Below are 72,089 nucleotides of genomic sequence, written 5' to 3'. Positions count from 1 at the left end.
ACCGCGGGACCTTGCCATTCGCCAAACCTCACGCCAATCACCATTGTCGTCTCATATCGTGTATTCGGTGCGCCTCCATTATCTGATTACACCTTAATACTCTTAATAGGTACTCATCTTTTTCACTTAATTTCAATTTAATAACTTAGGGTTTCATGGTAGTTTGATTTGTGCTTAATTAGTTTCGTTACAATGTTTTATGTTTTTTTTTTGTTATTTAATGATAATATGACATAAGTGTTGTTATTTAATGATAATATGACATAAGTGGTATGACTCACTTAACTGTTTGCCCTTGTGGGCCGAGTTAATAGATTTGTTGGACATGGCTCTTGTGTACGTATTCTGTCATGGTTCTTGCTTACCATTTATATATCAGGCATCACATGAGGAGCCTATTGTGTATCCATGTGGTGGTTCTTGCTTACCATTTACATATCTTGCTTTGTAGTATTGCTTACTGCTGTATATGCAGTTGTTATTGCCTATGGTTTTTGTGATTGAACTTTATGTTCTCTCGAGGAGTCCTTATATACATGAAAATATGTTTTGCAGTAAGATACTCTCGTTGCTTGTATCATTCTTCACTTCCTTTTATACCTTAAAATGGAAGGAATTCTTTCCACATCAGGAGCTACTTTATTCACCTTCATTTCAAGCACAAATAATTCGTTGTCCAACAATGGATGTTCTGCAAACCTATCTTCACTGGAGACAGAATGATTGTAAGTTGCTTCCTTTATGACTTCCCAAATTTTAGCTCGGTCTTTCCCGGTCCCCGAGTCGTACTGGTGTACTTGGATTTTCTCTCATTCATCTAGGAGGGAACTCATAGATGTCACACTTCTTAAGTTCTTAGAAGTGCTATTTTTTTTCCCCCAGGTCACCTCAATAATTTACATGATACGTGATTCTGGAAGCTTGTTGATAGTGGAAAGAGTGAAAGTGAAGCCCATGAAATTCTTAAGGTGTTGCTGAATTTTTTTGTTCTTCATGCATTTTATCGTCATCCGTAGTATTAATAGCTATCTTCTTGAGTCTATTCTTAACCATAGGCTTGTCTGGTTTAATTTTTAGAAGTTTGTTAGCTCTCTTTTGTTTCTTATGCTTTATCAAACAGGGGACATGCAAAGGCGGTGTAATGATGGGCTGGACATACGAATCGATTGCTTAGCACGGAGGATTTATGCTGTCGGGAACTCGGGACTGCCAGTCGTCTTTTGTTACATGGTGAAGGAGGGGATACTTACAAGTTACACCAACTTTTGATGGATATCTTTCATATTTGATGTCTAATACTACCTCTCAACCCCCCCCGGATAGATAAGTTTAATTTTAATATTGACATTGGTTGGTACAGATTGGTCATGGAAATGTGGAAGGATCTTTGGAACCTTTTGATGTGTCTACAGGAGATAATGTTGGTAACATTGATATTTGTTATGGATATGATACGATTTTTTATTTTGTTTCAATAAAATTTGTCCTAATGGTTCAAATTAAATCGGAAGGTTTTTCTTGTGTAAAATTGTTGGAGTTTCTGAATTGGAACAGGTCTAATTCTTATGAGCTATACGATTCAATCGTGTAGGGTTACGATAAAAATAGAAATATTTTTTTAAAAAAATAACAGGATCAAAGAGAGCGGTTAGTACTATCACAACTGTTCTCTTTGAAAAAGTAGAACTAAGGCGCCAAAAAATCTAAAACTCTAACAAAGAGAACTGCCTTATCAAAGAGACCGGTTCCTATATGCAACCGTTCTCTTTGATATATCAAAGAGAACGGTTGTAAAAGGCAACCGTTCTGATTGTTGTTACAAAGAGACCGGGTTGACTTGATTTCAACCATTCTCTTAGATCAAAGAGAACACTTGGCCACAGGACGGTCCAAACTACGAAAGAGAACGGTTACCAATCGTTCTCTTTGATCATTTTTGTAGTAGTGGAGCCTTGAGGAGGCAATGAGTGAGGGGACCTTTGAGAAGAGGAAGGGTTTTGGTTGGATATATATGAATCAAATGTCCTTTAATGTGCTTAGACATTTGATAATTCGGTCTTCAAAGCTTTGAATTGATTGTCCACTTTGGCATCCATGTCCCTTAGCAATTTCTCAAGGGCAGCGTTGGGATTAGGTGGTTCTATGTATTGTTGATTTTGTGAAGGTTGGTAAGAGTTTTGTTGTTGTTGATACCCTTGTTGGTATCCTTATAGTTGGTTGAATGGTTGTTGAGATTGTTGGTTTGAGTGGTAGCCTTGTTGTTGGTATGGAGGATTTTGGTTTTGGTTGCGGTAGTTATCTCTTTGATGGGGTGGGATGTAGTTTGGATTGTCATGTTGTCTTTGGCCTCGGTAGTTGGAGCCTTAGCCTTGGTTTTGATTATATTGCCTAGAACTGTCGGGTTTGGGTAGAGGCATATATTGAGGTTGTTGATATTTGGGGTCCAATGGTTGCCCCGCATATGAAAGCTTCGCGTCTTGATTAGGAAAGGCGCGGTAGAAGGTCTGATGACGTTGGTAGGAGATCCTAGGTGCACCTTGCCCTTGAAGAGCAAAGCACTCTTGTTGATCTTCTTGAGGAATAGATGAACAATACTCAATGGTGTGCCCCACACCGCCACAATAATCGCAAAACATTTGAGGAGGATAGTGCATAGGTGGAGACCTAGGTTCTTGTACGTATTAAACTTTGGAATGGCTAGGTCCACCTTCATTGGCATGCTTCGAGTCTCCATGCTTCTTTGCCAATTTGAACTCTTCAAATTCCTTTGTCAAGGTATCCCATTTCACCTTGTACTCCAACTCTATCTTGGAAGGTCCTTCACTTTTATAGTCAATATCTCTAGCATAACTACTCTCCATCTCGGAAATGTTTTGAATCATTTCCGTGATTTGAGCGTTATTCATTCCATCAAAATTTCCACCCGATGCCGACACGATCATGTCCCGGAACCTTTGCTCAAGAGTTTGGAAAAAGGTTTCGGTGTTCATCCATTTCGGGATGCCATGGTGTGGACAAGATGCTTGAAGGTCTCTAAAACGCTACCAAGCTTCAGTTAGAGTCTCCATTGGTCTTTGTTTAAAAGTTTGAAACTAATGACGAATTCTCGCGGTCTTAGAAGGTGGGTAGAAATTGTTGATGAAGGCCTTGGATAGAGCTTCCCAAGTAGTGAACATGCCCGGCTCATGGGAATTCAACCATTTCTTAGCGTTGTCCTTCAATGTAATGGGGAAGAGCATCAAGAGCATTTTCTCCTCCGTCACACCATTATGCTTAATAGAACCCGCTTTTTCTTTGAAGGAGGTGAGATGTTGGTGTGCATCTTCATTCTTCATACCATGGAAAGTGTCTTGTTGCATGTAGTTGATTACATGATGCCGGAGTTCAAATGTATTGGGAGCAAGGGCTCCATAGTTGATAGCCGAACACGCACGGTTGGGGTCCGGTCTATTGTAATAGTCCATCGGTTGGTCCACCATGTCTTCGTTTATGAGATTGTTTCGTGGAGATTCGGTTTCATTTGTATGGTTGGAATGTTGTGAGTGAGTTGGTGAATTTTGTGGTGAATCAATGGGAGATCGAGTTTTGAGGTGGAGAGTTATGTGGAATGTGAAGGGGTGATAGGGTGGAAGAAGAGGGTGGTTGGTCTAAGTTATCAATTGTGGAATTGTGAGTGATTGGTGGGTTAAGAAAGGGTGGAGATCCTCGAATTGTCGAGAGAGCTAATCTTCTTCTTGCCCGGATTGTCTTCTCGATCTCGTGATCAAGTGGGAAAAGAGGTCCGATGTAGCACGTATTCATGTACTCAACAAAAGATCAAATAGTCCTAATGCAAGGGTTACACTAGGACAAGGGGAGAAAACAAACAAGCAAACAACAAATAAAAGAACAAGCCAAAAACTTGATGTGAATTTTATTTGTAATTCCTCGCAAGTGTACGATGTCGTTGTACTTACGAGGGTCGAACCCAAGGGACGGTATTATGGCTCTAAGATTAGATATTTAGCTACTAGTTTAGTTCAAATAAAATAGGTTTGAGAGGGTTTAACTAACTAGAGGAGATCACTAAAACAAGGAAAATTAAATGAATGCTTAAGATGGTGAATAACAATAATTAAGAGACTAGGATATTGGGTTCACTCATATAGTTAAGGGGAGACATGCATAGGGTGATAAATTCGAAAGCAAAAGCATAGAAAAGACTCTATCTCTCGATATGAGACTAATCCCTAAGTTAAGATTAATTAAGTCCTCACCTAATCAACCCAACTAAAATTTTGTCATGCTAATCCTATTTACTAGCCAAGTTCTAACTTAACAAGCAAATATAGATAGTGAAAACACTTAAATCCTCATTCAAGCATTAACACAAACACCTTGCATGCATAACAAAATTGAGATGCTTAAACTCAAGAATTATAATCTTTCTATGCTATAATCTACCCTTATGATGCTATATGAGATCCCCCTCCATCCTAGTAGGGCACTACTCACACATAGCTATGATAACAAACACAAAAGATGGATGCTTTGACATGTAACAAACAAGAAGAGACATAATGTAAAGATGGATTAATTAAATAAACTTGAATATGTAAACAATTGAAAGATAAACAACCATAGAGAAGAGATTATACCAATATTGAAGACAAAGTTACAACCTTTGATTAAATAAAAGAATAATCTTCACCAATCTCCAATTAACAACCTAATACTAAATGTAAACAATCCAACAATACTAATTCTAAGCTAGTATAACAAGTAACTAATGATTGATTAAGGAAAGATTAAAGTTTTGATTAAGGGTTTGCATAAGATTAAGGTAATAATTTCAGATCTAGGGTATGTGTTTACAATTGATTAAGGAGGGGGTATTTATACTATCCCATTGGATTATAAAAAAGGAGGAAATATAGCCCAATTTGCGCGACTGCTGTCTGGTGCCGGCACACCGGCTGCCGTCCTCCTCAACCGGCAGCGTCACCTTCGAAATTTGGCCAAAATATGACTTGGGGATCTCTCTGCCGGTGGACCGGCTGCCGGCCTGCCGGCAGAGAATGCTCCTTCTTGGCTTTCTTCTTCATTTCTTCAATTAGGGGAAGTGTGTGCCGGTTAACCGGCTGTCGGCTATCCCTGCCGGCAGCGTGCACTCACAATTTTAGATCCAAAAACTTCCTCAAATTTGGCTAAGTGTTGGCATGTGTTCCCTGCCGGCAGAGAAATCTTCTTCAGAATTCCTCCTTTCTTCATACGAGGCTGTGTTCCCTACCGGTGGGCCGGCTGCCGGCCGAGAACTCTTCTTCAGAATTCCTCCTTTCTTCATACTAGGCTGTGTTCCCTACCGGTGGACCGGCTGCCGGCCTGCCGGCAGAGAACACTGCTTCAGCCTTTCACCCTTCTCTTCCTCATGCTCATCGAACCGCCTCTCTTGCCCCGATTCCTCTATAACCACCTCAAATCCTGCGAGAGGGGCACAAAATCATAAACGCGGGTATCGGACACAAAATGCAAGGTAAGGCGCACAAAACCGACTCGATAGGAGTCGGAATGCATGAAAGAAGAAAGGAAATTTGGTGCAAATAAATCATATATCACAAGTAGAAATTCTTAAAGTGAGTGGGAGCAATAAGAAGTAAGTACCTATCTTAATCGTTAAGGATAGAACTAGGTTCGAAAGAGAAGATGTTAGACACTTAAATAGATACAAACCCCAAATAAGTAAAGATCTAGGAAGTTGGCTGTGTGACTCCAACATATTCCTTCCTGAATATCTATGACATTGACATTGCATTCTTGCCAATTATCACATCATGAGTATTTGATACAAATTTGTGAAACATGTTAGAAATTGCCACATTTCATGATTATGAAATATGGCAAAAGGATGTCAAAACCACCTTTTATAAATGGGTATTTAGAGGAGAATGTGTTCATAACACAATCCAAGGGTTTTGTAAATCCTTAGAATCCTAACATTGAATAATCGTACGACGACTAGCAAGAATATGTTCAGAAATTTGCATGAATGGAACTAGTGTAGTTGCCATTTCATCCATGAACATATGAATGTTGTAACGTACTCATTTTAGTTTTGTATTTAGAAATGTACCTCAATAATTGTTATGATGTACACCAACTCTAAATAAGAATATAATTCAAGTTTTTGTAGAAAAACGCAAAAGGGTTTCTCAATTATGCAATTAAAACAAGCGTTGTGCCCTAACATACCATGATTAAGTTTATGGTGAGAACATACAAATCAAGGTAATTATATTCAACCTAAAAATAAATGTCATATAAGACTCGAGTTGGTGATCCCAAATTATTTCTCATTTGAAAGTCGCATTAAAACTAGTTTTGACTAGTATCCCACACCATTTGATTGTAAATCTCATGAAATGTGCGAATCTTGTATTCAAAGCAAGATATTTTCGTGACTTTTCTTGAAAAGTATAGCGAATAGAATAAGTTATTTACCAAATTACACTTCAATGTGTATGGTCGAATATATTTTTAATCTGAGAAGGTCATTATTACTTATTCTCTTTTGCCGACGAACTAGGTAGATACTTGGTATCCACTTAATGAGGTAAGAAGAGAAATTCTTCGAATATGTTCAATGAATGTTTAAAAGGTATCAAAACCTACAGATTATAAAACCAAAGTATTAGTACTTTGTTAAAATTGGGAACAATAAAGTGAAGACTTTGATTTACACCAAATACAGTGTGATATGGTATCACAAGATCACTATCATAATCACACCCCATGATGATATGGTGTGTTATAAGGATACAAAGAATCTTATACGATATAATTGAACCTTTACTATAAAGTTGGAAGAATTTTCTATCACAATTTGTCTAGTATTTATTTTTCCCTCTAAAACAAAACATTGTTAAAAGAATTATGTACAATTCATATATGATATGATTAGGCATGGTACCTAAGTTGTAGCTTGTTTCGGAAGAAAGCATGTGGCTTTGTAACCCAACTATCACGAGAACAACAAGTTTGTCGCTCGTGATGCTGTCTTTTGAGAAAAAGAAGTTTATTTCTTAAAGACGGAGTGGGAGAAAATGTTCAAGAGCCACAAACTGAGAATAAGACGTAGGAAGATAATGTTTCTTCTTGGTTAAAATCAGTAAATATTTCTTAGGAAGATGTTCCTACTTGGTTCTTCGAAATCTAAGTGGACAGGAGTCATGTTATTTTTAAAAGTAACAAACCTGTAACTTATTAAGATGCTTTATCTAGTCTCGACTCCACAAGACTCTGAAATAAGCATAAACATGAACATGTTTATTTAGCTTGGTTGGTTGGTGGCAAAGGGTTTTGCACGTAACAACAACGCCTCATTGTATTCGGATATGATTTGATATAGTTGGATTCTAAAATCATCTTGCATGAGTTTTGTAAATCGCAACTATCCTAAGGTAGGATACAAACTTAAGAAAAAATCTTAAGTGGAAGTTAAGGAGTTGAATTGTATGTTTTGGTCATGTGATAACTTTTCTCTAATTGTCGAGTAGATCTATTTATACATGGAGTTTAGTGGGAGTACGGTGGTATTATTAGTCTTATAATGTGAATGACATATTGATCACTGTGAATGACGAAAGACTTAAGAGAGGAATAATACATTTCTAAGGTATCCAGACCTATAAAGATAGTTCTAAGAGGATATTAGCATAAAGTTAATATTATTATGTTAATAAGAATCTTAACAAGTTCAAAAGTATTGAATATGAAGAATTTGAATCCACATGCTTCCACTATGAGATTAATTCATTGCGATAAGATGTATAACCATTCTTAAACCTCGTATACTTGGAGTATAAGGAGATGTTACAAATCGAATCTCTGAGAGAAGTCTCTATATAGCCATATAGTTCATTAGTTAGTACTCGGGAAGTACTAAGGATATGAAGCTAAACATTTAGAAATGAGATGGTTTTATGTGCAAGGAGTTACACAAAAACCATATTCTAAACACATAAGGATGATTGGAGAACCATATTGGCTATAATTTTAAGGAGGATATCTGCTAGAAACGTCCTAGGCAGTTGAACAATGAGATATATACAACGGAAATTGAATACACTTGCAATAATTAGATATGCAAGAAGGAAGGGATGATTTTAGGATTCGGTTTTGTGAATTGAAGGAACTATGGTAGTTCGTTCTAATAATCGAAGGTCCTATCCCTACTCACTGTGAGTACAGTGGGAGCTATCCTAAGGCAAGAGAGCCTATGTCTAGATTGGATCTAGACACGTACTCAAGAATTTTATAATAAAGATTATACATAACAAAGGGAAAAAGTATATAGTAAAGTTAGGAAAATTCAAGGTGTTGCTAAAACTTGCTAACCAAGGCCTTTTCATAGGCTGAGGATGATAAGTCATGCCATTTCAATTGAGTTAAGATGTATAGTTATATATAATATTAAGTATGGATTATAGATTATGTAGTAATTGATCTGGTATTAATTTTACATATGTGATAATGCACTCATCATTTGAGTTTTATTCAAAACTCCTTTCTTATAATACTTTGTTTTCAAAATAGGTTGTCGAGACAATATTGAACCCTATTAAAGTGAACTGGATTAACATAGTATTCGCCCCTAGTCACTTATATGAGGTGACGTCTCCTAGTGACTAGAGTGTGAGTCGATTGATGGCAAGTTCAAGTGCCATAGGGTCATATGACTAGTCGATCACATAGACAGACTGTAAGAGACACTTTGTCGAGCAGTGACCGCTTATAGAGTTCTGGTAATTAATATAGCCTGGTCGTGGCAAGAGCTACTATAGTATTATTTTGAGTCAATTCTTTGACTAAAGACTATTCGCCCAAGTTGGCACAGTTTCTGAGTGACTTTAAATTATGCTCTATGATTTTCGTAAATGAGGTCTAATGGGCATCTTTTGGGTCATGATGAGCTATGGCTAAACAAAGGGAATAGTGTGATAGGAATTGTCCATCTCCTTGTCAGGGTTATTTAAAAATCTCAAGGCCACTCGAGGAGTAGTGAATTGAAAATGCGAGGCCACGCTCGAAGGTATCTACGGTAGATAATTCCGGTCAGACAGTTACTCTCTAGATCGAGGAAATCATTCTTGATATGATAACTTGCAAGAAAGACCTGCAAGACACCTTGCATTGAGTGGGATTTTGTAATAGGACAAGATAATTGGTGACGCACACTTGTCTCGGACAAGTGGGAGATTGTTGGAGAATGTGTCCTCGACAATAGTGTGATCACATTATTAAAACTCATCATAAGAATACATAAAAGGATGATTATTCTTTTTTATACGTCAACTGATCAACATTAATCGGTAATGATTGACTGACTAGAGTTTGACATTATTGTCGTTTGACAGTGGTGATCAGTTGATCCCTTAAGGTCACACCTAAAGGACAATTCCCTTAATAGACAAATTAATTAATTAATTGTATAATGATACAAATTAATTAATTCCTTAAAATTGTACAATTTACATATGTGAGTAAGAATATATATCTTATTGTAATTCGATTAAATAAGATTCGTTTTAGTAATTAAAATATTATATTACTAAAACTTTGTTTATGAAACAATAAAATTAAGAATGAACGGTTAATTATAATTGCAATATGTTGTAGATTATATTAACATGAACCATTTTATTTACTTGTAATTGTGAATTACTAGTCAATTGTTGTATATAATTAAATTAAAATATGTAATGATATTTAATTGTTAAATATGCATTAATATTATTAACATGTTACATGTTACACATTATATGACAAAATTACAAATTGACAAAAATAAAATGGAGTCCATTTTATCTAATGGACCGGTTTTTAGAGGAGAATTGGAGGGTAAATTGTTTCATTATTTTTTTATTGTGAAGAACACAATGATTCCAATTATAGGATAGCCTTCACCCTAATACTCTTTGATTAGGACAACTCTAAAAAGAAAAGGGGCATGCATTGGCTCTCTAATCCTCTCCCCTCCCAACCGGTTTTTCCCCTCTTCAATAATAAGAATTGTTTTTATTTTTTCATTCATTCATTCTTAGATTTTTACATCTTACTTCTCTCCATCTCTCTAAAATTAGTTTTAGAAAAGAAAATAAATTATTCTCATCTAATATTATTTAGTTACTAAAGGTAGTAATAAGAAATATTATTAGATTATATTTTTAAGGTCTCTAATTTCATATATCCAGTCAATATATAAATTAGAATTAAGGGTTTGTCTTGGTGCAATTGAAAGGAGGTTCTCACAATATTAAGACAAGGGGATCATCCATTTATTTTAAGCTCAAGAACAAGTAAGAAAGGTGTTCTTACTTGTGCCCTTATAAACCGATTTTATCAATGTAAGGAACATTTTCATTACTTATCTATTTATATTTTGTTATGCATGCATAAGATCATCATATTTAATTAATGAGTAATTAGATATAAAATTAAAGATTTTAATTTGAGGGTTAATGAATCCTTACAGGGATGGCGTCTTATTGAAGAAATGGCCATTCATGTAGCTGAATATGGGAATCCCAGAGGAGGTAGACGGACAAGTGAATCTTTAGTGGTTGAAGTGGAAAGCCCTAGTGGAAGGTTTGACAATATGGAGATTTTACAAGCTTCGGGTGCACATGAGCAAGTCCATGCTATGATTGAGCAAGAGGTAATTTGTGGTGGATGCGGTACAGAAGGACACGATCCTATTACTTGCATGGCGGATGTAGAGCGAGTTCATGCTTACCAACAATTCAAGCAAGGAGTTCCGTTATCTAAACTTTATGAAGACTTGACCATGCCAAGTACCTCTAGCCCTCCTAATCCGATGCCACGACGAGTTGATTCACCTTCTACAATTGTAGAAATTGTGGAGTTGAAGTCCTTGGTGCAATCTTTAGCACTTCAACTTGAAAGAAAGTCGGAAAAAGTCGACAACTCTATAGAAAATTTGCAAGACCAAGTCACGCAACTTACATCCGAGCAATTAAGTCAAGTGAATCACCCACCTCAATGTGATCTGATCAATGCAATAAATCTCCGAAGTGGTCTTACCTATGATGGACCAAAAATGCCGGAAAATGATGATAAAACTGTTGATGAAATTCCGGAAATTGTTTTGGTGGAATTACACGAAGATGTCCCTGCTGAGCATCATCAAATCACTCGATCGAGTGATAATTCTTCTCGATCGAATGATCTGTCCTCCAAAAACATTCGATCGAGCAATCCAAGCATTCGATCGACTGGTTCTTATTCTGATACTCTCTATCGAGAAGATTGTGGTACTCGATCGAGTTGTTTGTCCACCAAAAACATTCGATCGAGTAAACCAGACCTTCGATCGACCTGTTCCAAATATGATGTCCTCGATCGAGAGGTATGTATTCCTCGATCGAGTAATTTGCCTGAAGAAAACACTCGATCGGATGAAAATAGTACTTGATTGAGTACTTACACCAGCGGAGATTCTATTTCAAAGCTTAAACCAGCTGCTGAGTCGTCTTCCCCTGCTGTGGAGATGCCTCGTTCAGATAAAGGTAAAGAGAAGGTCGCCGACCCACTTATTGTTACAAGAATTCCTTATCTAGGACGTCTGAAAGATGCTAAAGTCGAGCGACAGTACGGTAAATTCGTGGACGTGGTCAAGAACCTTCAGGTAACCGTTCCTTTTACTGAACTAATTACCCAGGTACCTACTTACGCAAAATTATAAAAGATATTTTGACGCGTAAGAGAGAGCTTAGTGAATTCGAGATTGTTGCATTTATGGAAGAGTCTAGATAAGGCGTAAGAGAGAACTAATTCCTTTTACTGAAATAATTACCCAGGTACCTAAAATGAAAGACCCGGGAAGTTTCTCTATTACCTGTACTATAGGAAATGAAGTGATAGATAAGGCTCTCTGTGATTTGGGAGCCAACGTCAGTGTCATGCCCTACTTTGTCTGCAAGAAACTTAACATGGGTCACCTTAAAATAACTAATATCACCTTAAAGATGGTTGATAGATCAGTTAGACGACCCTTAGGTATCCTAGAGGACGTGCCTGTTAAAGTAGGCAAGTTCTTTATACCAGTGGATTTCATTTTTTTAGACATAGCTGAGAATACCCGGACCCCAATTATACTAGGAAGACCATTCTTATGTACAGCTGGGGCCATTATTGATGTCAAACAAGGGCGTTTGACTCTTACAGTGGGGGATGATGTCATCACTTTCAGTTTACCTAGTACACTTGCCAGACCAATGATAGAGGATACTTGTTATTCAGTTGATTTCGTTGATGAGTTTGTTTATGAGTTCTGGTCGAATTCCTTGATTAAGGATCCACTGGATGCTTTGATATTGCTAGATGAGTGTGCAGATAATCAGGAGAACAATGACGCTGTGTTGGATTTGCTTAAAGCTACAATAGATAAGCGTGAACTCACCGACGCTGAAGGAGAGAGAGTGGAACAAATGATAAATACTCTCTGCGCTATAGAGGTAAAGGTACCCGAGTGTAAGCCTCTTCCTTCTCATCTTAAATATGCATTTTTAGATGATACAGACCAATATCCAGTCATTGTTAGTGCTAAATTGGATGATGATCAGCTGACCGCTTTGTTAGCTATTCTTAAGAAAAACAGGAAAGCAATGGGTTATTCATTGGATGACATTAAGGGCGTCAGTCCTGATATTTGTATGCACAAAATTGAGCTAGAGGAATATCACAAGCCTTGCAGACAGGGTCAGCGCAGACTGAACCAGAAGATGCAAGATGTTGTGATGGCTGAGGTAATGAAGCAACTTGATGCAGGTATTATCTACTTTGTTTGTCATTCTAAGTGGGTGAGTCCAGTTCAGGTGGTTCCTAAGAAAGGAGGAACTACTTTGGTCAAGAATGATAAAAATGAATTGATACCTACTAGAGTAGTAACTGGTTGGCGGATATGCATATATTACAGACAGCTAAATGCCGCCACAAAGAAGGATCACTTTCCCCTTCCTTTCATTGATCAGATGGTAGAAAGGTTAGCTTCTCATAAGTTTTTCTGTTATTTAGATGGATACTCAGGGTTCTTTCAGATTCATATTCATCCAGATGATCAGGAAAAGACTACTTTTACTTGTCCTCAGGGTGTTTTTGCTTATCGCAGAAGGCCTTTTGGTTTGTGTAATTCCCCTGCCACCTTTCAAAGGTACATGATGGGGATATTTTCTGAGTATATTATGGAGGTCTTTATGGAGGTCTATTATGGAGGTCTTTATGGACGATTTTAGTGTCTATGGAAGTCTATTATGGAGGTCTTTATGGACGATTTTAGTGTCTATGGAAGTGATTTTGCTAATTGTTTGTCTAACCTTGATAAAGTGTTGCAGCGCTGCATTGAGGTTAACCTTGTGCTTAACTGGGAGAAGTGTCACATTATGGTCAACGAGGGAGTTGTCTTAGGGCACTTGGTTTCTGATAGGGGCATTTAGGTTGATAAAGCAAAGGTGCAAGTGATTCATCAATTACCTCCTCCCGTTAATGTTAAAGGAGTGAGAAGTTTCCTTGGTCATGTCGGCTTTTATCGCCGGTTTATTAAGGATTTTTCAAACATTGCTAAACCATTTACACAGTTGTTGCTTCGGGATGCCCCCTTTGTATTTACTGACGAGTGTCTTTCTGCTTTTAACAGGTTAAAGCAGGCCTTGATTTCAGCACCGATTATTCAGCCTCCTAACTGGAATCTGCCATTCGAGATCATGTGCGATGCTAGCGATTATGCACTCGGAGCGGTGTTAGGCCAGCAGAAAGACAAGGCTTTAAATGCAATCTATTATGCGAGCCGAACTCTGGATGAGGCTCAAGTGAAGTACACCACTACTGAGAAGGAGCTGTTAGCTGTGGTTTATGAGCTGGAGAAATTTCGTTCTTATTTAATAGGGTCAGAAGTTACTGTTTTTACTGACCATGCAGCGCTGAGACACCTTCTTGCTAAGAAGGAAGCTAAACCACGATTGCTGAGATGGATACTTCTTCTCCAGGAATTTGATCTGCAGATCAAAGATACGAAGGTTGCAGAGAATGTAGTAGCAGATCATCTGTCGCGATTATCGCAGCAGGAGGGAGAGGATTTTTTACCTATTGATGATTCTTTTCCCGATGATTCCTTATTTGCTATTTTGTCTAAAACTAACCAAGATCCATGGTAGGCATATTTGGCTAACTGTGTTGTCAGTGGTGAGCTGCCACCCAACCTTTCTTATCAGCAGAAGAAGCGTTTTCTTTATAATGTTAAGCAGTACTTCTGGGATGATCCTTTTTTATTTAAAGAGTGTGCAGACGGTCTCTACATACGATGTATTCCGCAGTGGGAGACCAAGGCAATCTTAGAAGGCTGTCATTCGTCTTCTTACGGTGGTCACCACGGTCCATCGCGTACCGTGGCTATGGTACTTCAATCTGGTCCTTACTGGCCCACTTTATTTGCCGATGCTAAAGTGTTTGTTTCAGCTTGTGATGCTTGCCAACGCTCTGGGAATATATCTAAGAGACATGAGATGCTACAAAATGGCATTTTAGAGGTCGAGGTTTTTGATGTTTGGGGCATTGATTTCCAGGGACCATTCCCATCTAGTAAAGGTAACAGATATATTTTGGTAGCAGTAGATTATGTGTCTAAATAGGTGGAAGCCATTGCTTCACCTAACTGTAATGCCAAGACGGTGTTTAAGATGTTCAAAAAGATTATTTATCCCTGATTTGGTGTCCCTCGGGTCGTCATTAGTGATGGGGGAATGCACTTTAAAGAAAAGAAACTTACTTCTATATTGTCTAAAGTCAGTGTCCAACTTCGTCGTGGTTTGGGGTATCATCCCCAAAATAGTGGGCAGGTTGAGGTCTCTAATAGGGAACTAAAAGATATTTTGGCTAAGGTAGTTTCGAAATCACGGAAGGATTGGAGTCTTAAATTAAATGACACATTATGGGCTTATCGGACTGCCTTTAAAACACCGATTGGTGCATCACCATATCGGTTGGTTTATGGGTAGTTCTGTCATTTACCTATTGAGTTAGAGTGTAAGGCTTTGTGGGCTATTAGTTAGTTAAACTATGTTCCTAAGTTATGCGGTCAGAATCGTTTATTGCATCTAGATGAGCTGGAAGAGTTTAGGCTAAATGCCTATGATAGCCCGCGCATTTATAAAGAGAAAACGAATAGATGGCATGACAAACGGATCATACCTCGAGAATTCCATGTCGCGCAGAAGGTGTTGCTGTTTAATGTCCGACTGCGCTTATTTCCTGGTAAGCTGAAGTCCAGGTGGAGTAGCCCTTATACAGTGACTGCTGTCACCAAATTTGGGTCCGTTGAATTAGAAAGTTCCGAGGGCAATAGGTTTAGAGTCAATGGGCAATATGTGAAGCATTACCATGAGGCAAATGACTTGGGTGGCAGAGTTGAAGTTCTCTACTTCGACAATCCTGATGAGCCAGATAATTGAAGTCATAAGGTCGTGCGGGACCTCTTAAACCTACAGTATCCGGGACGAAACGTGGCCTGTATTTGTTGTAATTTTGTTTAAACTTTTTGAATTGTTTTTAGTGTGCGTTAGACGCTAGTTTTGCAAACAATAGGCTGAGCATATCGGCTACTTTCAGTCCCGTAGTTTTTTGTGACATTTTTTGCAGGAATCTAATGGGGACTGTTCGATCGAGTACTTATAGTCCTCGATCGAACGCTTTTTCTACTCACTTTACTCTATCGAACACCAGTTTTTCTCGATCGAGTATCTGCAAAATAGGCCTTTTTGATCGAGAGCCCCTCTTCTTTTGATCGAGACTTTCTTATGCCCATTTTACTCGATCGCACACTTATGCCCTTTAGATCGAGTGAATTTGTTATGCCTCGCATGCTACGACGTTGATGGGCCATTTGCGACCTCCCATGTTGTTGGTCGTTTGGGGAGGTCCCTACTTCACGCCTATATTGTAAGTTTTCCGAGTCTTATTCTCCTTTTCTCTTCAGTTTGCATTCTTTTCCCTATTTTTGGTACAATGAGGGCATTGTACGGTTTGGTTTAGGGAGGTATGCATCCATATCTGTGCTGCATGTTGTTTTATTGCATTTCCGTTTGCACGTTTACTTATTATTCGCATGCATTGTTGTTTTTCATTCAAAAATCGTATAAAATTCAAATAAATTCACGTTTAATTTTGCTTTTAGGTTGAGTCAGAATGTTGAACTTTTACGCTACTTTGAGTCTTTTACCCTTTTTCCTGCATATTCTTAACATTTTGTTGGCATGGTAATGTGCATAATCTACGAGTTTTTGGTTTAAATTTATCTGAACCAATAGACTTGACTCTTTTAATGGCAAGCCACATGTACATTCTAAGGTTTAAAACTTGATAAACTGGTGACATTCATGACAAGTTTCATATAGGATGTGAGTAGCACTCTCTATATAGCATGTAACATCAATTTGTACGTGCATGACGCCCTTTTCTCGGTACCTGTATGCATTTGGTTTGTGGTGGTGACACACTTGGAGAGGTAACTTACAATCTCTTCTTTCATTACTACCCATAAACTTTACAATAGCCAAATCTGCCTTTTTAACCCCTTAACTACATCCAAACTTAGCCTGCCATGTCAAGCTAGTTCCAGTGGTTTTTGTGGGTATGCTATTACCCTTGTCTTTTTGGCTCGCTTTGAAAGAATTGAAGTTGGTGGTATGAACTGAAGAAATGAATTGAAGGAAAAAGATTAAAAAAGACATATGAAAGAAAGAAAATGATGAAGAAAGAACGAAAAGGAAAAAACATATGCGAATGAGGTCGTTGAATAGCACTCCCATGCTTTTCATTATCTTCTTATGGGGAGTCCTTTGTTGATGTGAGTGGTGTTTTGCCACAATGGCACAGTTCTACATTTTGTATTGAGTGGTGAAGGGGGATGATTCTCTTATTTGGTTATGGTTGTACTGGCTTGAATTTATCTCCACTTATCCAAATCTATTGTGCCTCTTCCTACCATATAACCTCACTTCACATCATACGTGTAACACCTCCATACTCCAAGTGCCTTACCAGGACCACTTAAGGCATGGAAGTGCTAGCAACTCGGTTTCCCGAGGCAATGATAATCAAAAGACAATTAAGAAACAATGTTTAAATAGCATAAAGTTTAAAGTGAATACAATCCAAAAATCAAACTGCTAAAATACGGAATTACATGTCCATAAACCAACTGTCTAATCAACTAATCAAAAGTCTGATAAACTACTCAAGCTACAGCGGAAGACTCTATCATCTGAAGGTGACACATCCCAGCTAGCCTATATGTCTCAACTCATACCTGCTCAACAACTGCTCACCATCCCCGAATGGATCACCACAGTTTTTAAAACAATAAAACGGGGTCAGTACTATTCACACAAACATACATGCACAACTACTATAAGACAGAAAACAACATATTTCAACCGTCACATAACCCAAACACCATAATCAACTCCTCATCACCGACTACACACTAAAGTGTGTAATCCTGCTAGAGCACCCGTCGCAACAGGTTACGCCACTCCGCCAGTGGGGGACCGCAACCGTTCCCACCTAAGCCCCGCTCATACCATAGAGCGAATAACCTAAATCCATTAATGTGCACATCCCTTCTGTGGCGGGTTCCATAGAAGGCGAATAATGGGCGTGAAGCCACTCCCGCAAGTGACCCCACTCAGCCAGGGACGCACCCCGAATACTACAGACAGATACAATTAATCATAACTACTAGCAATAAACAATTCCAACAACCGTCACAATACGCGTATGATAATACTCAACAAACAAAGATCACCACCAACACATATGTGAATAATACTGAGTAGGGAAACCCTACCTGAAATGCAAAACAGTCAGACGATCTCAACAGCTGTTATCAAAAAGCCTCCAATTCCTAATTCTCCTCCTAACATATGATCACATAATTACTAACAATCATAAAAAGCAACAAAACCCCAAAATCCCCAAATTAGGGTTTAAACAACTTTAATAAAATACTATAAAATCGGTACGTAGATCTTACCCTCGACGCAAGGATCACAAGGATGTAAAGAATAATATATTCCGACCTCTCAAGCTCCGGGATTTGTCAATAATGCAAACGATGCGAAACACGTAGTTTGAAATCTCTTTTGAAGTAATTAGGTTTGATAAAAGTGTATTATGAAAGTGACGGAAAGGTTTATATATTAATTCGCATTATTAACAAAACCCGACAAAACATTACCCATAAACCGAGCCACTCGATCGAGTGCCCGACATACTCGATCGAGTGCCCCCTACTCGATCGAGTATCAAGGCTACTCGATCGAGTACCCTATAGACAGAAACTATTTTAAAAACTCAAAACACCCTTACTCGACAGAGTAAGGCCCACTCGATAGAGTATCCAGAGACTCATAAAACCGTAGTATTACAGTCTTCCCTCCTTAAAAAGAACTTCGTCTCCGAAGTTCAAACTACAACAAAACAAAAACATACTACCACACTCCCGACACAACAAACAACATAAAACTTAACATAAAAACATGTTACCAACCAATCTCAACCCGGCTCAAACCACTACAAAACAAACCGACACAACACAAAAAGGGTGTAAAACTCTTTGCGATGATCTCCTACCCCCTAAAAGAAACAAGGTTACGTCCCCGTACCCATACATACCTAATCAAAAAGGAAAGGGTAACGCTCTCTCATAGCCTCATCTGCCTCCCATGTAGCTTCCTCTACCTCATGATTAGACCAAAGGATCTTAAGCAAAACTGTCTCACCACTCCTAGTCTTCCTAACCTTCCGGTCAAGAATCTGCTTAGGCACCTCAAGATAAGACAAGGACTCATCTAGCTCTATGCTCTCTGCCTCTAACACATGTGACGGATCACTCACATACTTTCGCAACTGAGATACATGAAACATATTATGCACCCTATCCAAAGAAGACGGTAAAGCCAAACGATAAGCAACCTCTCCAACCCTGTCTATGATCTCATATGGCCCTATGAACTTCTGACTCAGCTTGCCTCTCTTCCCAAATCTCATAACCCCACGCATAGGAGACACTTTCAGAAGAACCTTGTCCCCAACCTGAAACTCGATATCCCGGCGATGTAGATCTGCATAACTCTTCTGCCTATCCTGAGCTGCTTTCATCCTCTCCCTGATCATCCTAATCTGCTCAACCATGTCATGTACCATCGTTGGTCCTAAAACCACTGCCTCAGCACTGTCGTCCCAACAGATCGGACTCCTACACCTCCTCCCATATAAAACCTCAAACGGTGTCATACCAATACTAGTGTGATAGCTGTTGTTGTAAGAAAACTCTATCAAATCCAACCTCTGTTCCCAGCTACCACCAAAGTCCATCACACAAGCTCGTAACATATCCTCAAGAGTCTTAATAGTTCTCTCTGTCTGACCATCTATTGCAGGATGAAATGCTGTACTCATCTTCAATGTCGTTCCCAAAGATTCCTGTAACTCTTTCCAAAACTTGGAGATAAACCTCGCATCTCTGTCAGATACTATGTCTTTAGGCACCCCATGTAACTTTAGCACATTCTTCCGATAAGCCATAGCTAATTGTGCTTTAGTCCATGTATCTTTGATTGGCACAAAATGAGCTGAGTTGGTCAGTCGATCCACTATAATCCATATCATGTTGTTACCCTGTTAACTCTTTGGCAAACCCAGGATAAAATCCATAGAAATGGATTCCCACTTCCACTCAGGTACCTCAAGAGACTGAATCTTACCTTGTGGTCGTCGTTGTTCCCCTTTGACTCTCTGGCATGTCAAACAACGGGCCACAAACTCAGCTGTTTCTTTCCTCATCCCAGGCCACCAAAACGTGTTCTTTAAATCTTTGTACAGCTTGTCACCACCTGGATGTACCGAATACGGTGTACAATGTGCCTCTGTCATGATTGTCTTTTTCAACTCCTCATCATTAGGGACACACCACCTCCCATCAAACCTCAAACTACCATCCGGATGAATAGAGAATCTAGACGCTGTCCCTTTCTCTACTCCAGCTCTCCACTCTACCATCTTAGGATCCAAAGCCTGTTTACCTGGTAAATCATAATAAAGATCAGGCTGCACTGTCAAATCTCCCATGGCATCCCCTCTCTGCATCATATGTATCCCAAACTTCCCCACCTCATCTCTCAACTTCATCAAAGATATAGCTGTACATAAAGAATCTACACTCTTCCTGCTCAAAGCATCAGCAACAACATTGGCTTTCCCTTCATGGTAGATAATATCCATGTCATAATCGCCAATCAACTTCATCCACCTCCTTTGTCTCATGTTCAACTCTTTTTGAGTGAAGATGTACTTGAGACTCTTGTGATCTGAAAATACCTTAAAGGTCGCCCCATAAAGGTAATCTCTCCAAATCTTTAGAGCAAACACTACTGCACCCAACTCTATATCGTGTATAGGATAATTCTCCTCATAAGGCTTCAATTGCCTAGAAGCATAGGCAATTACTTTACCGTTCTGCATCAACACGCATCCTAACCCATTCTTTGAGGCATCTGTATAAACCTCAAAGTTCTCACTCCCTTTAGGTAATGCTAAGATTGAAGCTGTGGTCAAACACTCTTTTAATGTTTGGAACGCCGTCTCACAACTCTCATCCCAACGAAACCTGTTCTCTTTCCTCATCAAAGCTGTCATAGGTCTAGCAATCTTGGAGAAATCCTTCACGAACCGTCTGTAGTATCCAACTAAACCCAAGAAACTCCGAATCTCAGCTACATTCTTCGGTGCTTCCCACTTGGTCACTGCCTCAATCTTTGCCGGATCCATAGCTACCCCATCCTTAGAGATCACAAGCCCCAGAAAAGCAACTTTCTCTAACCAGAACTCACACTTGGACAACTTAGTATACAACTCGTGCTCCCTCAAGGTCTGCAACACAATCCTCAGATGCTCCTCATGTTCCTCCTTAGTCTTGGAATAGACTAAGATGTCATCAATGAACACCACCACAAACTTGTCCAAAAACTGACTGAAAACTCTGTTCATCAAATCCATAAACACAGCCGGTGCATTAGATAATCCAAAAGGCATCACCACATACTCATAATGGACATACCTCGACGTGAAAGCTGTCTTCGGTATGTCCACCTCCCTAATCTTCACCTGATGGTACCCCGACCTCAAATCAATCTTAGAAAAGACTGTTGCACCACTCAACTGATCAAACAGGTCATCTATCCTTGGCAAAGGATACTTGTTCTTCACCGTCACTCGGTTCAACTCCCGGTAATCTATGCACAACCTCAAACTCCCAACTTTCTTTTTCACAAAAAGAACTGGTGCTCCCCACGGTGATACACTTGGTCTAATGTATCCCTTCTCTATTAGATCGTTCAACTGCTTCCTTGTAACACCCCGGTTTATGAAGGAGCCTTTAGCAAGGCATTCCCTAATAAACCGGACTGTTACCATCTCGGTTTCCCGAGGTAGTGAATAACAAAGTACAACAATACCAAAGTACTTTAAATTAAAACTTAACGATTACGTGTTTATTACAAATTATCCAACTAATACTTAATATGAGATAAATACAACCCGCAGCGGAAAATAAATTAAGCGATAAAATCTTCTATGTGGTCTAGACTTCTAGGTAGATTGGCCAAGTCCTCACGCATCCCATAGCTCCCAAGTCAGCTAATCTTTAGTACCTGTCAAATCTGCTCCCCATTATGGTTCATCACAGGTGTTCACGAATACACAGGGTCAACCACGAGGTTGTGTAGGGAAAACAATGAAATAATAAATACGATATGCATGCTCCTCCGTCACCTCCATCTCCATCTCAACACATAACTCATATCTCATACCCCGGACAACCCAGCCATACCGATCCCCGGTAGACTATATATATCGACCGTAGCCGATCTGCCATTCGCGGTGAGGACACCAGGGCAAGTCTGCGAGAACCCGCACTGGCCTTAACACAACATCACATCGTATCCCAACATCGTCACCACCACATCCTCCTCCAACTCCAATGCATATGAAATGCTCAACGATAATTAATGCAATGCAATATGTATATAAATCATCAATCGATAAATCATAAAGTCATGCCAATTACCCGATGTTGTGATATCATACTCAATACGATAAATTCACCAATCACTTCCCGTATATAAATCATAACATAAGTCGACAACCAGGAATCAAGTCAACACAACTCAACAACGACGATAATAAGACAAGTGTATTTTCCCTACCTCAAAGTGCCAGCAAATCCAATTAAGCAGTTAAGCAGTCCAGAAATAAAGCAATGAATTTGATTATCGATCCTTCACGAATCCGTCACCTAAAACAATTATAATACTTATTATTACTAACTACTAAATATAGAATTTCCCAAAATAGAAACTTTCCCGATATAGTAACTTTCCACTTTAACCAGTCCCGACTCAAAATCCATCTCTAATTATTTTACTCAACTCGGGAATTAAATTAATTAATTAAAAGTACGACCGATTAACGAATTATAATGATTAACTAATAAAATCCGCTTCAAAACAAATCGAATAACCCAACTCTTACACTCACACTTCACTCACGCCCACACCCTTAAACCGCCGCCTGAACCACCCCGACAACCACCAGCCGTGGTGCCCACATCGACCCCACCACCGACAACCAGCCCCACCTTGGTCGACTGCCGCCGGCGAGTCGAACCAGGGCCGTCAACTGGCCTGCTCACCACCGTGCTTCACCACCCGCCCTATTTCCTCAACTCGCAACCACCGCAGGTATCACTCAACCCCTGCCAAATCACCACCGTTCTTCTCGCCGCCAACCCACGAACACCGACACCACAGCACCACCGTTTCGACCTCCCCCTAGTCCACGGTGGTGCCACCCAAAACCCCCTGTCTAAACTCCCTTGAAACGCATCTCAAACCCGTTTCCTACCCCCTTATCGACACCGCCTCTCTCTGCCCCTACAACCACCTAAGACCACCCTAACCACCACCAAAATACTCTACCCTGACCACCCATTACCAATACCCTGCCAACAACCATTAACAAAGCCTCAACAAGGCGCGAACAACCCCAAAACCCGACCAAATTCGAAAAACAGAGGAGAAATGTGGAGTGCTTACCTTTCCGTCACCATAACAACCACCACGGTCGCCTATGGACGTCGACCAACACCCCTAGCTCTTCCCTGCTACGCCATCAATACCCACGACCTCTCTCTCTCTCTCTCTAGGCGTGAATCTGATGTTTTGATGTTGGTGAAGGAGGGAGGCGGCTGAGGGAAGAGGGAGGCGGGTTGGGTAGTGTTATTAGGTTTAGGTTTTAGGGTTAGGGTTAGGGTTAAATTGGGCTGAACAGTTATTGGGCCAGCTCAACTGGTCACATTTCGAATCCTATATAAACCCGTCTCAATTAACTTGTATCGATACTACGCGAGTTAAATAAAATAACTTAACATAATTATCGACTCAACAATTTACCCGACTTAATTAGTAATATAAAATGTATAATAATTATATATAATAATATCCATTTAATTTATTATATAAAAATACGGGGTATTACAGTCTTTCCCCCTTAAAATGAACTTCGTCCCGAAGTTCGCTCTCATACTCAAACAACAGAAGGGTATTGTATATCGTACTTACGGACGTCACGCAATTCTAACTCGGTTAACACACACTTTTGACACACCAATTAACATAACAATTACGGAATGTTACATTCTGCCCTCCTAAAAATAAACTTCGTCCCGAAGTTTAACTCGTCTTTTCTTAACCCAACTAACTGCAACTAATAACTACCTGAGAACACAAATGTATAACAACTAAGTACTCATCTGAGAACACCATCATCTTTCCATCTCAATTCCGATCTCAAACTCAACATAAACTCATTAACCATGGTCGCACTGGACCGCAAACGTATCTCCTGTAACCATAACTCAGCTCATAGGCTAACTCATAACACATTACCAGTAGTTTAATCACACTCTCCTTTTACACTTCAATCAACTAACCGAAGTAGGAACAAAACATATCGAACTCATCCGCATAGGTACCCCACAACTAAAGGTCAACTTGGTCAACTATAACCTACAAACAAGTGCAAATTAAGCATCAAGATTTTACAATCCTCCCCAACTAAAAACATGGTTACGTCCTCGTAACCTCATTATTATAACAAAAGTTCTCAAACTACTGCTAACAACTGAAAGAGGCTACCGTTACCAGTAAAATCATTAGTAATTATTCATTTTACCAATTATTGTAATCTTTTACCTTAGAAACATAGGGAATCAATCAACATGAGAAAAGAATTAGGGTCCAAAACTTACTAAATCGATTTATGAAGATTTATACCTTAATAGGTCCAGTCTGACTTTCCTTTACTTAATTGTACAGATTCTAGGTCAAGTCACCGAATCACCAATAAAATGAAGACAACCAGTTCGCAATTTTTATCAGCCTAGAAATATTTTAATCCTTATAACAAGGGTTTGGGATTTATTCATGAATGACAAATGCACATCGATTGGCTAAATTTACAACTTATTGGTCGAGTCAAACAAGCGAGTAAACAGCGATATTTGGAAAGTTTAACATACAAGACTATCATACATAAAATTTCGTTCTTGGTTTTAAATATATTTTGAATGCACCCGACACCATGACATAAAAGATTAATGTATTTAATTACACAAATTTTACAAGTATTCGTTACCTGTCATGCTAATATTAACATACCATGTTGACACATAATTCACTTAAATCACCACATTACATTTCCTGGTTTGACATTCGTAATTAACCACAACCCACCAATTCGCTCCATGAACGAACAACATGACTCAATTCCTCCATACTACCAAATATCATGGAACCATACCACTAGACACCTTTGGAATCTCAATCCGAATTTATACTCATACGACACGATTTGACTTCATTTTCAAAACTTTCACTTTCATACTGGACGGTGAATAACTTTCCTAACATAATCTTATAACAAGGCCGTCATAGAATCCATTTACAGCTTACTACGAAACTCCAAATCAGATAAACTTAAATTTAATTCCTTCAACAAATCGAGCTTAGGTGTCGACTCATATATTGTAATTTACAGGTTCATCTTATTCATTTCAGTCCTATCTTTACTAATGAACGATTATTACTTCAATCATCGGATTTTAGTTGCACTTCTTACTCGATTATATTCACGGCTCAACTAAACGTAACTATAACGACTATCATTTAAATCAACGCATATCATGTGAATCATCAAAGGGTTATCCCATTATAATTGCTAATATAATTATCATAAACAATCTTTATTAAAATATAATTGATAGTAATCACTCGAGAATATAGATATGCCAAATGTCGTATTATATCAAACAATTTCCTTTATATCATGCTCCTACAATTGCAAGAATCCCTTTTGTATTTTATGACGATATAATGATGAACATGTCCACTAAGAATTAACAACACTGTTTAATATCATGTCCTAGGTTTAGGTCCACTGAAATAGATTAATGCAATGAAAGTAATAAGTATAACTTTAGGCACACAACTCACATGAAAGGCATTAGAACTCAGATGACGTCCTACACGTGTGAACATTTAGACAGAATCATTACTACCATCCATGTGTAAACTTTTAAACATAATTATTGTAAACATTCATGCGAGTATATTAGAAAATCAAATTAACTTTTAACGTTATCAACTTGCACGAGTATGACAATATGGTTTTATATTTATATATATATATCTGACCACCATGCAAATATGATGAACATACTAGAGATATTACAACATGCCAAACATACATAAAATATGCAACAACCGGACTCGTTTAAAATATTTCACCCTTGATTAAGAATCAATTTAAGCTATCCAATTTTACCCACGCTATCATGCCAACAATGTTATCAACTAGACTTTAATTTTATCGCCTGTTAAGATACATAACTACTGAACATGCGTGCTACTATCATCATATAAAACATTATAAGATCACATTAATAAGGCTCATGAAATAACCAAACAATTATATGAGAACTCACATAGTACGCACATGTTACAAGTCATGGTTCACGTTGTAACTTTCAAAAATCACAAATAAATAACCGTCCAACGAATACTTGAGTTAGATTACTTTTTATAACATACCGAGAGTTAAAAACATAGGGGAAAAAGAATTATGTCTAAAGTACAAGAATTTCATTTTTAAAGCATTTTACAACTCAGTTGCTCCAAATACGCATGTGACGGCAATTGGTTCGAAACTTGGGTCAGATTGCAAAACGTACCATTTAATATAGAAACATCAAGAATTTTCGTGGCTTAACAATTTGAAAACATATGCGAATCTTCTGATCGATGGGGTTGGAATTATGCAAAAATTATCAGTACAATTTAAATGAGGATTTTTACAAAATCATTGGTCAAAACATCACTGCACAGGAACTTCCTGACCACAGCCCACTAAAATATTTATTACTCCTAATCCGTATATCATATAAGCATAAAACCAACGCCAAATGAACACTAACTCACGAGGCTATCTCTCACAAAATTTCATCCATAGGGGATTAACAGAAAAGAAATGACAGCAAGATCAATTAGGGAGTAAAATCAAACAAACGTGTTTCAGCACTAGGTCATTCATCTACTATGTTCCAAGCTCTTACAACCACACTATCGATACTAACTCATCCTAACTTAAATCTCACACTGTATACCTTCGTAACATCTACCCCATAGAATCCCGTTGCATCTCGATCTACTCCTTAAATCTAATTATGATTGCTATGACTAGAAACATGCAATTCAATAGTGTTTCTTATTACTATCACAAGACTATACTAGCATGGCTTTGGGATCACATAACCGCATATCACTAGACATAATAGTACTATCAGCACATCATTCAACATTCACCTAGGTAAATATCATAATTTCGTAATTATTTTCACGCTCACGATTACCACATTCCAACACTTCATTGATTATCAATCTGAACACGAAGATTTATTTCTCATTTCCACAACATCATATGATCACATCATCATTCATACAAAATACTTACCGTAACGTTGTCCTGTAGAATGGTTAGAACATATGGGTCTCAAGGTGTACATCCACTCGATTATATTTAAGGTTTTCCTTCTAACTACCCATTCACTCAATTTCTCTCGGGTTACCTGGTTCAAAACTGAGAGGGCAAAAGAGCACGCATTAAGGGCGCCTTCTTAACCGCACTGTGAGCTCCTATCAGTTTATTCCCAGGGGTTCATTTTACTTGGACACATCCTACGTTCATTGGGTTCATTGGTTTAGGCCTGAGGATCGTTCGCTCTGATACCACTTTGTAACACCCCGGTTTATGAAGGAGCCTTTAGCAAGGCATTCCCTAATAAACCGGACTGTTACCATCTCGGTTTCCCGAGGTAGTGAATAACAAAGTACAACAATACCAAAGTAATTTAAATTAAAACTTAACGATTACGTGTTTATTACAAATTATCCAACTAATACTTAATATGAGATAAATACAACCCGCAGCGGAAAATAAATTAAGCGATAAAATCTTCTATGTGGTCTAGACTTCTAGGTAGATTGGCCAAGTCCTCACGCATCCCATAGCTCCCAAGTCAGCTAATCTTTAGTACCTGTCAAATCTGCTCCCCATTATGGTTCATCACAGGTGTTCACGAATACACAGGGTCAACCACGAGGTTGTGTAGGGAAAACAATGAAACAATAAATACGATATGCATGCTCCTCCGTCACCTCCATCTCCATCTCAACACATAACTCATATCTCATACCCCGGACAACCCAGCCATACCGATCCCCGGTAGACTATATATATCGACCGTAGCCGATCTGCCAGCTCGCAGCTGAGGACACCAGGGCAAGTCCTGCAGAACCCGCTTGGGCCTTAACACAACATCACATCGTATCCCAACATCGTCACCACCACATCCTCCTCCAACTCCAATGCATATGAAATGCTCAACAGTAATTAATGCAATGCAATATGTATATAAATCACTGAACTGATAAATCATAAAGTCATGTCAGTTACCCGATGTTGTGATATCATACTCAATACGATAAATTCAGTCAATCACTTCCCGTATATAAATCATAACATAAGTCGACAACCAGGAATCAAGTCAACACAACTCAACAACGACGATAATAAGACAAGTGTATTTTCCCTACCTCAAAGTGCCAGCAAATCCAATTAAGCAGTTAAGCAGTCCAGAAATAAAGCAATGAATTTGATTATCGATCCTTCACGAATCCGTCACCTAAAACAATTATAATACTTATTATTACTAACTACTAAATATAGAATTTCCCAAAATAGAAACTTTCCCGATATAGTAACTTTCCACTTTAACCAGTCCCGACTCAAAATCCATCTCTAATTATTTTACTCAACTCGGGAATTAAATTAATTAATTAAAAGTACGACCGATTAACGAATTATAATGATTAACTAATAAAACCCGCTTCAAAACAAATCGAATAACCCAACTCTTACACTCACACTTCACTCACGCCCACACCCTTAAACCGCCGCCTGAACCACCCCGACAACCACCAGCCGTGGTGCCCACATCGACCCCACCACCGACAACCAGCCCCACCTTGGTCGACTGCCGCCGGCGAGTCGAACCAGGGCCGCAATCGCCCGCTGCTCACCACCGTGCTTCACCACCCGCCCTATTTCCTCAACTCGCAACCACCGCAGGTATCACTCAACCCCTGCCAAATCACCACCGTTCTTCTCGCCGCCAACCCACGAACACCGACACCACAGCACCACCGTTTCGACCTCCCCCTAGTCCACGGTGGTGCCACCCAAAACCCCCCTGTCTAAACTCCCTTGAAAACGCATCTGAAACCCGTTTCCTACCCCCTTATCGACACCGCCTCTCTCTGCCCCTACAACCACCTAAGACCACCCTAACCACCACCAAAATACTCTACCCTGACCACCCATTACCAATACCCTGCCAACAACCATTAACAAAGCCTCAACAAGGCGCGAACAACCCCAAAACCCGATCAAATTCGAAAAACAGAGGAGAAATGTGGAGTGCTTACCTTTCCGTCACCATAACAACCACCACGGTCGCCTATGGACGTCGACCAACACCCCTAGCTCTTCCCTGCTGCGCCATCAATACCCACGACCTCTCTCTCTCTCTCTCTCTAGGCGTGAATCTGATGTTTTGATGTTGGTGAAGGAGGGAGGCGGCTGAGGGAAGAGGGAGGCGGGTTGGGTAGTGTTATTAGGTTTAGGTTTTAGGGTTAGGGTTAGGGTTAAATTGGGCTGAACAGTTATTGAGCCAGCTCAACTGGTCACATTTCGAATCCTATATAAACCCGTCTCAATTAACTTGTATCGATACTACGCGAGTTAAATAAAATAACTTAACATAATTATCGACTCAACAATTTACCCGACTTAATTAGTAATATAAAATGTATAATAATTATATATAATAATATCCATTTAATTTATTATATAAAAATACGGGGTATTACAGTCTTCCCCCCTTAAAATGAACTTCGTCCCGAAGTTCGCTCTCATACTCAAACAACAGAAGGGTATTGTATATCGTACTTACGGACGTCACGCAATTCTAACTCGGTTAACACACACTTTTGACACACCAATTAACATAACAATTACGGAATGTTACATTCCTAAGCTCCTCCAACTCCTTAGGACCCATCCGGTACGGTGCCTTAGAGATTGGCCCCATCCCCGGTTTCAACTCAACCGTGAAATCTATCTCCCTCTTCGGCGGCAACCCCGGAATCTCCTCTGGAAAGACATCTGAAAACTCCCCCACAACTGGTATCTGATCAACTGTCGGACTCTCTATCCGGTCATCTCTCACATAGCACAAGATCAATGGGCACCCCTTCCTCAGATAGGACTTCAAGGTCACAGCTGCAATCAACTTAACTTTGGGTTTGACAACAAACCCAAGATAAGACACACTAATGCCCTTAGGACCTCTCAGAGACACTTCTTTTTTATGACAGTCTATCTTTGCTTTATACTTTCCTAACCAATCCATCTCGACTATCATCTCAAAACCGTTTAAAGGAAACTCAAGCAAGTCTACAGGTAGGTCAACTTGCCCAACTATCAAAGATACATCCCTAAACAACCTCCCACATGTTACAAACTCTCCCGAAGGTATAAAAACTTTCTCACTTATAGACTCATACTCTCTCAAGCCCAACTGTTTAACATGACTCGAAGATACAAACGACTGAGATGCCCCTGAATCAAACAAAACAAAGGTGTGAACACCATTAACAAGAAAGGTACCAGTGATAACATGTGCGTCGTCCTCAGTTGCTTGTTTGTCCATCATGAACAGCTTTCCACTGGTCTTCTGCCCACCTCCCTGGACAGTACTGGCTGAAGTAGTCAGCTTAGCACCCGACCCTTAGTTGTTGTTGGTGTTGGTAACTGGTTTCTGATAAGAATTACCGCCATTGCGTTACCTCCACCGTTGTTACTCTGACCTCCCCGGTTGCCCCATGACCCAGCTGGTCTGTTACTCGCAAAACTCTGTGCCGGTCCCTGAGAAAAACTCCCCTGTCCCGATCTCTGGTAACCCCCGTTCACCGCACTGGTGCACTCATGTCTCTTGTGGCCTACACCACCACAGTTAAAGCAGGTCATACCCCAACTACCACGGCCACGCCCGTATGAAGCCCCAACACTAAACCCTGAACCAGAAGAGTATGCTCTAGCCTGATTGTGGTGGCCAATAGTGGTTGCCTTTCTTGTAGTTAGATTGGCCACCACCCTCGCTCTCAGCCTTTGTTTTCTCAGCACCTCTCTCCTGGGCCATCTCTACCAACCTCTCAGCTCTCCCAGCCCTCTCATAAGCTTCCTTAACATCAGTAAGGACTCCCACGGGTAACTTATCCATTATCTTGGGGGTCAACCCCTTCTCGAACCTCAGAGCTAGGTTCTCCTCACTCAGCCCCATATCCTCAGCATATCTAGACTTCTCATTAAACTGCTTATAGTACTCAGCCACAGACATCTCAGAGGTCATCTTGAACCCATCAAACTCCTCCCTCAGCTTACTCCTTACATGTTCCGGCACGAACTCCCTCTTCATAGCTTTCCTAAACTCTTCCCAAGGAATAGCAGGCAGCCCCTGCTTCTCATACATCTCTCTAGCACTCCCTTTCACCTTGTCCCACCACTCTCCTGCTGCCTCCCTCGAGTAGAATGCAGCTTGTTCTACCCTTATCTCATCCAGATAATGCACCAAATCCAGAATGTTCTCCATCTCTCTATGCCAATTGTCAAGAAGAATTGGCTCCCTGGTCCCCTTATACTCTTTTGGGTTAAATCTTGCTATATACAGGCTGATCTTAGAGTGATCAACCTCCTTATCCTTCCCCACTCTCTTAAGGGCCTCCGTAAGAGCATCTTGATGCTCCAACATCTTAACTATGTCATCCACGTTCATGCTCTCAGCTCTCGTATACAAAGCGGTTTTCTTTGGCGGCATCTTGAAACTATATAAGAAAAGGTAGATATAAACATACGTACTATAACTCAAAACACGAAAACGGCCTGCCCAGAACCCACTCGATCGAGTGCCCAAACCTACTCGATCGAGTGGAGGCTACTCGATCGAGGGCCCCACGTACTCGATCGAGTACCCCGACTCCAGACCCCAAACAGACCTTCTGATCTCTAACCTACTCGATCAAGCTGACAGACCACTCGATCGAGTGCCCCCTACTCGATCGAGTGCCTCTATGTACTCGATCGAGTACCCAAAAACACGGTTCTGATCATGAAAACGTCAAATACCCACTCGGTCGAGTACCTCACCCACTCAATCGAGTGCCCCCCACTCGATCGAGTCATGCTGACACGTGAATACTACCCACATGTTATCTCACATACCCCAACGTACTATGCATTCATTATTACCTTAACATTATAACAACAACTACGCATGCAAATCTACGCAGTTCCTCATACAATCAACAACATTAATCTACTTCATGTTATCAAGTGCCACATTATAAACAGTTAACATGCCTTTCATTCAATTTCACATATAAAACACACCTCTTTAACTTTTAACCACTCACCCAATCCTCCATTTCCAACATCCAATGATTCTCAACATATATCATTACGTACACACACAAACCAAAAGATAGCACACACGACTCCGACACATACCCCCCCATGTGACCGGTTCAATTTTATAGGGCGAGTTCACGACTTTAGGACGTCTCCCAAGCCTTTGCATTAGCTCCTACAACTTTTACCCCGGGTTCATTTTATTTGACTCCCTATGTTCATTAGATTCATTAGTTACAGGTTTCAGGATCGTCGCTCTGATACCATTTTGAACCGGGAGAGAGGTTTGTGTTTTATATGTGAAATGTTTATAAGGGATTCCACTCACCACTTAGTAACAAGGCCTTGTGCTTTTGGGCTTAAGTGAGGACAATTAATGGGCCCAAAAGTGCACACCCATCTTATTGGGGTTGTGTTACGATGGTGGCGGGTCGGGTTATTATAAATGGTATCAGAGCGACCCTGCGACCGTGTGGTGAGCTCGTGGTCGGGAGTACCCGGGTCACACACCTAGCGGGGGAGTATTCTGGGCTTGGCTGCGGTCAAGTTGGAGACACAACGAGGACGTTGTGGTCTTTAAGTGGGGGAGATTGTAACACCCCAAGTTATTGAGAGTAAGGTTGTCCCACATCGGGGAATTGAGGAGGTTGTGATATGTTTATAAGGGATTTCACCCACCACTTAGTAACAAGGCCTTGTGCTTTTGGGCTTAAGTGAGGACAATTAATGGGCCCAAAAGTGCACACCCATCTTATTGGGGTTGTGTTACGATTGTGGCAGGTCGGGTTGTTATAATACGTAAGTCCACGCCGTGTGTCTCGGACCTGATTGGTTGGAATGCATATGTACGGTCGGTAGAAATTGGTTTCATGTCAGCTGTATGCATGTTCTTATAGGTCGAGTTAGGTGAGTGTCTCTACTTCTTTCTATCTCTTACCAATATACTCACTTTCTGCTTAATTTGTGTGATGAGCGACCCGTGAAGGTCCGATATATATGAGTCTTGCAAGGTCGACGGTTCAATAGTTTGAAGCATTGATTTAACTCGTTTGCACTTACTTATCGCCACTTTGTTAGTTGTTGCATTAAATTGGCTTGGGTGGACGATTTGTAGCTGATGAGTTGGTCCCGTTCCGTTGGTTGTCCTTAGTTGTATTCATAGTTTGCTTGGGGACAAGCAAAGGTTTGGTTTGGGGAGATTTGATGCGTGTATTTTATATAAGGTTTTTACCCTATATTTACTCGCATTTCTATGTTATTTACGTGGCATCTAGCTACAAATGCTCCCGAATAGTCTACTTTGGTTTGTCTTGTATTAATTGCATGTATGAACCGGAAAGGAGCGAAATCGAGCCTGAACCTTTCCCAATCTCATGCATTTTGGAGAAGGAGGGATCGGAACTTGGAATTTGTCACTCAGAGATGCGTGAAGTGGCTTCGGAAGGTGTTCAAGAAGTCCACCCGTGCTAATATAGCTCGATCGACCAAGTTGGCTACTTAAACTGGTCGATCAAATGCTTTACATTGCTGAAGTTCTTCGATCGAGTTCTCTCTTTACTCAATCAAGATAGTCATTTGTTGAAGTCCTCGATCGAGTACTTATGTTACCCATTCAAGAGGTTTGCTCAGTTTTCTCCTCGATCGAGAGGTCCGATCTTTTAGGCGGATTTTGAGTTAATTTCGAGATATTCTTTTGTAGTTAGGAATAAATATGAAGTGACGGCAATCATGCGAGGGGACTTCGACTACTTCTTCTTCTTCTCTCCTTACTCTTTCTCTTAGAACTTTACACTGGAAACCTAATTCACCATTGCTACCCTCTTGTGTTTGGTACTCTCTACTCTTTATTTCAATTAATTACCTTTGCCTTATTGTTCTTATTCCTTTAATCTCTCTACCATTTTTATTCTCTTCTTAGATTATTTATTATGTTTAATTCTTTCAGTTTATGTGTTGTTGTTGTTTATTCAATAATTATGCATAGCTAATCTCCTTTACTAGGACATAGGAGAGCCATGATATTGAGGGGATTATGAATAGGTGACTAAGGTTTAGTGCGAATTAGATATGTGTTGTTAATCATTGCAATTGACTGTAATTATTTGCTTGAGTCGACGCATTTAGATAATTAACTTTGGTACACCTTGACCTGGATCGGAAGATTGGAAGGGGTAAGAATTGCAGTGAACATTAGAGCATTCTAATGAGGGCAGAAGCTAAGTTAGTGATGTTCTAGGGTGAATAGTGGACCGGAAGGACCTTTTCACTACCCTGCAGACCGAATTTGCATTGACCTAAGACCCTAGACTAGACTCCTTGAGAATCATGGTAAACCGACTGTCCTAGCTGTTTCTCTCTATTTATTAAACTCGTCAAATTTCTACTTTATATCTCTTTATTTTCTTTCTCTTTTAACCTCCGTAGATTAGAACAAACCTTCAAAACCCCGAGAAATAGTTACTCAGATGGACTTAGTTTGGCATACATTTTCCTATCTCCCTGTGGAGATCGACCCTACTTCCACTAGCTTCTGTTAGTTGTTTTAGGTATTTATTTTTGGTACTAAACGATGGTATCAATGCTTTTTAGCCTCTCTAATGCACCAAGAACCTTCATGAGATTGATGACTGAGGTGCTTAGGCCTCACGTGGGCATATTTGTGGTGGTTTAATTCGATGATATCTTGGTCTATAGTCCCTCCAAGGAAGAGCATCTCAAGCATTTGCAAGTGGTGTTTGAAACTCTTAAAGAGCACAAGTTATATGGCAAGCTAGAGAAGTGTTCTTTTATGCAAAATGAGGTCCAATTCTTGGGCTTTATAATTTTTGACCAAGGCATTCTAGTTGATCAAGAGAAGTTCAAAGCAATTAAAACATGGCCTACTCTAAGAACCATCACGGATGTGAGGAGTTTTCATGGGTTAGCCTCTTTCTATAGGAGGTTTATCAAGGATTTTAGCACCATTACGGCTCCCATAACCGAGTGTATGGAGAAGGGGGAGTTCAAGTGGAATGAGAAGGCTGACGACTCTTTCAACACCATCAAAAAACTACTTTGTGAATCTCCTATTCTCGCCTTACCAAATTTCAAAAAATTGTTTGAAGTTGAATGTGCTAGTGGAATTGGTATAGTGGTTGTCCTCCTACAAGAACGCAAGCCTCTTGCCTATTTTAGTTAGAAACTAAGTGGTGCCAAGCTCAACTATTCAACTTATGATAAAGAGTTCTATGCCATTGTTCGAGCCTTGACCCATTGGGGCCATTCCACACGGATCGTGAGGCTCTCAAGTGCATTAATAACCAACACAAGCTCAACCATATGCATGCCAAATGGGTGGAATTCCTACAATCATTCAATTTCTCAAGCAAGTACATTGAGGGGAAAGATAATGTAGTGGTCGATGTATTGTCTATGAGGTTCATCATGTTGAGTTTCATGGAGCAAAGGATCCTTGGGTTTGAACACATGAAAGAGTTATATGAAGAGGATCCAGATTTCAAAGGGGAATGGGAACTACTTTAAGGTGGCCGAATCAAGATTAGAATCAAATACTTGGTTCAAAATGGTTTCTTATTTCTTGGAAACCGGTTGTGTGTGCCTAAAGGGCCTTATAGAAGTTTATTGGTAAGGGAAGTACACTCCAATGGTCTTGCCGGACACTTTGGCATTCAAAATACCTATGACATACTCCAAGATCAATTCTATTGGCCTAAGATGCTTGGGGATGTCCAAGATGTGATTAAGAGGTGTGCTCCTGTCAACAATCAAAGTCCTACTTCCAAATAGGTCCCTACACTCCTTTGCCGGTTCCAAATCGGCCATGGGAAGACATAAGCATGGATTTCATTGTTGCTCTACCAAGAACTCAAAGAGGTAAGGATTAAATCATGGTGTTTGTGGATAGATTTAGAAAAATGGCACATTTCATTGCTTGCAAAAAGACCGAGGATGCAACTAGTGTGGACGAGCTCTATTTCAAGGAAGTGGTTAAGCTCCTTGGTATTCCGAAGTCCATTGTATCGGATAGGGATTCAAAGTTCATGAGCCACTTTTAGAAGACATTGTGGAAGCTACTCAAGACAAGGCTCTTATTTAGCACCTCCCATCACCCCCAAACTGATGGGCAAACGGAAATCACTAACAAGACCTTGGGAAGGATACTTAGATGTACGGTTGCTAAGTCATTAAAAGATTGGGACCTCAAGCTAGCTCAAGCCGAGTTTGCCTTTAACTGAGCACCATCCACAACCACGGACAAGTCTCCCTTTGAAGTGGTCTATGGCATAAATCCTATGATGCCTACTGATTTGGTACCCATCAAGAGGAACGCAATTTATTATGATGTTAAGAAGCGAGCTGAGCAAATGCTTCATATCCATGAACAAGTCAAGAAACAAATTGAGAAGACTAATGAGGCTCATAAGGACAGGTCCAAGGGTACTAAGAGAATCAAGAGATTTAAGCCCGGATATATTGTATGGATACACTTGAGGAAGTAAAGGTTCCCGGAGAAAAGAAAGAACAAACTCATGCCAAGGGCCGATGGTCCATTTGAAGTCCTTGAAAGAATTGGTTCTAATGCTTATAAGATTAATCTTCCCGAAGAGTATGGACCTCATGGTACTTTCAACATTGGAGATTTAAGTCCTTATTATGAACAACTTGAGGATGATAGGCCGAGGATTTGAGGGCAAATCCTTTTCAAGAGGGAGAGATTGAAGCAAAAATCACACAAACAACACCAATGAGCTCACCCGGTTTTGGACCCTCGTCTAATTTAAGGTCCAAGGCCACAACCACGGCCTAAGTCATGCCACGAATGGTCCATATGGTAACTTGGGAGAGTTTAGGACAACTTTTTCTAGGATTTTGTGTCCTAAAAATGATTAATTCAGAAAATAGCCTAAGGAGACTTCCAAGTTATCACATGGGCACGGTTGCAAGAGCAAGGACAATGTCGCTTTCAACATTTCCCCTTCTAATCAAGCAAGCTCTATGGACTCTTTTTCCTGTCATTTGGGTCTTATTCCCCTTCCATACGGTCCCCTTTGGCAGCCAATAAAGTCCACATGTTGAATAACTAAACAAGAGCTAGCAAAAAAGGAGGGTTGGACTATTAGCTTACTTTATTGTTTTGTTTTAATTTCAGAATTGTAAGGCCATTAGACCGTTGTTTTTGGCTTATTTTTGCAGCCACTTTTGTGGCCCTTAGATGTAATTTGAATGGTTGAGATTGTTGCTTGGCACTATATAAACCAACCAAACCTTATGAGAAAATCAGATTATTTTGAGCCAAAAACACAAGTGTAAAAACCTTAGTTTTCTCCATAAATTTTTTGCTTAGTGCTAGAAGACCCTCCATTGCTAAGTGCTTAGAGTTGAGTGAATTCATTGTTAGGTGCTTGAATTAGCTCTTAGTTTTAAACCTTGGCTTTGTACTTGGTTTAAGTCATATCCAATTCACTTAATTTTGAACACTCTAGCAAACTGTTTCGTGACTAAATTCATTCAAAAATCGAGTCTTTTCACGTTTTACTTCAATAAGCTTTAGCCTGGTTGTGTCCACCACATTTGAAGCTTGCCTGGACACTACGCTCATTCTTTGCCTTCCTTTTCTCACTTACTTTTTCTTTGGCTTATGTGGACATGTCAACCAACCTCTCTGCATGCACCGAACACTCATAGACCTCCTTCAAGTCAGAGAGTACCCCAACAGGTAACCTCTCCATAATCTTCAACGAAAACCCTCTCTCGAAACCGGGAGCCAGACTTAGTGGACTCAGCTCCATGTCCTCCGCTAGCGCGACAACTCATTCAACTTGTGATAGTATTCAGCCACTGTCATGCTATCGGTCATGGCAAATCTGTTGAGCTCAGCCCTCAACTTGCTGCGAATATGTTCTAGAACAAACTTATGCCTCATTTCCTTATTGAACTCCGCCCTAGGAATCGCGGGCTCGCCCAAATTCTTATAAAACTCACGTGCACCCTCCCTCTCGCGGTGCCACCACGCCCGAGCTTTGTCCCTCAAATAAAACGCAGTCTGCTCTACTTTCATCTCATATGAACAGTTGGCAACCTCCAAAACACTTTCCATCTCTCGATGCCAGTTATCGAGCAATTTGGGCTCGTTTGTTCCCTCATAGGTGGTAAGGTTGAAGTAGGAAATAGTGGTGCTCATCTTGGATGCATAAACAACTACTTCCATTCCCTTCCCTACATTCTTTAGTGCCTTAGTGAGTGCTGCATGTTGCTCAATCATTCTGACAATCTCATCTAAGCTCATTTCAGAGGCTTTGATATACGCAGTATATTTCTTTGGCGGCATTTTGAGCTTCAATAACCAACACAAAAGTAACCACATAGCCTACGGGTCAAAATAAAATCACATCCGCGAAAGAGGTACTTGGTCGAGTACGAGCCACTCGGTCCAGTATACTAACTACTCGGCCGAGTGCTCGAACTCTAGTAGCTGACCAAAAAATCACATAAAACGTACTCGGTTGAGTATGTCCCACTTGCTCGAGTGGTCATGTTCCAGTAGCTACTTTAAAATCACAAGCACCCTCACTCGGTCGAGCGTCGGGGACGCTCGGTCGAGTACCCACTACTCGGTCGAGTTCCCCACCACACTCCGTCGAGTCATGCTAAAACGGTTCCCAACATATTCCCAACAACGTATATATGCAACCAAACAACTTATTCACATGTTTCTATGTACCAAAAAGTGTCAAAACTTAAAACACAAAACATATATCATGCCACCTTATAACACACTATATACTCTACAGCTTTTCCCAACCAATCCAAATCACAACACTTCCAATCCAAGGTATACATACAACCACTCTATTCATGCATATATATAAACATTCACACACGGAACGATTCCGTGACGCACCCCGTAGTGACCGGCTTGAAGTTGTGAGGGCAATATTGCGGTTTTAGAACGTCTCTCAAACCTTTGCGGTAGCTCCAAACAACTGCAACGCGGGTTCGTTTTATTTAGACACCCTATGTTCATTTTGTTCATTGGTTTTAGGTTCCAAAACCTAGCTCTGATACCACTTTGTAATACCCCCATCTACCAAAGTTCCTTACTAAGACCTATCTTAGCAAATAGAAGTGTTACCATCTCTGTTACTCGAGGAAAAGTATATCAAATATACCATCAAAGAACGTGTACTTAGATTAAAAGTTTTTTAATCAAATTACATAGCCAAAATGTCAAAATCCAAAAGAAATAAAACTATAATCCAAGTGACTAAATGTTCAAAACTCAGCAGAAGCTAAAAGACTCGATGGAAGCTAAAAAGATCAGCATCTTGCAAATGTCCTATCCAACCCTCGTGCAAGCTCAACAACAATACCTGATAGACCTCTGCTCACCATCCCCCAATGGATCACCGCGGGTTTTAAAAACATAAAAGAGTCAGTCAACTGCACAATTAATCATGAGCTACAACAAAAACAAACCAATTCAATTCAATCTTGTAATAACACAATCTCCGAACTCCAAATACAAATGTCTGAACCGCAGCCCAAACCTGCCAGGTTACCCATCATGAGCTACAACAACAACAAACCAATTCAATTCAATCCTGTAATAACACAATCTCCTAATGTTTGAACCGCAGCCCAAACCTGCCAGGTTACCCATCGCAACAGGTACCCATACCGCCAGTGGTAGAGCGCAGCCTTGCCACCTCAAGCCCCGCTCATCGCAACGAGCGAACCTAGATCATTAATGTGCACATCCCCCTTGTGACGGGAGCCACAAGGGGCGAACATGGAGGTGAAAAACATCTCCCGAAAATGGCTCCACAATCAATACCAACAATGTCAACAATATCGAACTAAAGTTACACTCATAAATGAGTAAAGTTACACTCATATCAAACTAAAGTTACACTCGTAAAGGACTAAAGTTAAACTCGTAAATGCCTAAAAAACTTGGTTTAAAATTACATAAATTCAACATGTAATAAAAATTACATAATTTCAAATTTTTACATAAAAAATGACCTTAAAAAATCAAAGTAAGCTTTTAAACTGCTAAAGTTACACTTGTAAAGCATTAAAGTTACACTCATAAATATTAAAGTTACATAAACCGTTAAAATCATATAAATTCAAATTTATATATTCAAAATAACATTTTATTACGTAAATTCAAATTTTTATATGCAAAATTACCATAAAAAATTAAAGTTACATTCATAAATAATTAAAGTTACACTCATAGACTAAAGTTACACTCATACAAGTAAAACATGTAAGCATCCATCATATCACGAGACGGAATCAGCTAGTAACGATTTAAATGCAAAAAATTAATTCAGTCGCTGCACTTGGTCGGTCGACCTCCAGCTAGTGTCGATCGACCAACCGCCTTTCATATGGTTTTTGGTCGACACAGTGTCGAATTCATGCAAGGTTTCAGTCTTGGTCGGTCGACTTAACACCGAGGTCGACCGACTCCTACATAAAATTATTTCATGCCGTTTAACATGCCACAATTTCGGCAAATAACAGTACATCAAGCTTCCTTATCATCTTATATACAATCTCGTAGCTAAACATTCATATGTAACAATTTATACACACTTCTGTAAGCTCAAAATTTCACATAATACAAAACTATTCATCAATCTTCATTTTCGTATCCCGTCTCATGTTCATACTCTTCCATAATATATGACTCACTTCTCCTAAACAACAATGACAATATACACTTCATGCTCATGAATTATAGACTTTTCACATCATAGCACATTTAGCATACACGCTATCTACCCAGGCTCTTACTATTCACCGCGGTGTCCGGTTCAAGGCTAATAGGGTCGTAACTCGAGTTAAAGATGTCTCCCTAACCAAGTTAAATAGGGGCTCCTATTATTTTCTACCCGGATTCATTTTAATTAACACATCATAGGTTCACTTGCCCCTAGGATCGTTAGCACTCTGATACCACTTGGTAACACTCCCGTTTAGGACGGAGCCTTAATAAGGCACAACCCGACTAATAGGACATGTTACCATCTCGGTAAACCGGGTAGTGAATAACAAAGTCAAGCAATTAAAGGTACTTTAAATAAAAATTTACATATTTATTAAAACTCTGTCTCAAATTTGACAGTTACAAATCCAAAAGATAAATAATGTATAACATCGGAATTAATAAATAAAAATAATGTATCTCTGTAAAAGGATCAACTCGTGACATCTAGACTCAGACAAACTCATCGCCACTCGTCCATCACCCCAGCACAGCATCAATCACAGCAGCTAACATTATTAACTGCTCCCTATTCAACCGGAAATTATATATTGAATGGTTCATAACAGGCCACGCCGAAAATAAGTGACAATTTGACACAGACAAACTCACGTCAACCAAAGGTTGAGTAAGGATATAATCAAGTACCAAATAAATAAATGCATAAATGAAGCGTTGCGTAAGTATAAGATAGAAACAATATAAATGATCAAATAAATATAACCACTGCATCTGTAATAAACACACTTAGTGACGGTCTCCCGTCTCATACGGGCCAACCGCCACCCCTTTCGCCAAGTATGACACAACTCCCTGGCAACGTGCACATACCAAATGATATACTCCCTGTCACTGTATCAATACTCATATTCAAACACACCTCCATATCACTGGCATAACTCCCTGGCATCGTGCCCACAACACATATCACAATGGCGCATCTCCATGTCACCACGCCTCAATAACATACGACATAATATGCAATAATGATAAAACAATACAAAATGCCACGCATATGATTATAAAAACAATGTGGTAACCACACTCCCATAACACGCTTAAGTCGATCGACCAAAGGCACAGGTCGACTGACCCCAGCAGCCACACGTAGCCATCACGGCTCCTGCACTCCATTTCAAGCATCATTATACAAAAAAAAAACAATAACAGAAGGAACTTAGTTGAGCAGGGTATCCCTACCTTATTGGCAAACTCCGCAATCCGATGACAATCAAGATCTAAAATCGATCTTCTACGAATTCGTGCCTTAATTACGAAATAACAAGATTGCAATCAATTATTACTTGGATTAGGGTTCGGGTCTCATCTGTAATCACAACTCAATAATAGATTAATAACGATAAGTATACTTATGAATACAATGTATGAACGAAACGATCTTAGCCCGAAACCGTGTTCTTCCTTCTTCTCCCTTACTCGATCTAAACGTGATAGTGTATGTGAAAGTTTTGTGTTTTTAGAACTGACAAAAGAGAATAGGGAAGATCGTAGTTTATGTTATATAGAAATAGGGTTTAAATTATGATAGTCACCGTGTTTTGCTGCTATCATCTGAATTGGTCGACCGATACCAGCTCATAGCCAGACGACTCAACTCCCTTTCCCCCTCAATTGAGCACTGTGTCGTGTAACAACACATCACCACACATAAAGTTGGTCGACACTCCCTCTCCCTCGCTGACCAAACCTCCACACACCCCAACTAGCTCATGAAACGATATCCAAAGCCTCATACACACCAACCATAGTATATATACTTACGAATTACTCATAAATTACGCAGTTATATGTATAAAATATCGGAGTATTACAGTCTTCCCCCCTTAAAATGAACTTCGTCCTGAAGTTCGCGCATCCAACTGACACAACTCATACCAATACGCGATAAAAGTTAACTAAAACCCATATGAAACTCATGTATATACTTGATAACTCACATAAAACCCGGTTTGTCACATAAAGAAAATAGGAAAAATTACAAAATAAGATGTGATAGCAATTGTTAATTTTGTTTGAGTGAGTTTCTTCTTGTTGGCAGGATTTTATAACGTGTGCTTTAAGGGCACATGATAAGAAGTTATGTAAGGATTTTGTTTTTAGTTTTCTTCACTTAAAATGGTAATATTAAATATAGGGTGCTGATTTTTGCAGTACACATTTTACTCATTACAGTACACTATTGACAATTATACCCCTCACATTTCTCCTCTCCATTTCTCTCTCTAAAGTAATTCTCTCTAAAATTTCACAGATCAATTAATAAATGTACTATATTGAATTAAAAAATGAAACAGACAACTAAGCCAGTGTACTACGTACTACTACTATGGAGGAAAAAATGAAAAATAACCCAACCACGTAATGGCTGATTGGCTGCTACTGCTACACTATTAACCACCCAAAACACCATCACTGGCGGGTACCTGGGACGGCTACCGACAACCTTCGCCGACCTATTGAACCAACAACACCACCGTCGAACAACCCCTCCCAAGCATATCACAACCACACATATCCCTTTGCACGTATCCCTCCGACGCATATCCCTTACTACAGTCTATAGTCGTCGGCTCGGACGGTCACTTACACATCGCCGGCGAACACCGTCGGACCACCAACATTAACCACCACCGGCGACGTCCAAGTACGTTAATTTCCCCACCATACCACACTAATTAGCCTTTAATTAATTTTAACATAAACCCTAATTTAAAAAGAACAAAATTATAACATATACAGTAGTAAATTTGATTATTAATAACGGATTTATGAATTAAATATTTGCGCTACACTCGAATAATCATTCATAATTGACGATTTTGAAGAAGGTTGAAGGAGGTCAAAGTTTCAACAATAGAGAAAGATAGAGAATTCGATTTGATGTTTTTTAGCCAAGGTAAACAAATGGAAAGTTTGGTGCAAAAAGTACTGAAATGAGTAAAAATTGTACTGCGAAAATAAATTACGTAAATATATCTTTCAATTTATAATGATAAAATCTTAAAAATATTCCTTAAATGTTTTTTTATCGGGTCCCCTTAGAGCACAAGTTAGAAAACCGTTAATTTATAAGAATGATTTTAATCCAAGAAATCAAAGGGTAAGTCTTCCGGAAAATGAATTTGCAATAAAAACAATGTCAAACTATCTATCAAAGATAATGATATTATTATCAAGAAATAGTGGTGGTTAATAACGGTTATTTCAAGTGGTTGTTTAGGTAAAATATCATTTACTTTTACAATAACAATTGTGTAAAACGATTCTTTGTGGAAATCAAATTAGTGTTTTTGACTGATTGGAAAATCAAATTAGAATTATGAATCGTTGAAAGGGATTTTTAAGTAGGTACGTTAGTAAGTAGGAGGTATATCATTCACTTTGCAATTTTTTTTGTCGGAATTCCTTCTGGATTCCAATTTGTAAAGAAAATGCACTTTTTAGGTATCAGATTTAAAAACCAAACAAAAAACATATTAGGTATCAGCAACTCTCCTATAGGACCGTCTTATAGCATAGGACGAGTCCAATAAGAGAATTAGCCCAATACAAAAAGAATGAGAACTGAAAACAAACCACTTAAAACCCAGAACTACTACCTTCATCATACGTCCCTACGTTTCTTCAGTTTCCATCAATCCCATGGCCATGGAGCATGGACCCATCCTCGCCACCACCTCGATCCTCGCCCCATCACCGCATCATCCATGCAATCACCAAACCTATAACCTTTCAGGCGATTACCTTTTCCCTTTCCCCAATAGTTTGTAACGTCAACGACAATGATTCGCCCTTTCCTCAACATAGAGTCATTAAGGTCACCACTATGGAGGTGCCTCCCTGAGCCACGGTGATGACGATTACCAATAACCAGGTTCGAATCTAATAATTGTAACTTGATTACTCATGTATTTATATTAAAAACTTTTGACTTTGCAACTTATGGGTTTTTTTTTCTTTGAATTCAATTACTCCCCATAAGCTTTTGATTTACTCCATTTATGGGTTTCAGATTTTAAAATTAAAGTTAATACTTCTAAATTTTAACTAATTGTTTTAATTTGAAAACTCATATCTTTATGTTGACAACTATAAATTTTTAGTTGAGAATTATGTATTTTAAAATCTCTATTACATAATTAACTCATAATTTTCCTACTTCATAAAGCATCTAAAAATTGTAACTTTAGAACTCCCAAATTTAGCTTTAAAACTCTATATAATAATGAAGAGAAGTAACGTTACTGATTTTACTTTTCTTTTTGTACAATTTTAGAATATTGCTTAATATTTGTTGTCTAAAGTTTTTAGTTAATAACTAGCAATTTTAGTTTGAAAACCGATTCTTTTTTACAATAAATTAATGGTTTTGCAGGCGAAAAGGATAACTGGCGTCGGTATTATTAATTGAGATGGAGTAAAATCCGTGGGCAAACACACAAGAAGTTGAGAGAAGTGAAAAGAGTAGAGACTAGAGACTAGAGAGTAGAGACGTGGGAAGGAGTTGGTGTCTCTCAATTTTTTTTTTTTAATAATAAATTGGGCTTTAAGTTAATGGACTGGTCCTATGCTAAGAGACCGTCCTATACAACAATTTGTGATTAGGTATTAATTTGTTAAAGAGAGTATAGGTTAGGTATTAACTACTAATTTATCGTAGAATCGTGATTTATAAGGCGATATCTCAGAAGAATAAGTAAACTTATCTATTGGGACATAGGAGTATTTATGTAAACTAACAAATTAAGATGAAAGATCACACCGTCACAATTTATACGACATTCCCCCTACTACTAAGAGAATAAAAATTCTCTTAGTTTTTCCTCCAAAAAGCATCTATCTAAATAAGGTAATAAATAATTTTTTCTTCATTACATTATTATCTTTTCAATGAATATATTCTTATAAATAAACTCTAATTTTTTAAATAAATTCATAATTATGATTTTTTCATTAAAATAATATAAAATTAATATTAAAGTATAAAGTATAAGTTGCTAAATTTTTCAGTAATGCAATCAATCAATCAATCAATCAATCAATCAATCAATATATATATATATAAGAGGCTTTTTTCAGGCAATTCTAGAGACTCCAATTTTTTTTAACTACTTAACATATTAATTATTTTTAAAGATAAATATTTATCTCTAAAGATAAATAATAACATATTAATTATTTTTAAAGATAAATATTTATCTCTAAAGATAAATAATAACTAATAATAATTTAAAAAAAGTATATCTTAATATGATTGGGATTTAAATGTTGATGTCCTACAACTACGATGCTTAGCAATATGACTTTTAAAACAAGACAAATACTTTCCCTTTTTTTCTATAAATACACATGACAAAATCAAGTACACTAGAAATCTTTTGCGAAGGGGAGCAGCGACCAGCGTCCGCTCCTATAAAATCACATGTGATTATCAAAAGACAAAAGATCGACGAGGAACCAATGTTTCCAGCAACGTGCACCTCCAAAAGATCCAAGTATTTCTGTTTCAAACTCTTCATTCATCTCAAGGTCTCCTCAACTAAAGCGGCGGAAAATATCTTAAGCATTATAGGTGAAAGAACTACCTGCCACTCTGGCTGCATTCCAGGTTGATTAGCAGCAAGCTTGCTAGACAATTTCCTTTTCAGCCCCTCAATCTCTGCAAAATAGCTGCAGTTAGCACACCTCAGAATCATCTCAAAAGAGAGCCTAATTACCATTCTCGCCCGGCTTTAACCTGTCGCCGGGAAGTTTGGAGAACGTGTTTCCGATTTGGAGAAGCAAAGGCGGTACTGATGGGCCTTGCGGATGGGAATCGAAAAGGTGCACATGGAGACGGACTTGCTGATTGTGGTGAATGAGTTGAACGGCAGGACACCTAGGAGGAATTATAAGGTCCTTTTAAGTTGATTATTATTGATCTTAAATTTACCCTAGATTTATTGTATCGAGATTTGTATAACTCCGTAGTTACACGGCGAATGCAATATATCAATATATCCTGTGGACATAGCCGCTGGTATGGTGATCACTCGACGTCTCACTTTTGATGCCCTTTTTGCAATCTAATCCAACCAGAAATTAAACTTACCTATATGATGAAACTCAAAACCAAAGAAGAAGGAAAACAGAAAGGGCTTACCAATGGGCCATCAATTTTTCTGGTAGCTGTAATGAGATTGATGATTTTAAGTAGAATGGAGTTTCTAATGTGTTGATATTCTTAGCTGAACTGAGTTGGATGGCCTTGGCCATTTTTCTGTTTTTCTCCTATGCTTTCTTTTCTCTTTACTCTTCTTTTGTGAGGTCAGTATTTGTATGTTGTGTTCCATGTTTGTCTTATCCAATACGTATTAATTCGGCCCGGACCGAATTAAGACTAAAATGCAAAGTTTGCTCAAATCAGTCCCTACCACAGTGCTAAAGTCCGCCTGGCACCAATTTTCATCGGACAGTGGGTACGGCTCATACGACACGATGGAATCCGGTCATAACTTCAAATACCCGCTACATAGTGATCCGGTCATACCTTCAAAACACATAATAATAATAATAATAGACATAAAATAGAATGGGCACATAATAATAATAGACATAAAATAGAATGGGGAACGAAGGCCGTATTATGTTAAACGATGTTTATTCTTAAACATGAAGAGTTGTGAGTAAATTATTTTTGTTGCTTATAACTCTTATCATAAGAAATTGTATAATCTGTATACGTATACATTATTAAAAGAAACTCCCTTTTTTAACCGTATTTGAACTTTTATATTAAAAAAAATACATCAATTTGACCATGGTTATCTCACTACCTAAATTATAATAAATTTAATATATTAAACTATTTATTTTGTTAATAGTGATAGACAAAGTTTGGGAGTTCATATACAAATACAATGTTGACAGTAGCAGTATATGCTCACAAGTTTAATCAACTTTAACAACTTTTTCTTATTAATTATCACTTTGTAAAATATAATTAAGAAATTTCTATTTGGAGTTTTATGCTTTATATATGATATCGGTTAGTCAAACATGTTTTTCAATAAAATATGTTGACCGTATTCTAAATGTTATCTACGGAGTACTATTTAAAATTTACTACTAATAGCCAAACATGGCCAATAACATAAACTTATAAAAGACTAATTGAACTTAAAGACAAATTGAAATAAAATTTCTCACAAAATCATTAGTTTAAAGTGAACGTATATTTTTCACATTTAAGAACTAACATTTTCCACAAATTTATTTAAAAATAGAAAACTACTTAGTTACCGTGCAACGCACGGGCACAAGATCTAGTAATTATTACTGTAGAGAATAATTTGACACATGCTTACTATTAGCTTCGTGACAAAAAACATTCATTAAAAAATATCCACAACTTAAATAAATTTTTTTATTAGTTTTCCATTTCAATTTTTTTGTTTCATATCAAAATACAATGGACCGAGCTGATAAATATTAATGAGGTGCAAATTTTAAAAGTATAAATCCTCCTATATCTATATACTAAGAAAATACAATTTCTCTAAAGTTTTCCCTCCAAAGTGCTCAAACTTATATATGGAAATAAATTAGATTTTCATTTATTAAACTAATTTTTCATTTAAAATAATCTATACATAAAAATTGTATCTCCTATTATTAACTTCGTGACGAAAAAAAAAATTAAAAAAAAAATTGGTGTAGTTAAAATATTTTCATAAAAAACACAATTCATGGAATTATTCAATTCTTTTGATTAATTTTAATATTAGTTATTTTTTATAAAAATTCGCCAAATATAAATCTAAAATCTATAACTAATACACTAAAAATTAAATCCTCCTATATACTAAGAGAATACAACTTCTCTAAAGTTTTCCCTTCAAAGTGTTCAAACTTATATATGGAAATAAATTAGATTTTTATTTATTAAACTAATTTTTCATTTAAAATAATCTATACATAAAAATTGTATCTCCTATTATTAACTTCGTGACGAAAAAAGATTTTTTAAAAAAGTGTAGTTAAAATATTTTCATAAAAAATACAATAAAGGCCTATATTTACCGCGTATTTACGCGGGATCTACACTAGTAATTGAAGTAAGAAGGAAAATATATAACTCGACTCTATACACATTTTAACATTAGAAAGGTATCATAACTATATCAAGGTTGAAAATTTTGTATTATGTGATCGTATATTCAAACTAAACAGAAAAAGATTGAATTTAATTGGCAATAAATTGTCAAATTGTCATAAATAAAGAAGTAACATTTAAATGAAAAAAAAAATCCTCATAAAATATGGTTTACGATGATGTGATCACTGACAAATGAAACATGTGACTTATATCTCCACGTCCCTTTTCCCTCAATATATACTCTCAATTCCAATCATTTTTATTCATTTATAAAATACATGTTAGTGATATTTTACTTAAATGTATAGAATTGAGCATGTTGGATTCAGAGGCGTTTAGCTCGGCTGCTCAGAACAACGGGTTGTGTGAGTGAGGGAGTAGACGGAGAGCAATCAGAGCATGTTAGAGAGAGTTGGGTGCGAGGGAGAGGGTAGAGTTCATGGCGGCTTTCTCGATGTTGTGGGCGAGGCTTAATAGACTGGTTTTTGAGGAAGAAGGGTGGTGTTTGGATAGGATTATGAGGCGCATTAAGGAGCTTGTGTGAGGGATGATGGCGTTGATGCAACCTTGTGATACGAAAAGGCATGAGGAAGAGGTGGTCGTTGAGGGGTGGCAAAGGCCGAGGAGGGTACAAGAGAGGGGGACGAGGGAACAGGCCATGATCGAAGCGAAAGTGGTGTTGGTAAGGGGATGAAGAGGGTGTTTATCGAAAGCGACTACAAGTGTGTCGTGGAAGATCCGAGGAAGCTGAAGAAAGGAAGAAGCGATATTTTTCTCGCCTATAATGACATTTATCGTATTTTTCTGGAGTTTGATTTTGTTGAATTTATTCATGCGAGTAGGAAGTTTAGTAGGTTAGCGCACGAGTTAGCTCATGTGATCCCGTGGCATATTGGTAGGAGGTTTTGGATGGTCGATCTTCCATCTTTCTTTGTTGATGTTGCCTTGAATGATTTAATTGCAATGCAAGGCTTTTTCTGCAAAACAATGTATAGAACTGATTGGAATAGAGTATAATACAAATTATGCTACCCTTCAAAGCTAGATCCACCATCTTTAAGCTCTAACAACACGAAGAAATCGATATAGAAAAAAAAAACAATTTAATACTGAGTCATTGATAATCAGTTAGGTAGCACAGACACTCTTCATAATCAGTCGTCCCGTGTCCGACACCGTGTCGAACACAACACTCGTTGGACACACGCGAACACGCGTATAAGTGGTCGGATACCTTATAAAACAGGAATGAGATGTCGAAAGACTGAAAGAGAATGATTAGAAGGTTTGAGTGGGAAATAAGTACAAGTTAGAGTTAAAGTCGAATTTTACCTTCAATTATTTAAATTTAATATCAAAATACACTTATAAAAAATAAAATGACACGTTAATTATAACTTTAAAATATATATTTTATTAGATTTAAATAACATGTCCCGTGTCCTAAGTTTCATGGAATGTCGTATCCCATGTCCGTGTCGTATCCGTTTTAGTACTAGCTAAATAATCAGTGATATTATTGAGTCTCATTTGGTAGGTCGACTTACCAACTCGAGATTTCTTTTGTGGAGTATGCTATTTTGTCTTTTAAAATTTAATTTGTCAAACGTATTTGTGAAAGAAACACATATCTCAGGTAAAGCACTAGAGAATATCTATCGTGTTTGCGGAAGAATAATAGGCAGTATGCCAATCCGGCCATTAACTACAAAATACAAAACTAAAATAGCCAAACTACAAAACCAAAATAAGCCAAACTACTTGATAGTTGATACATGTCTCTCCTTGCACAAATTACAAAATAGCCAATCCGGCTTTTGTATTCAAATCAAGGTATATTGTCAATAAAATATCAGAACCGTGCATAAGCGAATACTGTCATGAGTTATGATACGCCAAAAGCACTATCTCACGACTTTACACCACAAAAAGACGGTAAGAACTACACATTACACCTCTGATTGGCTCAGCAAGTATGTTGTACCAGATGGCAGACTAATTACTACAATTACCGTTAAGCACCATCTTGAAATTTGGCTTCATAATCTTGAGGTTGCTGCAAAGAAAAATAACGATACAAAACCAAAATTTATCAGTATAATATATAGCTGACTAGTCCAAGGTAACAATTACGCATTGCTCCAAACTACAACCCGGTTTCCAGGGAATTCAATATCTAAGATTATTTAACAGTACAAAAGGGAACATGAATGCCTCCAATCATGGTAGGGTAGTTTGAATGCCTCCCAAGGAAACAGTTACACCTTTCTGTTTCAAATGAGTCATGTATGACAGTATGAGGCTATCTAACACCATAGTAGTTTCTTTTAAATGTGCCGAGTGTAAATCTTTTCGGGCGATGTAATCTAAGATGCAGATCCCAGGATTTTGTGCCTAAACATTTCTTATCAAAGGAAAAAACGGGTGCCTTACCATAAAAATGGCAGAGATCAACCTTCGAGCAAACCATCGCATGTGCATACCCTGCTGAGCTTTCATGGCATCTTCTTTGTTTTCATAACGCAAGTACACGTGACCAGCACTGTGCCTGCATGCCAGGTGCCAACAACTCAGTAAAGTACATACCCGTCACCGTCAGGATGAACAAAAAGGAGAAACAAAGACCATCCAATTTCTTCCCCAACCAAAAATAAAGAGTAAACGTTCGTTCTGCACTCATATCTTAAATAACTCCAAATAGAAATGTCAATGTCAACACATCATGATTCAAAGCTTTAGTGTCTGAATACAAACCATAGAATATCGCTTTGGTAGAATGAGGTACTAGCACTTCCAGATCCCTTCCAATTACATATAGAAGCAGGTATTAGTAAACTCACTTTGGCGCATCTAATTGTTTGCCTCAGGCTTGAGACACTATCTAAAATGCCTTGGCATGCTTTATAGATAAGGCGTAGCTATAAAGGTGCGCCATTAAGAATATTCCATATTTTTTTATTTTTATTTTATTATGCTCTTCTCTTTGCCAGATTATCCCTATCATATACTCCCAAATCATTTTGGCATTAAGGCTTTGATGTTGTCGTTGTTGTTGTATACTCCCATTATTTTTATATTACTATTTGCTTTTACGAGGTCTTGAAGAAGGTATACTGACCGCATTTTTGACGTGTATACCTACCTTTTTTTGGCTGGAAGAAATAATTTTTGAAAGATTTTTTGATAATATAAATATTTTAGTTTATGTATTAATATTTTTTATTATACAACTTACTTAGGTTAGTTTGCTAACTTTGACCCTAAAAATGGAAATGGGAAGAAAACAAAAATTGGGAAGGAGTACTTATTTATGGGGCGTTTGGTTGGGGTTATTCAGGAAAGACCAATGGTTAAGGGAAACAGAATGTTTGCTTAGCCCCTTTTAAGAAAACCCGTACCCCCCTTGACCCCCTTTTAAGATTTTGGAACCCCCCAAAACCCTATACCTTCAGTCCCCATTCCCCCCAGAGTTCCACTGACACCACAGATCCACTGCCTCCCACCACCACCAGTCAACCTCGCTGCCTCCAACCAACTCCGCCGTCAAACCACACAAAACCCAGCCCCACCACCCCCAAAAACAACAAAATCCACGAAAAACCGATCCCCACTCTTGAAAACCCTAGATTGAGGGTAACAAAGGTTTATCGTGGGTCGGTTGGGTTTTTCGTGGACTAGGATGGGTGTTACGGGTGCCTGGGTGAATTTTTCGGGTGGAGGAGCGGATTATTGGGGTGTTGACGAAGGTTTTTTACCAACTTGGAAGGATGGTGAGTCGGCGCTGTGGTGGACTGCAGCAACTGAGGAGGCGGTAGGTATGGGCTGGTGGTGAATTCAAGCTTATCGAAGTGCGGTTGGTTGTGTGGAAGGGTTTTCAGGTGGTAAGAGGGGTTGTGCTGGATGGTTTAGTAGTGGTTGTTGGATTGGGGCGATGGTCTACCATGCCATCATAATATGAATAGGGCAATCAAAGGTTATCCCTTTCCTTTCCCCTTGTATCCCTTTCGTGATTCTTTTCCACCTTTGCGTGAACCAAACACCTCGTACTATGCTAGCCTCTTTAAAGTAGGTTACGCAATTGTAAATTGACGATGCAAATTTGTTTGCAACAAAAATGTGTTGCGTCTCTATGAGGCATGTGCCTGCATCTCGCTTAGAGAACACGATCCCTAGTGCTTGATCCCTAGCTTATACTCCTTTACATGTAAGCCTCTTTAACATAAAAATAAAGATGTGTCTGTAAAAAAGTGCAGAGGCATACGCCTTCACCTCGCTCCTAGTCGCCATGGGCCCTTCTATAACTATGGTGTTTGTGTGTTTTAAACTGGCTTTTTTTTATGTAAAGCACAAGCAAATAGCGTATGGGCATCTACAAATCGTAGGTTAGTGTGTAATTATGGGTGGGTCCACTAATCATATGGGTACACATCTTGGAAAAAACATACGAAGATAAAACAATCATCTTACACAAACTCAACAGTCAACAGTAACCATATACCAAAGGTTGAGACGGCCCAAAAAGGAGTACACAAGCAAATGGCTAAAACCAGGGAAGTACATACTTGTCAACATATATGTGCCTCACACGACCGAACTTTGAGCACTCTTCTTCTACGTCTTCTTTGATGTCCAAGTCAAACTCCGGGTCAGTCTGCATACATATGTAAAATTAATATTCTATTAGGTGGTAGAAAAGATGCAGGCAAAAGAAAGGGGGAAAAAGGATTAAGGTACATGCCTCGGTGGCTGGATCAAACAAGTTCTTTAACAATAAACACTCGCTTGGGGTCCCAATTGGTTCAGAAACTATGGGAGGCACTAATTGACCAGGAATCGTGGGAACAGCTTGCCCATTTAGGGGCAATGCAAAAGGTTGTTGAACAGGTGCTGCGCCATTAAGCGGTACACCAAGTGAACCTGCAATACTGCAAAAATGACAAACATTAAAGATGAATTAAAAAACAGTAAATTATTGGGAAGATAAACACAAGTAGATCACCGACCTTGAAGCTGTACCAGTGCGATCTAGCTTTGCCATCAGCATTGCCCTGGATCTAGCATTTAAAGCCTGCAAACGAAATGGAGTGCATTTTCACCCAACCAAACTAGTAAGAAAAATCTTAGAGCATGGACAATAGAGCTTTACAAGTGCATGCTAAGGTGATCCCCATTGTTAGAGAAAGAGTAGCGGTGCAATAGCTCGATTTACATGCTTTCCATGGAGAAAAAAAACCAAAAAGTAGCTCTCCAAGTGCTCCCTCCCCCAAAAGCTATAGAGCGCTTAGTTTAAGGAAGCCTGAGGCACATCGAGGCAATGAGGGGACAAGGCAACAAGGCGTAAGGCAAAGGCAAGGGACTATTTGACCCGATACACACATTTTCCATCGAAGTTTTAAATTTAATTTCAACCTTATTTAATACTCCCTCCGTACCACACCAAAAGTAACAATTACTATAAACGGACGTACCACACCAAAGGTAACATCCCTTATTTGGCCAACATTACTACCAAGTTATCCTTATACCCATTTGATATTTACACAAAATGCCATTACATACCCCACCTTCAAACCCACAATTATACCCACAATTACATACCCCACCTATTTTTTCCCCACTTTACCCTTACTTTTTCCACCTTTTCTTAAATACTCCATTTTCCCTACGTTACCTTTGGTGTGGTACGGAGGGAGTACTTAAAAACCATTTATTTAGATCACAGATATATTGAAAGGAAGAAACTATTATCTGCCACGTCACAGATCATTCGTTAAATAGCCATTAAAAAACTAATTGACTAGTAACAAAAACATAACAATTATCAATGCTACTAAATATTAAAGTAAAGCACAACCCTCCATGTGAAATAACTGAAATCACAAATTTTTTTTAAAAGAATACGTATTATTCGTACAATAATTACTGCACAAATGTTGCTTTTCTTTCTGTGACGGTTGCTAGCAATTTGAACATGAAATTGCACCTAGGCTGTTGTGGTGGGGGGAGGGGGGGGGGACACGTCAATCCCATGACATGAAAAGCGTAAAGTATCGTAAAAAATAAAATACCCTCATCAAATGTAAACTATCAGTATATCATCCACATAAAATACCCACAAAATAATTGATTAGTATACAACTGGACATTAGTGAAGTACAATGTTTGCAGAGGTCTAAAAGTGCTGACAGAAGAATAAAATGATCGGAGACGAGTAGAAGAATAAAATAACAGGGGAAAAGAAGGGATTAAGAAGCCACGAATAATTTAGAAGAATGGAAGAGAATAACAGAGAAGAGATTAACAAGGAAGAGAAAAAAATTGAGGTACCAGACTTGAAGGATAGCTGTATAGGGCAAAAGCAGCTATGAAGAATTTCAGAGATGATGTGATGAGAGATGATGAGAGATGATGAGAGGCTGAGACAAAAGACACTTGCTATCTCACGGAACAAATGACAACAGAGGAAATAATAAAAGGTGAATAAAAGTAGGTTAAATGAGTTGATTTTCTAATAAAAGCAAAACTTAAAGTCTTGGAAGGTCACGTGCCTTGCACATGACATTTAACTACTTCCCAATTTTCCTTTCTGAGCCTCCCATCTTCTAAGCGCGCCTCCTCATGCCTTGCCCCTCAAGCTAATACGCACCTTTCAGACACATCATTACCTACAATCTCTGATAAGCTGCTGTCTGTGCCTCTTTGCACCTAGCGCCAAGGCCCCCTCGTCCTCGGGCGTGCTTTTTCAAACTAAGATAGAGGGCTTCTTCTCCGTTAAAAGTACACCATAATAAGTAGAAATGTGAGAGAAATTGTGTTTTTTTTTCCCCAATTTGAGATGTATATATGGAAGTGGTGGAAGCAAAAAGAAGAAAAAGGAGAGTTTTGCCATTGTGGGTGTAACATTAGTTTTTACTCTCAAGTAGAGAGAAATAGAGAGCAAAACACGTGCTCCCTATTTTTTTGCTACTATACATGCTCTTACGGATCTTTGACAAAAATATCAACAATTAACATGTTGATTAAAATACAAAAATGGCCCCTGGGAAGAATAAAAATTTAACAAATCCACCTCATATATTACTTAATGATTACAAGTCCGAATTTAATATTACGCAAACATGGAGGAGAAGAGGTCCACTAACCAAACCACCTCCATCATCGTCATCGAAATCTGCAGCAGTTGTGCCGGCTTCTTGAGCAGCACCAACATGCTCTGTGACAGACGAAACCTGCATGTCCCCACAATACATAGAGTAGATAAGTAACATCAATATACAAAGATAAATTGGACATGAAAGGGTATAGTTTATATGCTTCATGATAGTTAATTTCAAAGGTAAATATAGCCAACCTTAATATATCTGCCAGCAATATCCAATTTTCCATTCAAGCTTACAGCTTGTTTTGCATGCTCAACCTGAGCAAACTGTTAATAATTTTATGTTAGCAGAAGTTACAGAGCAGTAGTAGTAAACTAAGAAAAGGATTACCAGAAATAAATTCAAAGTTTTCACTGACTTGAACAAACCCAAACCCTTTGCAGTGTCCGGACTCAGGGTCAAGAGGTAGCTGCACCAATTCTATAGGACCAAATGATTCAAAGATCTGTCACGGGACAAAACACAAGAATAAAACTACGCACAAACAAGCATTGGAAAACAATTTCGTTGTAAAGGAAATGAAAAATAAAAAGAAGGAAGCTCACAGCAGTAGAACACTTAGTATTCAACCAAAACATAAACCAAAGGAGAAAAAATTATGCTCACAACAGTCCAACATAGAACTTTAATTCCAAACTAAGTGTTGTTACAAAATTTTGCCTTACGCAAAAGGGAACAATAGGGAGTTAGGGACAATCAAATGAGCCACACAAAATTTAGTTTAAGTTAGCACATGAGTAAGGGCTGACAAAAAATACAAGCTACCTACAGGCTACAGGCTCTAGCAGAGTATACATATGCTTTAACAAAGGAACGACTGGTAAAAACTTTGCGCACACTCCTACTTAACAGTCACGAGTCTACTTTTGAAAAGACTAGCAAACAAGACAAGGACTCTTGAGCCTAGTAATATTGGATGACATATTTTTGTTCTTAGCCCTGTGAAATTAATCCGTACTAATTCCTTGAAGATGACAGTAAGCTCTTTCCAAAGACATACATACGCAAGAAGGAAAATTTAGATAAATAAGTGAATAATCTCAACATAAAAGCGTTGAATAAATGAATGGTTAATAGTCAAAGCATAAAAGAATTGTTAGGCATGATTGAAAATGAATGGTTAAGCTAGTATGATATGATTTGAATATGCTTGTAATATGCTCCTTAGCTTGTCGTATAAAATAACTATAAATAGAGGTGCTTGTACTTGTCACAAACAAGCTAAGTCTTAAGAATCCTATTTCCAAAAAATCCTCTTATAATGTCTCTACTTGTAATATTTTGTCTATAATCAAAGTCTAGTCCATCTTTACTATACTCTCTAATATATCTTGATCCTGATAAACCTCCTTAGTGGTTGTACTTCACTATATGTTCAAAATTAGAGAACTTTAAAAGCAGTAACCTTGGTTCACCAAAATATAAGTCATAACAACCAATACTCAAAATATCGCTCAAAACTTCCGCTCTTAAGTCTATACTAAGTGTAACTTTTAGCATTCACTAATTGACATTTGACAATCTAAAAACATCCGGCAGAGTGTAAACGACATAACACACTAGTCACTAGAGATGTACCTGACGTAATTGTTGCTCTGTCATATTGAAGTGCAAGTTACCAACATACAGCTTCCTATCAGTTGGTCCATATGGACCAGTAACACTTGAACCAGTTGAAGCAGTAGATTGCACAAGATTCTTTTCAGCCTCAGAAGGTTTAACCATCACAGGTTGTCCCAGAAACAGTTGACCAGACATCGCTATTGCCATAGGCACAGACATAACATCGTAGAATTCGATATATCTGCATTTCAACACAAGTACGTCCGTTAAGTTTTTGAAATAGTATAAAAAGAAAAAAGAAGCATGACTTACGAACAGTTATAACAATAATTGTGGGGCGCAAAATCCCTAAGAGAGATGTTGAAGTGGGATTCTCTTGGCAAATCTGATTTTTCAAATACAAGAAGTTAGACGAGAAGGGGAAAAGCATCAATTAGTCACAGGCAGAAAGGAACAATATATGTATGTTTGTGGTCAGTAAAAAGTGTTATGTGGTATAAAAGGCAGCACATGCCACTTTTTTACCTGTAAAGCCCTCCCAAGACTAAAGAATTTAACTTTCAAAATCAATATATGACCCCTTCATCCCGCAGCAATAAGCACGTTATCCTATCTAGAAGAGAAATTACCAATTTACCACTTTTGCTCAAGAGGGGAAATTCTCATTCAACTTTAATTCAATAGTATACATCAAAAGATGCAGAAAAGCACTCATTTGAGAACTTCAAGAGTAATTCCTCCTAAAATTCATTACTTGTAAATTGTAACAAATCAGTAAACAAGACTAGAAACAAAACTTTCTTATCTTGGAAAAAAGTTAACCGGAAAAAAAAAGCCTAAAACCTCAAAGTTGAATTTAGACTCATCTTTAAGCATAGGGTTGAAATTACAAAGCAAGAAAGGTTGCTGACAAGTGACAAAAGATAATGCATTGAAACACATCCATTCTTTCCCTTTCACATAGTTCTAGATCAGGTACCAAATAACCAAGATGGGTTTCTGAACAAATGCAACATGGATAAATTTTCATCGAGAACTGGCAAAAGAAAGTTGCAAAAGCCCTAATATATGAAACAAAGCACTTTTTAATGCTAACTAGCCTCAACTCAGCTAACTAGCCAATTCCCTTGTACAGCATTGGCATTACCATATTAGAAGGCTTTTCTTCAGCGAACCCACCTCTATAACGATGTATCATGTATCCATATTTAAACTTACCTAAATTCAAACAACTTCAGATCAGCAACAATGAATAAGAATATATCTGAAGTCCACTATATAAAGGAATCTAAATCCCTTGCAGGCTTAAGAAGAAGATAACTGAAAAAAAAGACTCGGGTTCATATCAACTACCTTCATAATGCTGCAACAATTGGTTAAACATGAGAGCAAGGTATTCCCATCATCCCTCATCATGGAAATCTTTATCGCATTGCTAGTTCATTTAAGAATAAAGTCAAGCTTAAATCTTACAGAAGCATAAGCTAAGAGCTAGTTTCATCAACATTCATCAATGCATGCAACTAAACAAATTTTAAATTAGATGAATAGACGGCATACCCAACTCCTTTTGACCGCCTTGAGTTGCGATCCATGATTAGCCTAACATCCCTAACCTGCAGAAAGTGATTCATAGTGAAAAAAAAAAAAAAAAAAAAAAAAAGGTTCGAAGCACCAAACTGAGGGAAAAAAACCCAAAAAAAAAAGGAAAAAAAAAAACATGTCAACATCTGTGATCTACCTTGGTTCCACTGGCTGATATCCAAACCAAGTACTTCATACATCCCAAATGCCATTTAAGTTAGAATAATTGGAAAAAAAAAATTCCTTCAACAAGAGCAAATACCTCTCATGCAGTTCGCCACTCATAAGCATAATCATAACATTATAACATGTCTCATGAAGATCTATAATACAGTATCAATAGAATTAGCACAAAGCACTAAACATATTCAAATAGAACGGCTGCCATGCGATTAACATTAGAAACAACCAAAAGATAAGCTGCTACTAACCTTGCCAGCTTTTGAAAAAAATTCATAAACATCTCTCTCAGCCGCCTTCAGAGGCATCTGCAATCAGCATTTTCACCCATTAAAAAACACATGCTAGATGTAAGGCTAAACTGCAAACATAAAATATCACAAAGTCTGATGATGGTAAGTTAACAGAGAATTAGAAGAATGCAACCTGGTAGGCAAATACAGTTCTTTGATCCCTCTCGGGATCAGCTTCAGGCTCAACTGCTTCCTTCTTCTCCTTGAATCTCCTGAAAACAGAAAATTCAGGAACAAGAAACCAGTCCAAACTAGGTGATGTACTAAATGGGCCACAAACTAAAGGCATGCAGAAAATAAACAAAGAAATTTAACACACGGAAAAAAATGTTGTGATTGTGATGAAAAAATTTAGGACAACATCCATTGAATTCTAAGTGAGGTTGCCCAAACACAGTTGTAGCCGGTTGGGTAATACTCAATGAAAATGTAACTGATAGCTCATGGAGCAGCTAATGACATCATTAAGGAAAAAAAATTCTACTTGATGATGCAAAGATGGGAGAAGATGTTGTCTGTCATTTTGTGCCTGCAGATGAAATTTGAGTCCAATAAACCCCAGGCTAAATGAGTTCCTTAGCAGCAAAAAAGACTGCAAAACAATTCCAACTTAATGTTTAAAAACACATATATCATCCCTTCTATCAATTAAAAGATTACATCGATCCTCACTTCAATCAGTGATTGTTTTAAACCACATCTGTCTGTGTCACCACGAGCTAACAGATAGCTTCTTCATCCACAAAAAAAAAAAATTGACAATGGGATGTCACTTTTGCCACATGTGGCATGAAAATTGTGAGACAATGAAGAAAGCCATTGACCATATCTGGTGAAATGATACAAGTTACTAAGCGACATACAGCTGATAGCAAAAAAATTGAAACGAATATGATGTTCTAAAACCATAATAACTAGCATCTCATAATCACGAGATAGATTACAGATTTTTCTTACATTTTCAGGCCAATCAGAAAGAAACTACAAGATCAGTAAAAATCAATCGTGAAGATAAAACTAATTCTTTTCTGGACTACTCAAGAAGAAACAACTAGATCACTTACAATTCTAATAACCAACAACCAGACTGCAACAACCAGTCTGCAAACAGAGAAATTGAAGACCAATACGTAGTTACAGGAAAGCCTTATCATGCTCATTATCTCAATTAGGTATAAGTGCATAACCAGAAGATGAATGAAGATAGTGACACCCCGCATCGAAAACTCGTGATACCTGCTAGACCAAGATGACCCACGTTTCATATCTCTCCTACCTTATCACACACATTGATTTCCTATCCTAATAGCCCTCAAAGCTTAAATTAAACAAACATCGCTGTTTTACTACTCTTATCAACTAAATCAGTAGAGCCTGCAGTCTTTAAATTCCTGTTCATCTTCCCCTAATCAACCTTTCCTTAGCTCCGATTAATGTATTAAGCTCAAAATATGCAAGCGATATGTCAGCCAGCCAATCACAAAGTTTTAAAAACTTTACAAGCCTCCAAAGAAATTATTATGGGATAATAAGCCTGCAAACCATCTTTCCCGCTCTAATCCTAAAGCTTTATGTGGCTCAAAAGTGACCTGTAACACAAACATAATGACCGTGCCTACCATTCATAGTGTACACACAATACCTACACAAAAGCTGGAATGAAAATCATCAAATATCATAAATGGAACACCCATAGACGTCAACACAAATTGGCCTAATCATCTATATTCTAATGGTATCATATTAATACAATGTGAGACTAATCCAATTAACAATAAACCCTAAGCATATATACCTCTTAACCCCCACAAAATCAAAATATAACTACCCGTTTAATTCTCGCAAGGGTTAATCTTATGTAGCCAATCCACTCCGTTGTACCATGTCAATCCTACTCCAATCCAATAACACACACCCTTTTCAATTTGATTCATATTCCGCTACTTAAATCTTACCCACTCCCTCATAATTCTAATTCCCTCACTCAATAATTCTAATTCTCTAGTGAATACGAGTAAGATTGATTTCAAAATCCATCCAAAGTATTTTCAATAAACAACATAAACAATGCACAATGTAGTAAGCAATACATGAGAATAAAAGCCAAAAACCAGAAACAAGTGAGAAATAAACCTGCTATCTCTAATTTCAGCTTCTCTCAACTCCCTCTCCCGGCTCTCATGTCGCCTCGACCGACTGCTGCTTCGTCTCGACCGCTCTCTCTCCCTCTCCCTTGACTTCTCCCTTTCTTTCTCCTTCGATCTCTCCCTATCTCTCCTTTCCTTTTCCCTATCCCTGTCTCTCCTCTCCCTCTCCCTTTCCTTCTCTCTTCTATCTCTATCTTTAGACCTCTCCCTCTCCCTATCCTTATCCTTATCTTTTTCTCTCCTCCTATCCCTGTCTCTATCTCTGTCATCGCGTTTTCTCTCTCCGCCGCCGTTCTCGCCGTCGCTCCGCCGCGACTTCTTCCGAGAATGCCCGTCGTCCGCAGTGTCGATATCTCTCTCCTTCACTCTTCCATCATCGACGTCTCTCTCTCTCTTCTCGCTGCTTTTCTTCTTCGATCGATTCTCAGATTCCTCCACGGACTTCTCCAGATACTCGTACTCGTCGAAGTCCATCGGATTTCTGCTGTAGAAAGAATTTGAAGGAATTCGAAACCCTAATTTCGTTGAATAGGAGTTGAACAATTTGGGGGAAATTATGGTGTTGTAGGGTTTATTTCGATTGAATTTTTGTTATTTCGATTTGAATATAGAAAAACAAGTCGCGGGCTTTTGTCAACCCGCCCTATATGTTGGGTTTGTTGTGACTTGTGAAGACAAAATATAGAAATTGATTAATGCCCGTGCATATTGTTAGTTGCATTTGTAAGAATGGAAACACTCGAACAAATTTGGGTAAAAGCATATACATTTCACTTTATCTTTGCATGTGGCAGTTTGAGGATTATTTTCGTTACGTTGTGTAATCTCGCTAATTTAATAGACCATTTTTTTTTAGGGTTATGATAAATACAATCCAATAGGTTGTATTTAAGAAATTAAAAAAGGAAATAAACTCTTAATATATGCATTAATTACATTAATTCGTGTGTAATTTATTCTCTAATTTTTAAATTATTACCAAATTTGGAAGGATATTAAATGCTTATATACAACCCATTGGGTTGTATATAGCATTTCCCTTTTTTTAAGCGCTAAAATGTACTTATTTGACATGTCTTTTTCTATGTGTGAAATTTGTTTGGGTAAGACGCGGTATACGCATATTCTAACAAAAACTAAAAAGTGAGCAAGAGTCTTATAAAAAGCAGTTAATCTTGTCGCAGTTGAACTATACGGATAAGTACCGATGTGAAACATGTTCATTTATTCATTAAATTGCCGCAAGAAAAAAATAAAATAGGTAAAAGTTTCACGATAAATTTCATTAGATCGACTTAACTAAGTACTTTCGCATGTTGCTTAGGTGACTTTTTTTCACTTTAGAAGTAAATCAAAGTTAAAATACTCATCTTAACTGTTTCAATTCACCCATTTTTCTTCTTAATATGTATCATACCTATCATCAGTGATCACCCCCATAACTCATCTTTGTCCCCCATCTGCCGAACCGCGCACCAACACCCACCTACCGCAATCGAACACCGCAACTATCAGTGCAACTATCATATGCCTTTACCATTCCACTTTCAATCGCCAAATATCGAATCCCCATCTGACATTTACTCTTTTCCGATTCTGATTAATTCCACATCTATCTTTTTACCCAAATCATGTCTCATCTTTATGGGTGACTGAACTTAACTTGTTATTTGCTGTCATATTCTCATCTAATTATCGGAATAACACGCAAAAACCCAAATCACGAATCTTCAATTTATCGGATGATGTTGCTGTATAGAGTTGTTTATTTGATGCTGGTGGGATTACTTAACAACAACATCAACAACTGTGAAATGGTGATAAGATGAAATTTATGGAATCTACTATTGTTCCTGATTCGGCGGTCTGGTATAATCCTGCAAAGGTCCGATCTTTCTTGTTTAATTTCTCATTAACATTCAATAGTATTTGTTGATTTTAAATAAGCATATGGCTGGATGAATACCATTTCAATGTTTCATGGGTTGTGACTCATGACATCCTTTGTTTTCTATTTAATTTGCTATTTGACCTTTTATGTTTGTTGAATTTGTACATTCTGTCTCTAAGATTAGACTTAGGTTGATTATTTGTCAACATAATCGTATTACTGCAATTGCTCATATAAAAAACTAAACAACTGTTGAACTTATGGTTGTAAATATTAAACGTAAATAACGGAAAGATTATTGTCTATAAAATGTACAGTTGTGGTTAAACTTCGTAAATTTGAAGCTTTAATTATTACTTTGGTGTTCAGAAGTCTACACAACTGTCCAAATAATAAACCTGCATATAATGGATTGTTCATGGTAGAGAGTGTAGATTGTTAAAAACTTCTTTATAGACGATGTTCTCGTGTGACATTTGAAATCTTGGGCTGAATCGTCGATGAAGAATTTTATACCTTCTGGGGATGGCGTCCTTGAAGCTGTTACATATAATTGTCCACGACTAAGTACGGGTTTTGGCAAATAAATCTCTACATGTGTTAGGGTTTGTCCTTGACTCTTGTTAATTGTCACTGCATAATAGGGCTTTAGGGAAAGAGCAGTCTATGAAATATGGAATATACGTTGTGTGGAAACTGAGAAACAAAAAGACGTGTATTTATAGTTTGTACAATACTCCTAATTTGAATCAAATTTTATGTTCTACAGGAACGTGGGAATTAGCTGGAATGACGGAATTAGCTGGAGGATGAAGTTTGGATTGGATTCTGTTTATTAAAATATGTTCTTAAGATGTAAATGGTACTCCGTATGTAGCTGTGATACATATAATTGTAGAATATATAGAATTTAATTGTATCATCAATTTCTGTACAACTTTTACGGGAGGATGAAGTTTGATTGGTTGTACAGATGGGTTTATTGAAGGATTCTATTTCATATGGAAGTGGGTAGTTCATAGGATTGAGTACACTATACGTATGTATCTTTATCCTCTTATCATTTAGATTTAATAATCGGTCTTTATTAATTTTAGGTATTTCGGCAATGTTGGAGTCTCTCACAATGCTCGAAAAAAGATTCCCTTAATAACATAAATAGAAGATTAGGAGTATTCGCGTTTTGCACTGCCTGTTTTAAAATTTTGTTATTATAATTGAAAAAAATAATACTATAATTTATATATGATTTTTAATATTTTTATTTATAAATAAATATAAATTAATTTTTCTCAAATTAATTTTTTTTAGGTTTAACTTCAATGTTTTAAAATAAAATACATACAATTTTAATTAAAACTAATAAGTGACAATTAATTATGTATTATCAACGTTTTATAAATAAATTTGTGACTTATCGAATATCGAATTAATAAAAATAAAATTTATCGAATAATGCAACAATCAACATTAAGTTCTCAAATTATATCATTTCACAATACGTTATGTTCCAAATTAATTAATATTTGTTAAGTAATTTTTAATTTTTTATATATAACTTGTGATATTTATGTATCAAACATATATGGTACAAACTCAACTTATTCAAATGTTTTAATTGTGTGATGTTTGCTTGTGCTATGTGCCAAACATATCTATAAGAAATTTGCACCTTTTGTTATTTTTAAACAACTATATATAATGATGTTTCAGATTTCACCTGTAAATAAAATAGGTTGAACTTTCTCAAATATTATTTTTTGAGGTTTAACTTCAAAGTATTTAACTAAAATTAATATTTAATTAGTCATAATCAATATTTTATACTAATGTGTATATATATATATATATATATATATATATATATATATATATATATTAATTGAAGATTTTAAAGAAAAATGTAACGTATTTTCAACTTTTTCATGTCGTTTATAACACTATATTACTTAATAATCATTACTTTTTTTTGATAATATCATTACTTTTGTTTTGATTATTCAAATGCACTCGCGATCACATTCAAATGCAATCGCGATCATTGTGTACATACATACTCGTTATAACATTATTTAACCCTATCAATATCTCATATGTATTCAATTTCTCGCAATATAATTTTTTTTCATTCACACGCTATAAAAACTTATCTCTTAGTACTTTTCTTTAAGTTCTATTTTTAATAAATACAATGACTCTCAAATATATTTTTCTTAATAGATTTAGTGGTATATCTCAAAATGTTTTTTTACGAAAATGTAAACTATTGTGAGACACTCACTTTAATCACTTCTACATATCAAAATATTTCAATAAATAATGACACTTATACTCAATTGAAAGCATTTTTCACAATGAACGTAATTATTTACATTTTAGAGTTTTTATCAAAATAATTTTTTAACAAATTTACAATCAAATTACCGTAATTATTTAATGTAATTTTATAATAATATTTATTTAACTATAATTAATACTCCCTCCCATCCAAACCAAAGGTAACATGGGTGGGATCACATGTTTTAAGAAAAATTGGAAAAAATAAGGGTAGTATTGGAAATATAGTAGGGCCACTTGGAAATTAATTAAACGTAATTGCTAAATCTCGCACACCGTTCTACTTAATCCTACATATTTTTCCATTGTTTTCCATTAATATCCTCCATGTTTAAATAATAATGTAACACCCCCATTTAATCAGGAGCCTTTAGCTAGACATTCCCAACTAAATAGGGCTGTTACCATCTCGGTTTTTCGAGGTAGTGAATAACAAAGTACAACAATACCAAAGTACTTTAATTAATACTTAGTGATTACATAATATTACAACTTATTCAATCTAGACATAATATAAAACTTGATACAACCTGCAGCGGAATAAATAAAGTGATTACTAATCTAAGTGACCTAGACAGCAACTATGGTCCAAGTCAAACTCACGTCCCAATGCTCCTAAGTCAGCTAATCCTTAGTACCTGTCAAATCTGCTCCCCATTATGGTTCATCACAGGTGTTCACGAATACATTGTCAACCACGAGGTTGAGTAGGAATAACTAACAACAGTAGATGACAGTAAGAATATGAATATGCTTGATATGACTTAATAGAACCATTCAACCGAGTTCATCACTCGCAACACTATTCATCCCGCCAGTCTCTGGCCGGGGCAGCTGTAGATACCCAGTATCCGCCGAGACTCCAACAAACACCCGATGATTATCGGACTATAACATGTTTTGGAATCGCGGCGTTCGATCGACAGTTTGTGTACAACTTTACGTCGGAAAACATAAAACGATTTCGAAAATAAAATATTTCAAAACATTTCAAAAATACCTGGAGTATTTAATGCACGACGACGGGGTCGCAATGACACTAACTAGAGTCAAAACCGACACCGGACCAAAAACCGACTCAAAAATTCAACTCCCGACTCCAACAACGAGTCAAACCGAGTCAACCACAAAAAACAAACATTCAAAATCTTCTATGCTAAGATTTCCCGGATTTATGAATGGTCAAGTACGAAACATATGACTACAAATCCTAGGATAGAACAAATCATGATTGCTCTTGTATGAAAGCGACAAGACAACTCAAAGACCCGCGACGTGGCTCGCGCCTCTTTGAGCAGCCCAGGTGGCCACGTCGCTCAAAACTCACACAACCACTCATTTTCCTATAAATACCCCCCAAATGCCCCCATTTGAGAACTTACGCGAGTGTCCGCCCCCTCTTTTCTCCCTTAAATTCTCGACTCGACTTCTTAATTCACAATCCGACGCGTATTTACGACCTACCGATCGTAAATACAAGCCTTACACATTGTTTGGTACCGTCATCGTGCATTAAATCACTTGACCGACTACTTCAACCCTACACCGTCACTAATTTTAAAACACTCTTTTTACTTACCAAAACGGTTTTAAACCGAGTTTTTTCCGACCAAACGAGTTGTTACACTTACGTCGGTCACTCGCTATAACCAAACATGTAAGTATGAGGGTGTAAAAATCATTCTTTTATTATGTTTTTATTTGTTTCATGACTATAACATGCTAAAACATGCATAACATGAACCAAAACATGGAATAAACGAGCCAAAACTGATTTTTGGCCTGAGACAGAAGCCCCTTGGTTCGCCGGTTTGCCCGCGCCTCAATGGGGTGTCCAGGTCAGAAATCAACTGTGTTTGTTCCCATCATTTCCCTTTAATTCATTTTCATATTTACAACCGGTTTTTATTATTTCAAATATTTTCGAACCCTTTTATTTAATTTTATTTGTTTTAACCATAAAACATGTTTTTCACCCTTGGTTCCTCATACCATGACGGTTAAATCCGTGTTTCGGTGATAATATTTGGTTAATAACATTTAAAAGGTATATTAAAGCCTTTTATTTCATTTTTGGGAAGTATTTTAAAGCCTTTCATCATTTCTTTAGATTTTCAAAACAAGCATATTAGTCACCAACACAAAGTCATCCTTGGTTCTACATATCATGCCGGATTTTAACCCGGGTACGATGATGAGTATCGACTAATTACATTCAAATGAACTTAAAACAATTAGTTCATAATTATTTTCAAAACTATTCATGTCAAGTTTATCAAAGTCGAACCCGACACCGAATATCATCAAATAATGATGATTATTCGAGCCTCGTTCCTCAAATCAACAAATACGGTCTAAACGACCCTTTCAAACCAAATCGGGTCAAATACCCACTTTTCAATACGTTTTATAAACGTTTTTCAAAGGTCAGAATACAGTATATCACCGTAGGTTGACCCGCGCCTAAAATAGGCCTTTCAATTCTTATTTTCAAAACCAGGGGAGACCCCCCTTGCATCGCCAACAGGCTCGCGCCTCATATGGCTGCCTGGTGTAGGGTATGTTCCCCTTCCAGCATTAGTCCAGGACGACCCCGACTCCGGTTAGCCCGGATATAGGACGTATCAGATGACTATTTGCTCATTCAAAATCATATTTGCAAAATGCTTTACTAAGACAAATGGATCACGTTATGCACCATAAACCTAAAACGGTAAATGGATGTTTAATTCCAGTCTTGCATGCAAATCAACCATAAATCCAACTCGACATCTTATACTTGATACTTGGATTAAATCAACCGACTTAGAAAGATCTCACATGTTAGGTTTAAATTATTGGATGCGCATTCATGCATTTAAACCGTTTTATCAACTTTTGCATTCAACCAACCAAGATCGATCAGTAGAGGCCGCTACCGCGGGCGGGATTGGGTGTCTGATTAAAGGGCTTCCCAATACATACCTTCACCTCTTACTCAGAAACTTTGGATAGTGGACGACCTTATCTAGGGCGTACGAGAGTCATTCTAGAGATAGGATGCTAAAGAGGGACGATTTCCTTATCTTTAGTACCTATGTCAAACGCTGCTTTGTGCTTCGGTTTGACCGAGGTATAAAGTGGATTTCGAACAGGGTTCCAAGCATCCCACAAATGCTTGGTGGCGACTCTGAACATCTCTAATCGTTTCGAGACCCTTACCGAGACGAAACCGACCGATCTAAAACGATCCGGTCGAAAATATTTTTACACCGCCGAGCGTGGCTTTCAAAAAGACCGCTGCACGTCCGCATATCGAACCGGATCTGCAGGTGGGCCATGTCCACAACAGCCTCAACCCGAAGGTGAGAAAACACACTACATTACTATAAAGTAATGTCTGCCTTAACACACAGTTGATAAATACTCACCAGACGGTCTGCAGAACCAGCCTGGGGCCTGCCTCGAGAATTCACGATTATAATCGTCTGCCAGAATAAATCCGATAACCACTATACATTACTATAAGTAATGTCTGTCAGAATAAATCCGATAACCACTATACATTACTATAAGTAATGTCTGCCAGAATAAATCTGCTAACTAATACAAATGCCATCCTTATATGAATGCAACGATAAATAGTAATAATCAGCCGGATATAATCCACAATAATCAACCACAACGATTTAACAAGTATACTTCCAGCCACAATACTCATGTGAGATACAACAATAACAGCCAGTTGAGTAGTTATCCTACCTGGCACGCAATATCCAATTAAGCAACTCAAGCGATCCAATAATGAAGCACACGAACCCGATTAGAAATTTTTCACAATCCGTTACCTAACATATTAATAATTCATTCAATTATTAATTATCACATTTTAATTATTATTTATCCAATTTAATTATTTATTTATTATATTAATTTAATTAATTACAATTTAATTTAATTAATTATTTTCCCGTGTAAACGATTACGTAAACCCGACTTACTAACTAATTTAAACAAACCATGCACACCCACACTATCCCGTGAGAATCATGTGAGAACAACGCACAACACCAACCAACCAACACGGCAAAAACCGAGTTCAAACCCCCTTCTTTAACCCACCTATCACGCCACTCCTAGCCACCGTCAGTACCACCCAAACCAGCCACACCCTAGCCTACACCACAGCCAATCCCGACAATCACTACCACCTGCTAAAACACCACCAGCACCCTAAAATCTCACGCCCTAAACACCCCACGACACTACTAATATCGAAAACCCGGTACCACCCTCTCACTCAACCTTACCACCTCTGGCCACCACCGCAGTAACCACTGACCCACGGTGGTTCCAGGGATGGTCCCTCATCTCCTTAACCCAAGGAAACCACCACAAAAACAACCCAACACCGGCAGCCACTCCAACCCGCAACACCCCTCTGTTTCACGCGTTTCTAGCCACCACAACCACCAAGCAGCCGCCTTTCTCCACCCTAACACCTACCCAGATACCGACAACCTCACCTGAACTCTAGACACCCTAGTTTGGTCCCACACGACGCAGGCCAAGACACCCACGACTCTTTCACCACACAAACACCCATAAACAACCACTATATCGCCATCCACCGTACCAACCACCGCCTACGACCACCCCATTACCACCCTTAGGACCGCCCACTGCCGACAAGACCAACCACTCAAGTCCCAGGTCAAATCATCATGTATACACGGGCTAAAACTCGTCTTAATTACCCACGGCATCCACCTTTTAGATGCCCAAACCGCCACACACGGTGGTCAACGATGGTCACAAACAGGCTTAATAGAATCACAGTGGTCAAAAGTAACTACTAAGGTCATTGTCGTGTATCATGGTGGTCTATACAGTGGTATACGGTTGTCTTATTTATACGATGTATAAAATTGTAAATAAACGATTAAATTATGTTTCGATCTTACCTTTTATCGCTAATTGCTTCTCCCGTCTCCAAAATCTCCTTCTCTTCTTTTATGAATTACTTTTCAGATTATTATGTATTTATAGTCTAGGTTTAGGGTATATGAAATACCAATTAGGAAACTATTACTATTACCTTATTATTATTATACAATTATTATTACCATTATAAATTATATAATTATTATTATTACACATTATATTAGTCTTTCCATAAGTAGGATTACCATATAATCCCTTTACGAATTTATTACTAATATTACTAGGATTATTAATATTATAATTACTATTACCTTTACTTATTTTTATTATTCTCCTTATTAATATTATTATTAAATCCCGAAATAATTCCCGACTACTACTCGTACTAAGCCATTAAAATCTATCCATACAATTATAGCACACGGCCCAAGGCCCTATTATTAGCTAAGCCCAATTCCCGACTTGCTTACTCATTTTATTATTTAATTAACGTCTTATCTGCAACTATTATTAGAAATGTCATTAGTTAACTATTTGAATTACATAAATTATTCATATAAATTATTATCAAAATACGGGGTATTACAGTCTTCCCTCCTTAAAATGAACTTCGCCCCGAAGTTCGCCCATAACTACTATAACAACATTTATAAACATCCACACAACTGAGCACAATCCAACTTATGATAACACATTATCCATTTACAATTATTTTTTTTACAACGTGACTTATCAATTTGGAAACATATACGAATATTTTAAGCAATGAAGTTGGAATCATACCTAATTAATAAGTATGTTTTAAATGGCGATTTTTACAAAAACAT

The 72,089-nt window shown here is 38.0% G+C and overlaps 1 protein-coding gene and 1 long non-coding RNA gene across 2 annotated transcripts in view; one reads left to right on the top strand and one right to left on the bottom strand.

Moving 5' to 3' along the window:
- The window catches only part of LOC141658770 (uncharacterized), a 1,445-nt gene extending 113 nt beyond the window's left edge, over positions 1 to 1,332 (top strand). Inside the window, exons 1-4 of the long non-coding RNA XR_012549410.1 lie at positions 1 to 109; positions 556 to 725; positions 883 to 968; positions 1,121 to 1,332. The exon at positions 1 to 109 is cut by the window's left edge and continues 113 nt beyond it. This is a non-coding gene — a long non-coding RNA (uncharacterized LOC141658770). The remainder of the gene's footprint in view (positions 110 to 555; positions 726 to 882; positions 969 to 1,120) is intronic.
- Positions 1,333 to 50,923: 49,591 nt separating this feature from the next.
- LOC141586840 (uncharacterized) lies at positions 50,924 to 62,781 on the bottom strand. The gene is made up of 13 exons (XM_074408225.1): positions 62,098 to 62,781; positions 60,098 to 60,176; positions 59,923 to 59,979; positions 59,468 to 59,523; positions 57,923 to 58,148; positions 56,703 to 56,789; positions 56,536 to 56,610; positions 56,327 to 56,413; positions 54,188 to 54,252; positions 53,923 to 54,109; positions 53,747 to 53,835; positions 51,618 to 51,732; positions 50,924 to 51,240 (listed from the first exon to the last, which is right to left on the bottom strand). Exons 1-13 carry the CDS (start codon positions 62,583 to 62,585, stop codon positions 51,199 to 51,201), a joined length of 1,653 nt encoding a protein of 550 aa, XP_074264326.1. The 5' UTR covers positions 62,586 to 62,781; the 3' UTR covers positions 50,924 to 51,198.
- Between the last annotated feature and the right edge of the window lie 9,308 nt (positions 62,782 to 72,089).

Source organism: Silene latifolia, chromosome 6 (genome assembly GCF_048544455.1).
Source record: "Silene latifolia isolate original U9 population chromosome 6, ASM4854445v1, whole genome shotgun sequence".
Lineage (NCBI taxonomy): Eukaryota > Viridiplantae > Streptophyta > Magnoliopsida > Caryophyllales > Caryophyllaceae > Silene > Silene latifolia.
This window is presented reverse-complemented; position numbering and strand designations above follow the sequence as displayed.

Bases quoted from the DNA above. Each gene is read 5' to 3' on its own strand.
- LOC141586840 (XM_074408225.1), bottom strand. From the start codon at position 62,585: ATGGACTTCGACGAGTACGAGTATCTGGAGAAGTCCGTGGAGGAATCT. The intron at 56,790-57,922 runs GTACATCTCTAG...GTCCCGTGACAG, and splicing joins CAGAGCAACAATTACGTCAG to ATCTTTGAATCATTTGGTCC. The intron at 56,414-56,535 runs GTTGGCTATATT...GGGGACATGCAG, and splicing joins TTGCTGGCAGATATATTAAG to GTTTCGTCTGTCACAGAGCA.